Source organism: Andrographis paniculata, unplaced genomic scaffold (genome assembly GCF_009805555.1).
Source record: "Andrographis paniculata isolate CXL003 unplaced genomic scaffold, ASM980555v1 Contig62END, whole genome shotgun sequence".
In the NCBI taxonomy this organism is placed as follows: Eukaryota; Viridiplantae; Streptophyta; class Magnoliopsida; order Lamiales; family Acanthaceae; genus Andrographis; species Andrographis paniculata.
The window spans coordinates 3,324,413-3,383,865 of NW_026137598.1; the positions used below are offsets into that span (position 1 = coordinate 3,324,413).

The window sequence follows — 59,453 nt, forward strand, 5'->3', positions numbered from 1 at the left end:
AATAAAAGATTACGAAAACAATAGTAACAAAAAATGTACAAATGCATTTCATCACACTTTTTTTTTTTTTTTCGTTTCGACCTACTAAACATAGAATTGTTTATAAGATCTGTTATACTACAAATGTCATGGTGAGTAACATGAGTTCTATTTTCTCATAACTAATACAAAATTAGAGAACACACGTACATTGCTCGACAAGACCTAAGTTAAACTAAAAGTAAAAGATAGTTGTCCAACCAGTAAGGATGTTCAATAACATATTAACAAATCCATTAATTAATTCTCAACAACAATGCTAATATCATTACACTCAATATAATATTACTATGAATACAACTAACATAAGATATCAATCAAGTCGTGTCGTAACCTTACCGATGGTCTCTCTGGCATAACTAAGTAAGAATCAACGGCAACAAACAAGTTACATATACATGCTAACATACATTAGTCTTAGTTGCAAATCAATTTGACAACTATGAAGAATACAAATTGAACTAAAACCTATACATTCTTGTATGTACACTCAATTGGATTGATGTGGAGTACATCTCTTATGGTCTTGGCTCTAGCGATCGTCGGAAGAATGAGTGGTGTATACAAGATTGAAACAAACATAATAAACACCTTCACAAATGCAAGTCTATCACCTATAAAATTCGAATATACATTGATTTTTAGCAAAAGAAACGACTTTGTAATTCGAACACATAACTCTCGATACATTTTAATTAGTTAACCAACAAAAGAACTTCGAAAAAATCTAGTCTTTTCAATGTGAGACATGACAAATAAGATGTGATGTGTGCTCTATAATTCATTTGCACTAGTTACAAACAGCTCTACCGAGTGCATGGTTACATTAAATAAGTAAACCAAAAAACAATGAAACATCTATTCATCACACGCTGATTGTTCTCTGAATACTTACCAAATACGCGTACTACTGCAAGTAATTGATAATTAACTTTTGGTCAATATGACACCTAGGTTTACCACATTAATTACCAATTATCCAGCTATAAGTTTCACAAGATTTTTTCAAGAAACAATAACTCAAACAATTAGCTGCAGCTATAATCTACACCAATGCCTCACTCACATCACAATTAGTTGTATCTATAATCCACACCAATGCATCACACAACAACAAAGTGATAAACAAACTATACAACAAAACCATTTAATTGTTTTACCACCACCTACTTTGTTTGGTTGTGGTTTGAAATGGATTTAAACTGAGGTGTTGCTTTGAGTTTTTTTTTTTTTTTTTTTTTATTTAAATAGCAATTTGATATGATGTTTGTGAGAAAAATAAATTATTTTTTATTGAAAATTGTACATAATTAATAGTATTGATTTCAGTTTGAAATAAAATATGAACACTTGAGAAACATACTAACAAATATATTAACAATGACATTGAAAACACAATAAATTCTTTTAATTCTAATAATATCCATAGGCCTTCTAATTGCAATGTATTCATCAACATCATTTGCTTCATCAAGCTCATCATAATACATGCACTAGTTGAGATAATGGGATGAATTTGAACTTACTAGTTTATATTTTTCTTGTTAATGAAGAAAAAAGATTTTATAAATGATCATATAACACATTAAAATTAACAACTCAAATAAACATGACGCAAAATCTTTAAAACATCTAGGAGAAACAATGGGCAAGATAAAGTTTGAAGATGACCTGTGCATCGCAATAGTTTGAATAAACCACAAGAATTATGCCCTACTCATTGTTGCTATATTAGGTTCTATTATAACCTAACAAAAAATCTAAACAAGATCAATTACCCATAACTAAACACACCACAATTTCACTTAATTGGAGTTATTTTACGAAGACTCCGTCGAATTCCACGCCTATCGCAATTATCCTGAATTTTAGAATTATTTGGGAATGGTTTTTTGCTCTTATCGTGGATAGAAAATTATGTGGGTGGATTTTGCTTAGCGTTGGGTACTAATTTTAGTTATGTTTTTAATTTAATTTTTTTTTGTAAATAAACTTTGAAAATTCATTTTTTTTTACGTAAATAAAAGCATAATAAATATATATCCTAATTCAATTAGTTAATTATGTATAATTTTTAAGTTGTAGCAGTTTTATAGTCCGCAACAACAAATTCATAGCAAAAAGTAGTGTTAGTTATGAAAATGATCATGATAAAAAATTTAATATTTGGTCAACTTTTATTTTTTATTTGTTTCTCGTAACAAATACAATTATAACAAATATCTTCTAAAATATATTTATTACACATGTCAAACCGTAACAAAAGAATAAATATAATATTTATACATAAAATATAAATACATCTAAATTAATTTTTTTTTTTTGAAAAACATAAAAGAACTAAAAAAAAAGAGAAGAAGATAAAAACATGATAACTCTTTCAAAAATTAGATATACACATAACATTTGATCACTTACATAAATTAAATTGGTTCAATATTCATTTCTCCCCAAAATCGATTTCCACCCATCATGAATCCTCATCGAACAATAGCTCCGTTGTCTGCTATGGTTTCACCGGCGCTGGCTGGCTGTTGCTGGTCCGGAGATAATCCTAGGCTCATTCATGTGTTTCTTAGGTTACCCCGTTATGTCGCCTCGGTTTGGTCTCTCCCTAAGTGTCAAGTGATTCACGTCTTGGTTGTTTTGTTGCACAGAGTTTGTTTTCCCGTCCACCTGTCATCAGTTGGAGCCGGCACCGGTGTATTGTGCGCAGGTTTTTCGCTCTACCTTTCCCCTACTTTTGGTCTCCCCTCGTTTGTATAAGTATTGTGGTGTCTCAGTGTGTTAATTTATGTGTATAATTTTTATGGGGTTGTGTGCTTGATTGAGTTGGCTTGTTGAACGAGATTGCATCCTATGGTTGAGATCAGGTCCCATGGATCCTGGTTCGTCTTCCGCTAATTGGTCGTAAAAATACCCTAACTGCTTCTAAGGCTAACCACAACGGTGAGATCTCCATACAGGAGATCTCTCATCACTCCTCCGTGTCAAAACTAGATAACAAAATATTTGAAGAAAAATTAAAAATCTCCTGGGTATAGATGTCAAACATGCCTCTTTCATTTCATAAATTTATGATTTGTCTTTTTTTTTTTGTTATTTTTATAATTGTATATTATATAAACTTTTATTCTCTATATAATAATATATATATATATATATTGATATATTTTTTAAAAATTTAAATTTTAAAATTAAGTAATTTTGATATAAATATAAAGATATATGTATTTTTTGATTGAATTGGAGGAAAAAGTGTATGAGGTGGAAGAAATGAAGTATAAAATAAGGATGATGAGATACTTTGATGGATATCATGGTTGCAAATGGTCTAAATCTTTCATTGATGAATTTGAGTTAGTTCATTTTAGTACTTCTACTACATATAACAAATGTTCAGATATTGTCTTCTAATCGGATGAAAATCAAGAACTTGCTACTGATTTTATATTTTTCTTAGTTGGGAAATTCACGCACAGCTACAATTCGAGGGTTCGTGAAGATAAGTTGGAGAGAAACTATTTTTTTGTGTTATTATAAACACTTGGAATTTCAAGTATAGTTCACTATTTCCATTTTTTAAGGCATTTTGGTTTGATTCACTTACCATATACGTCCTTCATCCTTATGCGTCCTCCATCCTTGTTACATATTTGATACTTAAGTTTAAGCATGAAAATTTATTTATTGGTATTGATATCAAATAATCAAACACAGTCTATGCATACAAAAGCTAGTATAGTGTAATGCTAATATATTTCTTTGCATTAGATTCTTAAGGAGTGTGTTTTGTACTATCATTTGCTAGTCTTATCATCCAAATATGTTTTTTCACTCTGGCCTGGTCTGATCTGATCTGTAAACACCATAGGAAATGCAAGGCTACACTTTGGTTTATAGAATGTCAGTTGTTTGAATAATAACAATTGCACAATGAAATGGATATATATATTGACTTCTGTAAATGTGGGAAAATTGGAAGAAATGAGGAACTTGATTCTTGGGCGTTGACATAAGTGTGGACAACTTCAAAGATTTAAAAGATCCAAACGTAGACTCCTACTTGATTTCATTTCAAAGAAAGAGGTAGCATAGCTGCTATCTTGGTGCCTACTTTTCTATTTTTTAAGCCATAGAGAGTGTGCTTGATTGATAATTACCTTTGCTATTGAACGTTACTTGTGTGACTGAATTATTACTGCTTTATTTTGTTATAAGGTTCAAGGTTGTCTTCATTATATTCTCATCAAATACTACTTATCTAAATGCATATTCATATATCTTAAATGTTCTATATTTGAGAAAAATAACTTGCAATATCTATTTGATTGCCCAAGGTTCTCTTGGCTTGTTATTATGTGTAATGTTACATTGCAAGTAGTTGATAATTTTTATTGATTTTTTATATCTTCTCTTTTCAATCTAATATGTGTATATATGAATATATTTGGGAAATATTTACATTTAGTTTGATAAACTTATCTAATATTACTTGAACAATGGAAGGATGATATACTAGAATCTGTTCTTATTTTTCTTATTTATATAACTTAGGATTTATATTGTGTCTAGTGTTGGCAGAATTAAAGAAACCAGAACACAATTTCAATTGAGTGATAATAATTGCATCAACCAAAACCAATAAACTACAATCCATTTTTCAACAAAATCTATGCAGTTAGAGACTATGTTTCATAATTTAAATGAGTTGGCAATATTTTTGTGGGGATTCTCACATCACGAATACCTTAATTCCATATTCGGCAATATTTTGATCTCTTGACCTGATGCAGCAGAAATTTCTAAATTGGTTAATCCTCAAGCTTACAGGAAACAATGCTCAATGGTGCAAACAATGATATTTTAGTAATTCTATTTCTTATCTAAATAATTTAGGTGTACTATAAATTTATTTTGCTTATACGTTGTACACCCACAAGAGTGTTAACGATAACTGCAAACATTTTGATGTAGATCGGATCTTGTGTTATTTTGCACTCTTGCATAGCTTGGAAAATACATATTATCGGTAAGGGGGTCATGCTATCTATCCTAAACCCAGGTTCGTTCGCAATTATTAATATATCTAATATATGTGTGTATTTAAGTGAGTCGTAATAGTTAATGCTTAGTTGTATTTTGTGTAATTGTGGGGGATGCCATAGTTATATCTAGTGTATTTAATTACTTGGTTACAGTTCGTTTGTGTGATTATAATCTTCTTGCCTTGCATGGCTTGTTTTGTGGGTATATTTGTAAATATTGTTGCATAAAGTTTCAAAAACTTTTTTTTGTTGTTGTATTGCATGTATGGGTTTTTTTTTTTTTTTATTATTATTATTATTTCCATTGATCTATTAATCAAATGCTTATCCCGTTTGGATCTTAGGAAGAATTGATATTCTTGCCGAATATCAATTTTCTTTAAACAGTCTTCTATTCTCGACTAACAGAAAGGCTATCAACTTATGTTGCATCTGTTGCGGAATTAAGTCTTATATTAAACTTACTAAAATCGTTTCTAGAAGTATTGTTTCTTACAAGTTGCATGTTGCAAGTCTTACTTGAGTTTTTTCAAATAAAAGCTTCGACAAAAGTTAACAATGTCATATGAAAATTATATTTACTTATTTCATTCATAAATTTAGATATGCTTATGATGTCCTAATCTCTTAGGCGATGTAAACTGTTTAAGTTATAAATAATACATGCCTTAGTTCTTTTCTTTGCACACCAAGTATAAATGATTGGTTAAGGTAACTATAACAAATATTTTTAGCATCTAAAAAATTATATAAATATTAGTATTATTGTAGTGATGATGATTATTGTTCTTTTGTGGAGTATAGACCATTTCAAATTATATCATCTCTTTTTTGGAGTTATCATCTAATGCTATTAAATAAACCAAAGGTTAATTTGGTTAATTTAGATGATGGATTATCAATGTTCTATTTTGGTTTATATTTAATAGATGGTCCAGAGAAGATTTTGATATAAAGTTTTTAAAGTAGTTTGTAGTTGTGTATATAAATTCTTAGTTTGTTTATATGTTAAGCAAAGGAAATCTCCTCTAGTGTGTATGAAGTTTTTATGATTTGTAATTTTCATTTAAAAATTAAAATTTTATACAAATTTGTATTTTATTGCAGCTATTTCGCTGTCTCTGAGTGACTTCCCAGAGGTTGTAGCAACAATGATCCTGCCTGCCTATTTGTTAAAAACTTATTATCGATTGTATTGAATTGTATTATGTTATGTCTTCCCAGATGTTTTTGAAATTTTTTAGGTTTTTTATGATTTTTATATTTAATATAAAATATAGGTATTATGCTATTAGTGAAAAATTAATTATGTAACAAATATCATTTTTATAGCCATTTCTTTCGGCCTCCTAACAAAAAGTTTTATTACGACTAGTAAGTATATATAATAAGTTTTTTTGTTACAACAAAATTTTATAATAAATACTTATTTTAACGAGTTTGAAATATTTATAACGTTCCTTTTCTTACGGAGAATTTTGTAATAAAAGGTTATTTCCACGACCAATGAGAATTCATACTTGTTTTTTTGTTACGGATATATCATTTACACAAAATGACTTAAAATGTTACAATTAGATTTTCCACGTGCATTTTACAAGTATTGACTATCAACCTTTTTTTTACGAAAAGTGGCGTTACATAAATTTTGTTACTTGATTTTCTGTAGCGGTCAGACTCCATTAAAAAGTCGACACAAAAGGCTTCTTGTGTCAAAAAATGAGCATTTATAGCAATTTTATCCGCTACAAATAACTATATTTATAGTCGTGACAAATGCTCACGTTTCTGGTAGCGTGCTATGGATTTTGAATTGAATAGTGCCTACAATAAAATTAGTCCCATTGACAATGCAATCGTGCATATATACAAAATTACAAAGATTAATTTTCTGACTAAGGTTGGAAAAAATAAGTGCAATACCATAACTAGAACAACGCTAAATGAAAGCTTAGAAAAAAACTTTATTTGTCTTCTAGAAGTTGTTATAATTGAAATACATTGTGCACTATTCTTGACCAATTTTGAATGGAATTTCTTTACTCTTTGTAATATTCCGACGCATTCTCATACATTGTAGCATTCAAAGGTAATCTAGCAGCAAGCCATTACCAACTAAAATGGGCACAAAATTTCATCAATCTTTTGAAACATTACATGATAATACATGTGATTTTATAGATCCGTCATGCATAAAATTTAAATACTTTATATTTCTCAGTAAGTTATTAACAAAATGATCACTAATATTCTTGTCATTTGCTAACAATTTTGAGTTTATATAATTATTTTCAATAAAAGTCTATAACATGTTAGCAAAAATGGTGTTTTATGTGGACTATAGTGAGCAAGTAAGAGTAGCCTAATTTATTGCCTAATGCAAACGACACTACAATCGCCAAACAGAAGGTGGCAACATTTCACAAGTTTTGGGGAGAAGTGGAGTGAATCATTACCATTTACGAGTTATTATGAGCAGAAGAATTTCGTGGTCTCAACTAAAGATTAGGAAAGCCTATGGAGAGTATCAAGTACTGCATTCATAAATAAGTTTGATAAATTCGCAAAAGGCTTTTATTAGGGTTTGGAGTTTATAATACATGGATACCAGTTGCAAAGTGGAACCAACTACATTCACGTATGATCGAATACAAGAAGAAAAAACTCAATTTTGTGTTGATGTTGGTTTAGAGGGTATAGAAAGATACGATTTAGTATAATGAAGATTTAGTTTGTTCGAAAAAGTTTTCATGGTGACCATAAGGTATGAGATCTCTATGGCCGAAGTTGATAAATAGACTGCCAATAATCAAGACTCATATGCCAGAAATTATTTTGACTTTATTAACTCTGAAGTCCATGCACAATATGAAGTACTTAGGGCTAAACACCACATTCTTGACAGAGGTCCATCAAGCTTGACTGACTTTGTAATCATGAAGATCGTTTAGTAAGTTTAAACAAACTTAGAAGAAAAAAATATTGGATTTTCTTTTTGTACAAGGAAAGAAAATAGACGTTAGTCTACAAGCCATTGTGTGTCATCTATAATCGAGGAACAACTTTCCAAAGTAGGTTTTGATAATACATTTTGAATATATTTTCCTCATTATCTTTATAAGCACATGTGGGGATTCTTGACTAAAATTGTGCTTAATTGTATCAAAGTGCCGCATGTGTGTTTACTTGTGAGATTTGTTTTTTCGTTTTACTATTCCAACTTTATTTCCTCCCAAAAATATCAAATCAAACACCTATTTTTTATTTATTATATTACCCTAAAATTAAATTTTATATTCAAAACATCACATCAATACATATGTATATCACATCAAACAACTATTTCAATTCAAAATTTTACTATTCAAGACCAAAACCAAAAACCAAAATCTCACAAGTAAACACATATAATATATCATTTTTTATCATTTGATGTGACTTGGTATTTTATGTAATTTCAAGCACATCAACGATCGGGGAAATCATATTTTGTAAAAGGTTAAATATTTTGATGTTCGCGAGCTGCAAAGTCATTTTATGAAGTTGAAGGTTATTGTTATGACCAATCAGTCAGAGATGGCTACGTACATGTTTAATACATCAACTATGGCTCGACTTTCCCTCCAAAAGTCACTTTACCTAATCTGATGTGGGAGGAAGATTGACCATCTTCATTCTTGCATCTACTAGATTGGACGACTGAGAATCAGAGTGTCAGTTGGACGTTAGATTTTAATAATCATCAATTTTATAGAAGCTCTACCAGCACCTATAAATAGGAGTCAATGTCAGTTATTTTTAACATTCACTATTAATTTCATCATTTGTGTCCCATTCTAAATCACGAAGAGCTCAAGCTGTAAAGGCTACAAATCACTTCTTCAGGTGGCTGGCACCACTCGTGATAAAAGTCCTGTGTCTAGCCACCCCCCGCCTTCATATTTTTGCACTTAGATATGTTTACCATTTCTTAGTATAATCACAAACTTTGCTTTGTTAGTAATTAATAAAATATTATTATTCTCTATTTTTCCAACTGAATTAAATCGGGTCTATGAATATAAGAAATGGTAAGAATTCTTGATCTCTCACAATTCAAAAATTTAAGATTTGAATTGTTTCATAGGGTGATCCATCAAATTGGATCAACCATTAACGAATAATCCCAATGTGGGTGGATTTGGTCAGAGAGATTAAAAAATAGTACAATCCCAATTGATATTTAAATAAGATAATTGTTTTGCATGGTCTTTCGTGAGAATCTTTAAAAAGCAAATATAAGTCATAATAAATAAAAAATAAAAAAATTGAATTCTACAGTATTAGGTGGACCCAAGATTGTGCAGTCATTAACTTGAAATCGACTCCTTGACCCTATTTTGATTTAGAAAATAAAGAATAAGTATAGGAAGGTAAACAATTTATTTAGTTTATTAGTTGAAAGAGTTGATGAGAAAACCTTACTAAAAAAATAACAAATTATATTTTCAATAATAAGATATTAGCTCAATAAAAAAAAAGTTTAGTTTTCTTATTACCATGGACCTAAACAATCATAGTAAGTGTGAAGTAAACAGCAACCGGTAGTCTTGTGTAACCATTTTCACACAATATTCTTATGTACGATACATATATCAATTATCTTCATCAACCAGAGGGCATCTCTATCCCAATTTTACCACCTTATTCATATATCACATTACTAAACACTAATTCACTATACTCTTAATTTACGAACCCCCTTTCACCAGCATGCACCATCCCATTAAATAACAAATTTACAATTCTTTTCATCTTTGTTTCATCTCATTCCTTTTCCATTACATTTCTCTTTGTATTTAATTTCTATAGTGTAATTTTAGTTTTAAGTCAATTTACCTCCCTTATAATTTCATAGACTTGTATGCTCTTCTACTTAAATATTTTCTCAATGTTAAATTTTTTCGGGAAAATTGTAAAAATTGACAATTACATGTGTCAAATTATTATTTTTAGACACATTTTTTTTTAGTTTCGCAAAATAGAACATTAAATCTTTCGAAGGCCTTATTTTTGTTCTTCGCGCCGGAAAATGTCACGTGTCGGTCATATGTGCATACGTAGAGTGGCCGTTGCGGGCGTGTACTTGACCAGTGCTGACATGTGAAATGATGTGGCAAGTCGGCGGCAACGTCGCGGGATTTAAAAAATAAAAAAATAATTATTTTAAATTTTAATTTAGCCCAATTGAACCAAATTTATTTGCAATTTGGTTCAATTGGACCTAATTGGAATAAATACATTCATTAAACAAGACAGCCCACCCATGATTGATCTAACTTTTTCCAACCACGAATTAATCCATCTTCCCTCACAAACCCTAAAATTGTCGTTTCTGCCGCTTTCGCCGACGGGCATCAAAATGTTTAGAAAAGACCCTAACTTTGTTCACTGATGCCACATTCGCCCCAAATAATGGATGTTTAAATTTTATTGGAGCTGGATTTGGACAAAAGGGATAGAGATATTCCTGGTTTTAGAATCAAGGTTGTGAAGGTGTTTGGAGTCTTACTCTTTGCCCTTTTCAAGGAGAAACCTAGATCTTACTTCTTTACTTCAAAATCATCTCAATGTTTAGATAAGTCATTTTACTAGATTTTTATTTTTAAGTCAAGAACTGCTGCATCAATAGCTAAGTATCATTTTTTCTAAGAATTTTACTTTCAAAAAATAAAAATTGGCATAAGAATACAGTTTGATTTGTACTATCATCATCACTATTTGACTTTGGAGTTCGCCGATGTTTGGAATCCCCGGGTGAAGAGTTGTTGCAGGATAAAAACCAGCCCCCAGAAATCGCGCTCTACTACCGGAATGTTGCCGCTGAAACGCCGCTTCTCGTTGTCGAGGTGCTGCCCACCACCGTCTGAAACCACCGGCCGTCGTGCGCTTCCGGAACCACCGTTGTTGTCGACGGCTGATTCTAAAATCATATATATGCTTATTTGATTTCTTCCCAATTTCAGAAGCTCAACGAAGAGGAAGACTTTAGTTTTTTTTTAACTAAATTGAAGGTTTGTTTGTTTGGTTTTAATAAAATAAATTCCAAATATTGCCTTTGTTGATGGATGAAATGAAATAGGTGTGAATTTATTTTTAATTTTAAGGTGGGATTGGATTGATTTTGGGTATTAATAGATCCAATGTGTTTATTCCAATTTGGATTTATTTGCACTTTGGATCAATTGGACTAATTAGAATTTAATTTATTTTATATTTTATTTTATTTTTTTAAATAACCGCCACGTTAGTTGCCGCCGACTTACCACATCATTTCACATGTCAGCACCGGCCAGGTACACATCTGCAACAGCCACTCCATGTATGCGAATGTGACCGGCACGTGACATTTTTTTTTTTACGTTGGATGACAAAAATAAGGCATTCGAAAGACATAACATCCTATTTGTGAAACTGAAAAAATGTGTCTAAAATTAATAATTTGACACACATAATGGACAATTTTTGTAATTTCCCAAATTTTTTTATTGACCCGGGACTTACAAGTTAATATGAGACATTATTATTTAAAGATACGTTTTGGACTACGACACAACATATCATTACTTCACGATCTTAACAACACATATTTCAAAATTCATTAATACCAAAAATGCTATTCATCAGGTTGTGAAGATAACTGACTCCAATAATGGTCATTTCACAAAATTGTTTTCTATTTTATACTAAAGAACTACTTACAAAATTAATGAAGTTGGTATAGAAGAGTGTAAGAAAAGAATACATAAATCACATTGAGTGCTCATGCACTCAGATCTTTTGCAAATTGCATTTGCTAGCACTTCAACCTAAATGTCACAATGTCATTCGGAATGTTGTAAAAAATATCAGGTTCACTTTGTAAAGATCATCATATTTGACATTTTCAATCATGGAAACAATATTTCAAATGTCATATTCTATGACTATCTTATCTACAAACTTTTTCATGAGGCAAGGGTAAAAATTCTCCAAAAGATATTGCTTTGGATTTATATCCCCTTACCTCCTTGTCATTCACAATAAATGTTTGAACTTTATAAGATTTTCACATACCAGACCTTCAACCAAAAGAAAATTCCCAATGGATGCAAAATCCCTAACTCTAAGCAACCAATTCAAAAAAATTATATTATATATAAATAAAAAACTATGGCAACTTCCCTATTCATAAACTTAAGACTATGGTCTTCCTCTTGGACTGATGATGAATTAGTTGTAACTGTCATATTGATGTCGGTTATTTGTTGTTCAATTCATCAATCATCAATATAGAAGTAATGATGTTTTCTCTGATGTTTCACATTGATTGCGATTAGTCTTTAAAGGGAAATATTTTATTAAGGGTCGGAAATTTTATTATCATTAGTTTAAGAATCTCTAAATTTTATCAGCATTAGTTTTAAGAATTTCTATATTTTCCTATAGACAGTAATTGTCACTGGTTGACAATTTTTTTTTAGTTTTCTTTGTTAGGTTTAATGTTCATTGGCTGGATAACTTGTTGGCTAGAAGCTTTTCTTAGAAATATATCAACTTTTTTGGATGAGGCATACAAATAAAACTTTGCTAGAATCTTGCATTTGTGCTAGATTTTTTGCATGAATGCTTCATTTTATTCCAAATGGAATAGTTATAATAGAACATGCTTTGATTTCAAACTTGTGAAGATTTTTTTATACAAAAATAAATAATAGACATATTTTCCAAGGAAAGAACATGCTAAATATCAATTCAATCCATCACCACTTTTATCACAAGTGGCTCTAACCTCATTTAATCCTCCCGAGGTTTTTACATCTTAAGATATAAATCTTATGTGAGTGAAAAAAATTTAAAATGAGGACCAAATCATATTATGAAACACACGTCTAATGGATCTCGATTGTTAGCCATGTATGTTTGATTCAAGATCTGTGGACAACAACCAATAATCATAGCAAAGTAGGAAGAGATTGCAAGTCATACTTTTTGTTTAAAGATAATACACCATAAAGTTAATATTATCTCCCAATCCCTCAATCTTCTTGATTCAATAGATAAAGTTCACACTTTGATAAATAAAATAGATACATACTAGTCCCGTCAACAATGGCCTAATGGTGTAGGGATTAACTCGTAGCCATGAGATCATATGTTCAAATCCTAGATGCATTTAGGTTTTGTTTATCAGACATAGTTCACCTAATGTAACTTGCCTTGCTAATTTAGTTTGTGGGCTACTAGGTTTGGTAAAATTTGCGCAGAGCACACTCAAAGTGTAACGGCTACACGTTTTCACATCATCAAAAGAGAAAAAGCGAGATATATATATATTGTGAATATATGTGCCTATTACTATATAGTGATTAAGAGACATACCATCCATATTAATTCAAGTCATATATTTCTTTTTTATCTAGTTAGTATAAATAAAATGTTCTCAAATGATCATACTCAATACTCAAAGTGACAAGTGTAATTTTATAGCCATGATAGTCAAATACCAAATTATATAGACACAATTTTGATGATTTTTCCAAATTTATCTTGATTGTGAGATATTATTTATCATATAAAAGGAATGTATAATACAAAATATGAAAAAAAAAAAAAAAAAAAAAAGAAAACTTAATACTAGAGCTAGGGTTTTAGCATATAAATTAACAACCTCACACTTATACTAAAAGGATTTTAGTGTCATATATGTTACCATGTATTCGATTCTCATTCTTTCAACATGACAATTCAAGAACATTTTATTTTGGAATTGGAAAGCAATAAAGATAAAATAAATGTTGTGTTTTGCCTAGAGAATAGTTTTTCATCAAGAAATAAACCATTGATACATACTACTTGTTCATCTGGTTGTTGCAATTTGTTCAAATAATATGCCATATAACTTTTTTTTTTTTTTATCCTTCATTTTTTTTATCAATTTTTTGGATTACCAAACCCCAATGAATGAGACGAGGTTTTGACTCTTTATTTTTCATAAGATATTTGATTTTTTCATGATGACTGTAAACTAAAGTCTTCGATCTAATGAGATATTGTTCAAATTTCTCGAAAGCGAAGATGATAGCTAGCAACTCATTCTTAGTTATTGTGTAATTATTTGGGTGTTGTCCAATATTTTGCTTGTATAGTAGATAGAATTATTCTTAGAATCCATTTTTTAGCTAAGAAAACTCTCATAGTATAGTAATTAACATTATATATTAGCTTGAAAGGGAAAATCCAATTTGATGATGAAATGATGGGTGAAATAGTGAGTTTCTGCTTGAGAACCTAGAAGGCCTCATTACGCTACTTTGTCCATATATAAAGAATATATGATTGGATGGGAAATCATTCTGAAATCCTTGAAGATTCTTCTTTAGAATCAAACATGTCTTAAAAGATTTACAGAGCTCTCTCCTTTGATGGGGCTTTCAATATTTTACATTGACCCTTGCTCTATCAATCTCTATACCTTTTTTAAAGATCTTGTAGAATAATAATATTTATTTATTTATCATAAAGTGACATTTCTCTCAATGAAACACGAGATTAGACTCAATGCACCATATTAGTATTTTTCTAGATAAACGAGACATTGGGAAACGTTCATGCCAAAAAAATAGAGAGGTAATCCATAAAAACCTTGAGGTAGAAGTCAAAGGAAATTGTTGAACATATAGTACATGCATTTCTAGAAGGCCGTTAGTAGATTACACAAGTCAAACAACATCCTACAATAAGTGAACGTTCCATTTAGGCAAATGAAGGTTGTTTTCTTCATGTTCTTTAGGTTTATAGATATATGATGGTAGCTAAAAAATAGTAAAATTAATGTCTAGCTACTTTCTCTAAGCATTGGTCAAGAAAAAGAAATAGAAAGTGGTCTTTGCAGGTGGTAGTGTCAATTGCCTCTAGTCAATGCGAACCCTCTAAAAGTCACAAGTTGTGTCATGAAGATTTTTCTTTTTTCATCTGTTTTTTCAACGAACCTTCTATTCTCTCACACTACCTTAGTGGGTCTCATTGACTTACAATCCTTTATATGAAAGAAATGTAGTATCCGATACTTTTAGTTTCTCTGTATTAACTTCCTGATGCATATTCTTGTTAAGTTGTTGGGGTTGCTTGTAGGACATGGCAGTCTTGTCTAGGTTCATATTAAGCACGAAAATTACTAGGGTAGTCTATTTTATAATTGGTGCTTCATACTATGGCTCTCTGATGCCTTTTTAGAACTTCAAATAATTAATTTTCATGGTTATCACACAACAACTTAATTTTGCCACTTCACAAAGTAAGTATTTTAACCCAATGAAGCTCATATATAGCTTGGACCTATGATACTCAACCTCATCACTAGAACGTGCAAAAAAATCTCATTTCTTACACTTTCAAGATATAAAATTACCTTCAACAAACACACAATATCCAGAGGTAGAACACATATCAACTAAAAATCCCATCGAATTAGCATGTGAATATCCAAAAATTTTAGAGATACCGTAATTTCTATAAAAATAAGCCTTTCCTGGAAAACCTCTTAATATACTATAAAATGTGCATAGGTACCTTTCACTGAGAGTCACAAGACTAAAAGAAATAACTAACCACATTTATTGCAAATAGGATATATGAAATAGTGAGATAATTGAACTTCTCAACTAACCTTCTATTCTAGCTAGCATTTGCCAAGGGCTCCCTCTATCTATGAAGCAACTTTGTTTGTGAATACATTTATAGTCTTACATTCAATAATGTTTGTTTCTTACAATATATTAAGAATATACTTTTTGTGGGACAAGATAACACGATTCCTTGATTGGGTATTTGAATTCCTAAGAAATACTGCAATGATCCTAAATCCTTAGTTTGAAAATGATTGTACATGTGCTTCTTCAACCATGTAATGATGTCCATATCATCTTTAGTGATGACAATATCGTCAACATAGCCAACCAAGTAAACCTAGTGTTTTATAATATATTTATATAATAAGTATGATTAGACAAATATTGTATCATCTCAAATTATTGAATAAAAAAGCGAAAACATACAAATCATTCCTACATAGATTTTTTTTTAAGTCGTAGAGTGAGCAAAGAAGGTGACAAACGAGATAGAACTCCTCATGACCAACAAAAATGCACAATTGCTCTATATACACATCTTCTTTAAGCTTGTCATGCAATGCGGTAATTTTTATGTTCATTTGAAATATGAAGAAGCCTCAACTAAGTATAGCCACCACAGAGAGAAAAAATAAAAATAGAAGATGTATTGGAAATATGAGAGAAAATTTCCGTGTAGTCATCTCCACACACCTAAATAAAGCCCTTCAAGACAAACAAGCTTTGATACAATCAATGTGACCATTAGGGCCAACCTTAACTACAAAACCCATCGAGAAATGATAGGTCTCTTACCTAGTGGCAATGGAATCAACACTCAAGTGTGGTTTGCATTTAAAGTAGATATTTTTTCATATAGCCTAACACTACCATGAATGACCCAAAACTCCCACCAAAAGAGCAAGGAAAAGAGATGGTGTCTAAAGCAAATACAACATTACACATGGAAAGAGATAAAAAATGATAACTAAGGAAATTGCCAGTAGGATTAAAATTATGAATGGTCCAAATACCTCGATACAAGACAATAGGTGATGGTGGAGCCATAAGTAGTGAAGAAAATAGAACCATAGTTGAATCATCAACAATAGTGGTAATGGTAAGGTAGGTATATCTTGATGATCCATGTATGTCAACTATAAAATTAAAGTGGATGAGTGGAGCCTGTCGCAAACTAGTCCCATAAGTGAAAGATTTTTGTTGTTTTAGTCCTCCAGCACCGGAGACGCCCGCGTGGCTCGCCGGAGGTTACGTGTCCGCTAGGTGTCGCTATAAGGAACTCGGCAAAATAGCCCCGTAACATCGGGAGAAGGGGTGCCTCCTCACAAAGGGGGTCGCAGTGACCAGGCCCGGGTGCTCGTACGGTTCATGGAAGGATATGATAAACTACTTGATTGTTGGGAACTTTGACTCCTCTATATTCGAAATATGCCTCTCTAGGAGCATTAGGATCTGCAGCTCAAATGGTCCCTTATGAAGTCTCTATTGGTCAGTTATTCTCGCAGTGAAGATAAGATTCGGACCACCACTTCTCTGAAAGCATGGTTCTTGCATCACTCTCCCCTTTGAGCTTGTCCATTCGTTGGGTGATCCCTTGCTCTCATGTTCGAGTGTTTGCTCGTCGTTTAGGCCCGTGAGTGAGATTTTTTATCATTGCAGTCACCTCCGGGGTTCTTCGCACCTGGATAGTACCAGGACCCTTATGCCCCAGCCCTGGAGCCGATCAAGCTACCCGCCCTATAACCCACAACTCAAAATAAGCCTTGCAACGAGACGCGGACATTCTCCATGCTGCGGTTCCCTCCGGTCCGTTCCCGGGTTGGGTTAGGGGAAGAGCCGAGCGATTGCCTTCGCGGATCCAAACGCAATCTACTGCCTTGATCCACTTGGCTACATCCGCCCCTATATATAAAATAGGGGATAGAAAATTCATTGAGAATAATGCCCAATCATTAATCAATCCCTTAGATTAGAAGGTCTTCCGAATTGTCTTCTATGATTGCCTTCACATAACTTGAGTAGACAATAGCTGGAAGGAAGTCCCTTTTGCAACATATAGGCGCTTGATAGTTTATTTACTATGAACCATTATTCTTTTCTTTCGGCCTTATTCCACAAAACCAGATTCGACCTTTTAATGCTATTTTCTTTCACTGGTTGATTTTTTCCCATTCCTTAGGGAAAAGTATTCTTAAGAAAAGGAATTTGTCCATTTATATGGGGAAGACATCAATTGATCTATGACAAGGATGCCTGGTGCCTTAAGCTGACTCCGCTAATGAACTCAAACTCTTCGATGAGTCAGACTAGGCTATGATTCCCAGATAGGAAGAAAGAGCATTCGCCACTTCACTATAACTCCCTCCTTGTTTGGATCTTTGTGACCCAGTTTGGCTTAGAGAGTCGTTTTTCTTAGATGAGAAGAGGGCCCTCCTCAACAAAGAACAAGACCAGATTGTGCAGGCCACCAACCTCTCCCGCGATGACCAGGGAGACTAGAATAGAAGAGTCCACCAACCTCTCCAGCCAATGGCTGAGATATTCATTCGACTCACGTACCCTTTGTGGAGGACCGGACCCCTACCAATGAGCAGAAAAGAGAGGAGGAAAGAGGCCCTGGTGAACCATCATAATTAGTGAACAAGTGTAAGCTTCGCTACCATCAACTTCGAGTAGGCTTCAAGCTCCTAGTATTAGAACGGAAAGATCCATTAGATAATGAAGAAGATTTGTAAACTATAGGATTTCTTGTTTGAGTAGGAAAATTTTGGTTTTTCTCGTTTCTTCTCTTTGATAAGAATATGGATTTGAAATGGTACTCGCCTTATTCCACCGGCTTCACCAAATGTCATGGCGAGCTCAACCTTCGGTTGTTATTCCATTGTCCCTAAAAAATGGGCTTTTAAGCCCCCTTTTCAGCCTTGGATAAGTCCCCCCCCCTCAGACATGAGTGTATGAACTGCATTGTGTGTTTACTAGTGCCCGTATATAGCTACTTGTCGCTTAGGACAAAAATGGTGACCGATTACCAGGACGAAGTAGCATCGTACTAGTTCTAAATAAAGGCTAGTTTACAAAGGAGGAAGTCACCCTTTTCATTATACTATCTCAAGGAAAGTGTCCAAAAACCCCAGGTTTCCATTTTCACTGGTCGATTAAAAGGGAGAGCTATTGAGACAAGGGCCACGTGCATTGAGGATTGAGGCGATGAGAAATCCAACATTATGATCCTAGTTGCGAATGACTACTTTGATGGTAGAACTAGTGGAGGTTGACTGTTGAGATGTTTAGAACTGAAATAATACACTATGATTGACACAACTCTGGTAATGGAGCCAAATGAAAAATACCGAGTAAAATTAGCAATAACTTCACTTTTGTAGGAGACAGACGTCCATGAAGGCTATAATAATGTCTTTGAGTATGAATCATCTTGCGACAGTAAATACACTACAAACAGGGGTATCTAATACCAATCAACTTAAAGAGTTATCCATAGGCTAAAAAAAAATGCCCTATATAAACTCTGACAGCAATAGTGGTGGCGTGTGGTAGCACAATGGCAACACGAGTTGTACAAATACGTCAGTAATGTAAGCGGGTGACGTCTACTAGTGCATCATAAAGTGAAAAATGCACTGATGTGATGCGTGGCCGAAGATGACACCAAAAATTGGTCAAAAATGGTTAGAAATATAAATTGGCAGTTCAAATAGGCAGTGTGTGAAGGCACGTGTGGTGACGGGTAGTAATTTTTTAACCATGGATGGCGACGAGTAATGACTTTTTTTTTATCATGGATGGTGGTGGGGTCACAAGGGTTTTGATTATGGTGTTTATTGGATAAAAAGATTGCTCAAATGCCCCGTTAGAGAAAATTAGGATTTTTTTTTTTATCAAAATAGGGTTTAATTCGAATGAGGATTTTGGACGAAGGTTGTACTGGAGATCCTTTATTGCAATAGCAACGTTGAATCATAAGATTTTTAACTTTTACGTGGGAGCCCGCAACATTGAATCCTAAGAAAATAATATAGTATAACGTTGGAGCCCGCAACATTAAAAAATATATATATATACCCTTAAGGGTATTTTGATATTAGTATATGATCACTTTTACTAAAATATAAATAGATACTTTGAAATATGACGGAGAAAAATAATTTTTAAAAAAATATTTTAAATTGAGACGTATGAAATATATATTTAGAGAACAACATCAAACTATGCACAAAACCTTTATGAAAACTCAATGACAACATAGACCAAGTTGTAAAAGAAATGATAAAATTGCTAGATGTTAACTGAATTTCCTATAAGGGATAGCGCATGAGTGGAGGTCGACAAATAGTGGCCAAATAAGTAAATTTTTAGAATAAACAAATGACAATTCTGAAATTTCTACGACCTGATCTATCATAATTGAAAGAAAATTTTACATTTATTATTGGTGAATCAATTCTATCAATTGCAATAATCATTTTTCCCTATATTTTCTAAATCAGCGCTCGGAAAAATTCGCGAGTCATGACTTTTATTGCTTTATTTGTGAGTACGTTTGCTATCATTATATCTTTATTGATCTTAAAAGTACAAAAAAAATTAATATTTTGCTTGCTCTTTCTTATATAGGCGAATGTCTTTAAATTTGTGTAATACACAACCATTTTTCACCATTATATGTTATACGTGATCTTTTTAACTTGCTTTGAATTATTTATATATTAATTCTCATATTTTGTTAGATCACTTTTGCCCAATGCTTCTGGAATATTAAGAATGTTTTGGTTTGATGCATTGAATTAAATACTAAACGTTTTGATTTGGATTTTCGAACTAGACGTTTTTTGCATTTTTTTTCTTTTTCGTTTTTTTGGTTTTAATCATCAGAATTTGAAAATTAAATTGAAAAAATAGATGTGATTATTAGAATACAGATTACATATATATTGGTCTACTTACAAGTTCCATGGCGAGGCATGGAGGGTTATTTTGGTCATTTCCGTCCGTCGTCAATACCAATGATGTATATCGGCGTATGCATTATAAAAGGAGGCCCATTGTCCCGAAAACCCGTCTCTCTCACCGTCTCTCTCTCTCTCTCTCTCTCTCTCTCCGCGTCTTCTCTCTTTCTACAATCAAATTGCAGTAAGATAAACAATATCTCCTCAATTTCTCTATCTAGGGTTTGAAGCACCCTCCTCTCTCGATCTGCTTCAGTTTCCTTCTGTCAATGCCTATGCTGTAAGTGCTTCTGCATTTCTTGCTTTGTTCCCTTCTTAATATTTTGTTTTCCGTCGATATGCATTTTCTGAGCTCATGCTTGTTTGTTCTGGTCAATGTATGTCAAAATCATGTTTAATTTTGTGTGTAATACAGGCACTTTACCCAATTTGAGTTGATTTGTTGGTAAATTTTGGTATGGTATTGTTTTGTCTCTCTAGGAGACGATTTCCGACGTTTTACGTTAATTGTGGATGTGCAGCAAAAGCTGAATGGATTTAGATATTCTTCTGTGTAGTAATTGAATTGCTTTTGAATTATTTGAACTTAAGTTACTTGTAATTTCTATGTTGTGGAACGATAATCTTGTGAGAATTTACTTTTCCAGTGTATTTCTCTTTTCCTTAATTTGGTAGAAAGAAATCGGTACTATTTTCGGGCATTTATGCTCTCTTGGAATCCTTTTGGGTAACTAGGGTTTGGGAATGAGTATTCTGGCAATGCTGAGAACAAACTTACTAAGATGAGCGAGACAGACTCTTCCGGAATGAGGCATAACCAGCAGCCTATTCCGCTTGGGACTTTAATTGGCCGTGAGTTGAGAAATGTCAAGTTAGAGAAGCCGATGGTGAAGTGTGGGCAAGCTGCCCTGGCGAAGAAGGGAGAGGACTATTTTTTGATCAAACCTGATTGCCAAAGAGTTCCTGGCGATCCATCTACATCATTTTCTGTTTTTGCGGTACTTGAACATCTTGTTATGATTTAAGTTATTGTCACTCCAAGATTGACAAGTTTGCTACATGTTCAATTGCAGATTTTCGACGGGCATAATGGTATATCAGCTGCAATATTTGCTAAAGAGAATTTGCTGAACAATGTCTTGAGTGCTATACCTCGTGAACTGGGCAGGGAGGAATGGCTGCAAGCCCTACCCAAGGCATTGGTTGCAGGGTTCGTTAAAACTGACATAGATTTTCAGCGGAGAGGCATGCTTTTTGTTCTTGTTACAAAAATGTTTTTTTCCCCTTTATTGGCTGTATGACGTATTCTATTTGACCTCATCTATCTTGTCCGATTTTTGCGGATGACAGGAGAGACTTCTGGAACAACGGTTACTTTTGTCGTTATTGATGGTTGGACTGTGACTGTTGCATCTGTTGGAGATTCTCGGTGCATATTGGATACACAAGGGGGTGTCGTGTCACTGTTAACCGTTGACCATCGGCTGGAGGAGAATGTCGAAGAACGGGAGCGCGTTACTGCAAGTGGTGGTGAAGTAGGAAGGCTCAATGTTTTTGGAGGCAGTGAAGTAAATTTGATTGCTTTCCCTTTAAGTCCTTACTTTTAATGGCAACAAATCAGATACTTTTAGTTCAGAGATTCATATGATCATTTGTTGTATTTCTGTCTGGAATCTTAGGTGGGCCCATTGCGCTGCTGGCCTGGGGGATTGTGCCTTTCACGGTCCATTGGTGATACGGATGTGGGCGAGTTTATCGTCCCAATTCCCCATGTTAAACAAGTCAAGGTTTTCAATCGTTCACCCCAAAAGATGAAATCTATCCAACAATGAGGCTAAAGTACTTAATAAAATTTTAAATTTATGTATCAGCTTTCTAATGCTGGGGGAAGACTCATTGTTGCCTCTGATGGTATTTGGGATGCACTGTCATCTGAAAGTGCCGCTCAGGCTTGTCGGGGGTTGCCCGCTGATCTTGCTGCAAAGTTGGTTGTTAAGGTACTTGGTGACAGGAACATGCACTTCTGATCTTGAAATTTTTCTGATGATTCTCAACTATTTCAAATGCAGGAGGCTCTTCGATCACGAGGGTTGAAGGATGATACAACATGCTTGGTTGTTGACATTATTCCTTATGACCAACCCATGTTGCCCCCGTCACCTAAAAAGAAACAAAATTTGCTCAGTGCATTTATGTTTCGGAAACAGCGTCAGACCAAAGGGGCAAATAAGTTATCAGCTGTTGGAGCTGTGGAGGAATTGTTTGAGGAAGGCTCTGCAATGCTTGCTGAGAGGTACCTCTTCATTTCACTTCTTTATATATATATATATATATATATATATAAAGCACTTTCTATGTGAACATAAAATTGGTTGAGATTGAAAATATGGCTTGCTTGATGCTGATAATCTTTGTGGCTTTTATTTAGCTAATTCACGAGTATGGAATGTTTTAACTTATAAAGGATGGTTTTTGTCATTTATGACACGATCGTTCCTTTCTCAATATTTATTACCTTTCACCTGGCAGTGAGTTGAGTAGTTGTAATCTTTCTTGTAGATTGTCCCTTGAATATATTCAAAGATCGACGTTTTAGGTTTTTGGCAATCCCATATTGCAATATGATGTTGTGTACCTATAACGGTGACAATACTATTTGAATAATGCTGAAATTATTTTTATGGTAATAGTTAAATTAGTCGGATTACTTACAAAAACACCTAATACTTTTGTAATGTCTTCATCGTAAAAAATTTTGCATCTACGTGTTCTTTAATACTATTAACACTTATTTTATAACATTCATTCCCTTTATTTATTGTTTGTTTTCGTTTTTCATTCAGAAATTGATGGTGTTCATAGACATCTGAGCTTTCTATGAATTTAGCAGCAGCCCCCAATGTTGATTGCTTTTGACATCAAAGTTGGTACAAATTGTCTTACAAACTATTGGCAGGTTGGGCAAGGACTTTCCTCTAGGCCCGAACTCGGGGCTCTTTAGATGTGCTATATGTCAAGTGGATCAGCCACCGAGCGAAGGCTTGTCAGTCAACTCGGGTCCGTATTTCTCCCCGGCTTCGAAGCCATGGGAAGGCCCTTTCCTCTGCGCGAGTTGTCGCCAGAAGAAAGATGCCATGGAAGGCAAAAGGCCAAGCAGATCTTCAAACCAGTAAACTAGTAAATATCTCTCTCCTTCTCTCTCTCTCTTTCTATATATATATATATGTATGTATGTATACATATATGTATTCTTTATGTGAGTAGGAGTGGACACATGTTGGTGTTTTCTTTCTTCTTTTATAACATTTGCTGGTGACCATTAGGTCTCTATGTTTGTGTGTATAAGAAGGTTATTGAGTAAAGATGATTTGTTGTAGAAAGTGCAAATCTTTGATTGTCTGGTGGCTGATGTTTGTCCCAAAACAGGCAATATATATATGTATATATATATTATATATAAAAAGAATAAGACATAATGTGGGGTGTGGGTGATGATTGCAAATGTATTTTGTACTAAGCTGCTTCTGCTTCATTATTCCTATACCTGATCAGAACTGTCACTGTGATTAGGGCAGGTAAAAACTGACCCAAACACAAAATAATTGGGTTTAGGTCAAACATTTCAACTCGATTATGTATATGGGTTGACACGAACTCGACACAATAATAAACAAGTTGGGCTAGGGTTGAGGCTCTCAACTTGAATTTGACACAATAATTCGATAATATATTAATATTGATTAATATATTTATTATATATGTAAAATAAATATAATTTAATAATTTTTTCATAAATTAATTTAAACTAAGTTCAATTTTAAAAAATTCAATCTAATTTAGGCTCAAACCAATAAAAATTAACATAACACGACAACACAACAAAAAAATTATTTAATTTGAATTAAGAAATTCGACTTAATTATGTACACAGGTTAACACAGTTAACCTGAATCCGACATGATAATAAATGGGTTAACCCGAACCTGATACGATAATAAACGGGTTGAATTAGGATTGAGTAATTTAACTCGTTTAAAGTATTCAATCCGATATGAAAACGACACGAATCAACCCATTGTCAACTCTAACTGTGATACACTTCTTACAACATATTTTTATCACATAAAACTACGTAGGGATAAAGTTAATACTATGGAGTATTCACATAAAACTTTATCACATATTTTTTGTCAACCCAAGATGAAATATGCAGCTAAATGTTAGTGGATATTATACTGTGATTTACAGTCATTTTTGGGTGGCCTGGGACTGCTTGAACAATTTGAAATTGACCGACGGATCGTTGTTACGGACTTTCTCGACATGTAGTTTATGGAGTTATTTGAATATTTTTATTTATTTTTCTTTTTTAGGCTTTAGGATTTTTTGCTCTTTTTCTTTTTTTTTTCACCTTTCTGTTCATTATTTCTTCTATTGCGAAAGGGATGCTAACTTCTTTGTGAGTTTGTTTCAGGTTTTACTGTCTTAATGGGTATGCGATTTGGTAGTGGAGGGCGAAGGAAATTACTGCGTGTTTGTAATTCACAAGTTTTTTTATAAAAATTTGCATTTTTTATGTCTAATGCCAGTTGTCTTAATAAAAATTAAAAATTAAAAAAAAAACCCTTTAAGTGAAAAAAAAAAACGACAACAAGATAAAAGAACAAGGAAAAAAAAAGTAATATACATTTAGCTTTGCCTCACGTGGCACAGTTTGAGTGTCCGGAGCATCTGCTATACTAATGTTAGTATTTGATATACTGATGTTATCTTGATGAAATATTTTGATTATTGGAGAAAAAGAAAGATGATAAAGTGAGCTGGTGACATTCGTATCAAAATTCATTTGTGAGATTAGTCATTGCAACGTTTAAGCTATAGGCGTAACTTCGGAATGACTCTGTACAGAGTGAAGATGTATAAATTCTGAAGTGTAAAATATGATCCGAAGTATTACGTGGTATTTTTTTAAAAATATCCCTCTCCAATTATGATTTTATTGGATAAATTTTGAGTTAGCGGAGAAATTATATTGATGAAATTTCTTAATAAATAGTCAAATGAATCTCTTTTTAGGCTGACATCAGCGGAATTATGATAGCAATGCGACGCTGAAAAATTACAAGGTTATAATTTTTTGAAATTTAAATATCGAATCATATCGTGGTGTATTTTTCTCTGATATTTTTACTTTATATACGGTATTTGAGATCATCCTCAACACAGTTTAAAGGTTCAAAAATCTCTCATTTGCAATTATTAAAAAATTATTTGAAACCATGACAAGAACTCGGTTTGATATTATGAGCTGGCCGGCGAGAAGAACATCTATGGGAGGAGGATGTGCCTCAAATCTTGTGGAAAGGAAAGTTTCACCCTATGGCTCAAAAGTTCCTCCCTTTGTTCCAAAAGTTCCAGCAGTTGCCAATTCGATTATAGGAACAAAACCAAATGATATCATGGTTTTAAGCTATCAACCTTTTGAAAGAAATGTGGCCCCTGCCACCACTAAAGAGAATACGGTCGCTCATGTTGACAAAAATACCTATGGAGGGTGCTGCTTTTACAGAGCAGATAAATGAAAAGGTTGCAGAAATTGATGAAAGGATTGAGGAAGAGTCCATTGATGGTGATGCAATAGGCCAAACTAGGTTGAAAAACAAGGTGGAAGTGATGTCTTTGTGACGGAGGGATATGATAGTTGGAGTAAAAAACTCTTGATTTAGTATTCACGTAGATGATGTTTCTAGTTTTCACAATAAAATACAACAAAAATATGAAAATCAATGAAGCAGAATCAATCAATTGTTGTTGCATTTCATAAGCAAAGTGAAGCTGCGACGAAAGAATATTGAATTAGATTAAATGCTTGGATTGATGTTTGTAGATTCTTGATGAAAATTCTTTATCATTCTGTGGTTATGATAAGTTGAAAAACTCTACTTCTAAAGGTCTCGTTTTGGAAGCATTATCATTACTTGGAAGTAAAAATGAGTCCATTCATAATATAATATTAATAAATGTTCCAAAGAATAATTAAATGATATCTACATCTATTCAAAATGATATTGTAAATTCTTTTGCGAATGAAATATGCAAGTCCATTTTTAAAGAGATTGATAGTGATGTATTTTATATGTTAGTTGATGAATCTAGTGGCATATAAATAATAAAAAAAAGAACAAATGGTCGTGATTTTGAGATACATAGATGTGATACTCCGGAGTTGGGTCGGTATTAAGCCAACTTTCGTGTGTGGATGAGCCGGGGCTGGGTCAGATTAAATAGATTATTCACATCAATAATGTGAAAATTCTTCTTCAGGAGTCTACTTGAGAGAACTCTATAATTAAACGTGTTTGCTTTAGGGTAATTTCAGAATGACTAACCTCTTGGGAAGTCTTCCAGGGTGCGCGTGAGTAGGGACAAAGCGCGCAGAAAAGACGTGTGTTGACCTGTGAGGATAGTCTAATCGTGACACACCCAATTTACGTAGCTTGTGGGTCAGAGCGTTATAGTTGGTATCAGAGCCAACCTACGAAAGCCTAGTTGTTGACCAGACTATTGAGAGAAGTGATCAAGGTTATGATGAAACGAGTAGCATGCAAAAGGGAGTTTATTGGTTTGAAAGTTTTGATCTTGAAGGAGAACAACTCTAAATATTATGTACATTATTTTGATCACCAACTTCATCTAGTAGTTGTTGCAAAAAAACCATAATGTTGTTGAGAACTTTTTGACATGCTAGCGAAAATGATGAATGTGGTTTGCGCTTCTTAAAAACGAAAAGATATGATTCAAAAAAACTACATATGAGAATACAAGAAACTATTAGTAAATGTGAAATTGAAACCAAAATTAGATTAATTCAAGAGCTCTCTCTTATACATGCCGGAGATACACATTGAGGTTCTCATCATAGAATACTACAATGTTTGAATTTTTTGTTTCCAGAAGTTGTTGTGGTGCTTAAATATGTTAAAGAGGATGGCGATAATAGTTTGAACCGACATCTAGCTTATGATTTTTTAGAATATTTCCATTTGATTTTGGATTATATTTGCACTTAGATATTGCACATTTTAGAACTTACGAATGTATTGTCACGAACTCTTCAATAAAAAACCAAGATATCATAGAAATAGTCTAATTGATAGAAGGAATAGAAAATCATTGCAAAAGTTTAAAGAAAATGAGTTTGATATACTTTTGGAAACGGTCTTTCATTGCAAAAGAATAGTCTTGAAAACTTAATATGGAGAATTCATATGGTACTTCAAGAAATCATAAAAAAAAAAAAAAAAACCATCATCTCCAATTGGCACCATTATGAGGTATACATTTTCAACATTGTTTTAGATATGCAAATTCAAAATTTTGATGATTGATTTATTGCGATTAGTACTAAGTTGCTTACTAATATGACTACTTTGAGTCCACAAGATTCAATTTTTTATGTTTGATTCATCAAAGTTAGTGAAGTTAAGTGCATTTTATTCATATGATTTAATAATATGAAAAGAAAAACGATTATACTTCAAGATGAAAGATTTGCTAACATGGATAGTTATTTGCAACCTTGCAGAATTGATGGTGCAAATAAGAAAGTAATTTTTTTTAATCATTATGTATTTCCATTATTAAATCTAGTTTTGATTTTACCAATCATAACACCAACAGTTAAAGGATATTTTTCTGCTATGAAACATGTTAAAATATATTTATAAGCAATATATATTATATTTATGATAGTTGTTTTATTTAAGAGATTCGTAGGATTCTTACCTTATTTAGACGATTTGTTATCACTATAAATATGTATGTATTCTTATGATTGAAATTGAGAATTTCAGTTTCATATTCTAACATGGTATTAGAGTCAAATTCTCTTTGGGTATATCCATGACCCGTTATATCCTGTATATTTTTATATTTTATTGATGTATATGCTTCTATCCATGTTCATGTTATCATCTTCATGCCATTTATGTTGTTGTCTGGTCGGTCTCCACTAACAGAGTTATGCCTTCAACTCTAATTCCGTTGAGAGTTCTGTTTTCGACTCCAATTTTATTGAAAGCAAGTGAGTCATGTTTTCGACTCTAGTTCTGATGTGAACGAGCGTGTCTTGTTTCCAACTCTAACGGTGTTGAGTTCTGATTCTGACTCTGATCCAGTGGACGACTACACCACTTTTAGTCAATTGCAACTTCAAGTTACTATATCTTTTTCGGTCACTTCTAACAAACTCAAGTTTGTTCAATCATATCTTAAGTTTGAGGAGGTGTGTAAAAATATATTTAGAAGCAATATATTATATTTATCATAGTTGTCTTATTTAAGAGATTCGTAGGATTCTTACCTTATTTAGAGGATTTGTATATCACTATAAATATGTAAGTATTATTATGATTAAAATAAAGAATTTCAGTTTCATATTCTAACAAAACATTTGCGCAATCGGATGAGTGATGATTTTTAAATGATTCGTTTATTTGTGTTATAGAGATTAAAACACGTGTTAATGTTACAAATTAAGTTGTAATTAATCGCTTTCAAAGTAGGAAAGAGCATAAAAAAACAGATGTAAAAAGCAGATTGTTAGTATATATATTGTTTAATAAAATCAAATTTTTAGTTTATTTTATTTTTAAATATATATATTCTGCAACCGGTAAATAATCTTTTTAAATCGGCCGTTTTCTTTAACACAATGTTTGGCATAGTATATATATAAGTAAAATCAATCATAGTTAAATAATATACAAGTTTGTTGGGTAGGGTGGGACTTGTGACCGTGAGGTTATAAATTCAAATTCCGACGCTTCCGGATCTTATCTGCCACACATAGTTTGTATAGTGTGACTTGCCTTGTCAGTCCTAGTTAGGGATAAGGGATTGAGTTCATCCGACACGACTCGACCCAAATACACATGGTTGGACCCGAGACCAAAATTAGACTTTATTATACCTGGATTGACCCGAATAATACCCTACAAGACCCGATAGACCTGATAGACCCAAAAAAATATTTTACAATTCTTAAAGTTTAATTTAAAATTGAACCCGGGCCCTACATATATTAAAATTTATATATTTTATTCAAAAATATTAAAAAAAATGATAAAAAATAACTAAATTAAAGCAAAAATATATTTAAAATATAATTATATTATTAAAAGTTATTTTAGCATATATACAATTAACATATTAGTAATATATTAATCCGGTCCGGATCACGTCCGGGTCCGGATAGGGTCTACCTTTGGACCCGAGACCCGAACCCGAAAAGATATATAATATCGACCCGGACCCGATACCCGAATAATTGGACTCAACTCCAAATAAATTGGTCGGGTCTCGAGTCTAGCCAAACACATTGTCATCCCTGTACCTAATTTGAAGGCTATTAGGTTTGGCCAGAGGTTCATTCCTGGACCTAATTTATAGGCTATTAAGTTCGACCGGAGGTTTATACAGAGTGTACTCGACAAGTAGTAAATGTAGATTCTCAAAAAAATATATAAATTATTGTTTAGTTATAATTTCAAATTGTATTTGGAAGTTCACTTCAATTGTTTGAATAATCATACAGTATTATTTACTTAATATTTAAATTATTATAAAGTTTTTGTACAATTAAAATTTTTGAAATATGTATTAAGTCTTTTAAAACGTATACATTTAAAAATATATATTTAATATTAATCTTATTTTTATAGAATAAATTTATAAATAATAAAAATATATTTATATATAATAATTGTAAAAATGTTTGACACATCTTGTCTATTTGTTAATTAATTAAGATCATCTAATGACTCATTTGATTATATAAAATAGGTGTTATAAATTTATATTGACACGTCCGTTGAAGATTAATATGTTTGTAAATTGTGTATAAATAAGGGATGTGGTTAGGGTGCTGATTTTTAATGTTAATTTTTTAACTCAGCACACTTTATATGTACAAATAGCACACAATATTATTATATACAGCACATGTTGTGTATAAGAAAAATATGTGCTTTTTTTATAATAACTGTGTTGTATAAGAGTATGTCGTGTGCTAAAATCAACTGTTGTGTGAGTTGTATGAGAGTATAACATGTATTGTTAGTTTATGTGTTGTATTTGTATTATATTAACATATACAATATGTTATCTGTAAAAATACTGTATACTTTCAAAAAATACATAATATACTATTGAGACTATAATATGTATTTTTTTGTTCATATAATGTATTTGTATTATAGGTCATTGATAAAATGAATGTGATGATCATCTCCCTATCTCAATCTTTTTTACTCCCTCATCTCTTATCTCTCTCAAATACACAAACACAAATACGTACATATATATATATATATCTAAGTTACAAAAAGTAAACACATATATTGTTGTATATATACATATATTTATCTATATAGTTTATTTATCTATTTTTTTATATATTTTATAACAAAAATTTATATTTATAAAAAATAAAAGATTTATATAATATATATATAAATAATATATATTTATTCGAAAAAATCTATAAATATATGAAATTATAAATGAGTCTTATTTTTAAAAAAGTAAAAAATACTATGTAAAATAAAAAAAATAGGGAGAATATATATAATACAATCTAAAATTTTATTAATGATCAAAAACGTTCATAAAATGGGTTTGTTCTGTTCTTATTTTAAATCAAAGTCAATACTATTAAATTTTATACAATTTTAAATGAAAATATACTGACCGGCAATTAAATATTTCACATATTCCGTGATCACAATTTAATGTAATACATGGGAAGGGATCGTCTCCACAAGGATTGTGTGATTCACTATTTCGTATTCTAATGCAGTAAAAAAAATGGGAGAATCTTCTTTTATTATCTAATGAAGATAAAATAATAAAGCAATTAAATTATCGGAGAACTAACTGTCAAAGGGATGTCTGGCTCAAATGATGATGCAGTTATGACACTTGTATTTTATCATCAATTCAATAAAGTTAATTTTTATTAGACTATCAACAAATTGATTATAGCTATCAACAAGCTATACCAACCAATTTTTTTTATATAGTATAGGTAGTTAACGTACGACCGTTAACTATCTCTAATTAAGCTAATAAACCTAAGTATGCCCATAAGAAATATTTGTCTAATCGCATTCTAATTTAGAAAAATTCAATTCAAAACAATTGCTACCCAAGAGAAGCAATTATAATTGATTGTCTAACCCCCGAGAATGAGTTATTCAACCCGATTATCACCTATTTAAGTGCGAATATAATTACAGATATCCTACATTAATTGACTTTAAACTATGATACCAATTTAAATATCGGTAATAAAATATTCAATCAATCTAACAATCACAAACATTATTCTCAGGATTAGACAAATATTGATAATTAAGAAATTTTATAAAGAAAGTCAATAATCTCCAAAACACAAAAACCAAAACATTATTCTCCCTCAAACCAAAAAAATATCTACTCTATAATCAAATAACAAAGAAAAATAAGGAAAAATGAGAAAACCGGTAATATAGATTATATTATGCTAGAGTATAAGATTGAGAATATGTCCATATTCCCTTAAGGAAGGAAATAGTATGAAGGAACCATCAGTTTGCTCCTGCGTGATAGATCTGTCAGTCTTCTGCTCTGTGCGTATATGCTTCTAGTCTTCCTTCTTTTTTTTGTGTGACTCCTTGCGTTTCTCTTTTAATTTTGCCCTATTTTTGTAGCAGATTAGCTTTTGGACCTTCAATTAAATTCTCACGTCAGGAGGGTGTGGTTACTTGATTGTCTAATGCTGATTTTTTCTTTATTTTTCTCTAAATTCACCAAATATGTTTTTTCTCTCATGCATGTAAAAAATAAACAATACGCACAGAAATTAGATAAAATCCAATCAAAATCAATCAAATATTGCATATGATATGAATATAAAACGCATGCGATTTCGAGCTATCATATACTCCCTCCGTCTCAAGTCAATTGGCTCATTTGATTTGAGACACAATATTTAAGGTAAAAGAGTTTAATTAGATAATAATATTGAATTACGATATTATGTTATTATATTTTAATATGAGTAATATTATTGGTAGTTTTAATATATATATATAATTAAAATAAATTTAAAATATGTGTTAAAATATTTTAAATATTATATCTCAATAAAATATACTTCCTCCGTCGCATAACAAAATATCCCTTTTTTTCATTTTGATATGTTCCATAACAAGGTATTTATTTCTTTTTTTAGTAAATGAACTATTTACCTAATATTACAAATACCCTTACAACTTCCAATATATTACACAAATATCATTACCTTTATATCTCACTTCATTTTAGTCATTTCAACTTTATTTCTACTATATCCCAATATAATACTAATATTTCTAAAACTCCGTACAAAAAGCAAATGGATACTTAGTTATGGGACGAAGAAAGTATGTAATATGAATATGAGAATAAAATTTTGAATAATACAAATGAACAAAAAAATATACTTATTTATTTATAATTAAGATAAAACTAATTTTATAAAATAGTAGAAGTTTTAAATATAGATAAAATTATTAGTTTACCGATGATAGAGATAGAAATAAATGATTTTAAGTGGTTCTACTTGATGTATTATGTTATATTTATTAAGCTAATTAAATTGATTTGTAATTGTTAAGTATTGATAGATTTAATAATTTTACTAAAATTATAAACATGTCAATTGAAGTAGGATTTACAAAAAAGGAAAATAAAACAATTGAAATGAGACGGAGTGAGTATTATTTTTTTCTTACAAAAATATTATATCAAAATACTATTTAAACAAAACTTCAAATATAAAAATCTATTTTAGATTAATTTCAAGGCACAGCCAAGCACAATTCTTTTTTTTTTTTTTTTTTTTTTTTTGTTTACTTGATTGTATATTTGAATTAAAGAATATAACAGTGTATATAAAAATGAAATTTTGTTTCATCAAAATCATGGGTTTGTTATATTTTGATCTGAGTTTAATTTCTTTTAGTTAAATAAATTTTGATTAATATTTTATAAAAATAATACAAATTAAATACTTCCTTAAGTTGTAAAATAACATAAAGTCGCATTCCTAAAATTGTATTCTTTCCTTTACTTAATTAGCGTTTTCTCGTGTCTGCTAATAATGTCTATATAAGGCATTTTCTCTTCTCTAAAATTGATTTTTCCTTCTGCTATTTTCTCACATTTTTTAATTTCACCATGGTATCAGACCATGGTTAGCACTTTAAGAATTTTCTTCTCCTTGCACCAGATTTGACATTCCAACCGTGTTAAGATGACCAAAAATGGTTAAACAAGAGCAGCAAGCGGTCCAGTGTTTGGAAGTTTCACAGTTTCTGGTGCTGGGATTGTTTAAGATGATTTTCTTTTCCATGGTTCGGATCATCCTGGTATGATGCTTGTTACTACACCGTTTGATGATTCCAACTTCCTTCAGTGGCGAATTGCTATTGAAAACGCCATAATTGCTAAATCAAAAATTTGGTTTTTATTAATGATACAACACCGATTCCTGAAGAAACTGCACCAGAATTACAGAGGATAATCAATGTGGATAATCAATTCGATTTCAAAAGAAGATTCAAAAGTTTTTCGACTATGCCGAACTACAGAGGATCTATAGAAGAGTTTGGTAGAAAGCTATGGTCAATGTTATGGACCAAAACTTCTTCAGATTCAAAAGAAAAATTTTTGGCAGGTGCAGGGCAATATGTCTGTTAGCAACTATTATACCAATCTGAAATATCTATGGGATGAATTAAAAAAACTTGCACCACATCCTGTGTGGATCTGGAAATGAATTAGAAGAGAGAGATGAATTCTATGAAGTAGTGTAGTTCTTAATTGGCTTAAATGATTCACTTGATCATGTTAAAAATCAAGTGCTACTTATGGATCAGTAGGCAAAGCTTATGCTATGGTTTGTAATGTGGAATCTCAAAGGGGAGTTACCTCATATGGTCATGTGAATATGGAAGGAATACTTAGTGATCTATGGCATAAAAGACTTGGAGCAATGAAACACATCCAGTTTGTACCTCATCTTTGAGTCTACAAAAACATTGTGATATTTGTTTTTGTTCCAAATTCGATAGAATTGAGTTTTGAGAAAATTGATTTCTGCTTCTTTAAGCCTTTTGAATTATTGCATATTGATGTTTGGGGACCGTATGGCACCACAAGTATATCAGGTCTTTGGTTGATATTACTCTAGATGCACTTGGATCTATCTTATGCAGGTCTCTTGAAAATGTTTGCAGCTCTTGTCCAGAATCAATATGATCACAACATAAAAAAAAAAAATTACGTTCTGACAATGGTTCAAAATTTTTGAATCTTGCCTGCAAGTATCTGGTTCATATTGTTCACCGGCGCACTTGTGTATATTCTCCTCAACAAAATAGTCGGGGTGGAACGGAAACACCAACATTTACTTAATATAGCCAAAGCTCTTCTGCTCCAATCTGATCTTCCACACAAATTTTGGGGAGAAGCTGTATTTTCTGCAGCATGTTTGATCAATGTCACTCCAACAACTATTCTAGCCGCAGAAACACCATATGAGGTATTGACCAAATTACAACCTGATTATTCTCGTCTAAAGGTTTTTTTGGTGTCAATGCTATGCAAGTGATACATCACCGTTCAAGGATAAGCTTGCTAATAGAGCGCGTAAGTGGGTACAACTCCTCTCATAAGGGATATAAGGTCATAAACATTGCCACTCGAACTTATTTTCATCTCAAAAGACGTGATCTTCCAGGAATATCTCTTCCCATACTTTGATGGCTCTATCAATACTACTTAAGCTTCTTCTCCTCCCATTGTCCCTATAGGTCCTGACACCACACCCAGTCGACTGATGATGCGTTGTGCGGTCCTCACGTGGACGATATAAATCATGATCTTTCATCCCATTAATCTCCTCCACCTCTGCGAAGATTACAAAACCTCCTAGGAGATTTTCAGACTATGACTTCTCCTATACTGCCTCTTCTGTTCCAACCTCCAATATGATTGACACACCTTCATCTTATACTCAAGCTAAACTTCATACACCTTGGGTTCAAGCCATGACTGAAGAGTTGGATGCCTTGGAAAAGAATCACACAGGACAGTCATCACATTTATGTCTAATAAATCTGCTATTGGTTTTAAATGGGTGTTTCGAACCAAGATTAATTCTGATAGGACTGTCAATCGCTTTAAAGCGCATCTAGTTGCCAAAGGGATATCATCAGGTTTATGATGTTGATTACAATGAATCTTTTGCTCCAGTTGCTGAGTATGTTACTGTCATGCTGCTTATTGTTGTTACAGCTTCTTTTAACTGGAAACTTGCACAGTTAGACATCAATAATTATTTCCTCCATAGGTCGCTCAAAGAGGACTTATATATGGTTCCACCACCTGGATACCTGAAAGCTTCTCCTGGTTCAGTGTGTAAGCTAAATCGATCTCTTTATGGTCTAAAGCAGGCTCTGCGTCAGTGAAATCGTGCCTTAACCTTGTTTCTCTTACAATGTGGCTCCAGTCAATCCTATCATGATTCCTGCCTCTTTACATTGCATGCTGCTGATGTTTGCTTGCTATTTGTTGTTTATGTGAATGATATTCTTGTTATAGGATCCGATTATGCTGCAATTGACAAGTTGAAAGTTGCCTTGGATAAAAAATTTACAATCAAGGATTTAGGTGATGCCTCTTATTTTCTTGGTTTGGAATTGTCCAGATCCGCGGATGGTATTCGGGTTTCACAGCAAAAATATATTGGAAAGACATTGAGGGCAGTCTTCCTTCCCATGCATCCATGCCTCTGTCTCCCAACATTGTGCTTACACGGTCGGGTTCTCCTTTTCATTCTCCTATTGGTTTTCGCCGGTTAGTTGGCCAACTTCTTTATCTTGATTTCTCTCGTCGGGATATATGTTTTGTTGTGCAACAGCTTAGTCAGTTTATGCATGCTCCTACCATACCATAGACCATTGGGCCGCAGCTTTGCATGTGGTTTCTTACTTAACTCAACATCCTTCATTGGGGATCTTCTTCCCTGCCAATTGCTCACCTACTCATTCAGCCCCAGCATGTTGCATCTAGCCATCAGGTTGCAGATATGTTTACTAAGAACCTGCCAAGTTGCGGAGGGGAGGAGGGTGTTAAGTGTTAAGCTGTAAAAAATATGAAGTCGCATTCCTAAACTTGTATTCTTTCCTTCACTAAATAGCGTTTTCTCCTCTGTGCTAATAATGCCTATATAGGGCATTTTCTCTTCTCAATAAAATTGATTTTTCCTTATGCTATGATCTCGCTTTTTTAATTTCGATAGTTTGACATATTTCTCATTTATTTTAATCTGTCTCATAACACTCCATATATATATATATATATATATTTTGTTTTTAAGTAAACATATCAATATTAAATACAATTAATAAAAATAAATCAAGGGTTTATTTGTTGTGATTTGGTTTGAGGGTAAATTTTTTTTTTTTTTTTTTTTTTTTGTGAAACATATAAAATTGTGTAGGTAATATAAAAGTAATAAGTGTATGTAATATATTGATATTTTTAAAAAAATATGTTGGATGTTTTTGACAAAAAGAACACACTCTAACTTAATTATATAATATCTTATGTGTAGGTTATTTATATTTCTTTTTTTTAATCAATTTAATTAAAATTATAATTTTATTACCACTCAAAATCTCTTTATTTTCATAAATATATAAATATTTATATTTTTTTACTAAATATAATATTAATATATAAATTAAAATGATAAATTAAGTACTCCATCCAGCATCAAAACTTATGTTTAGTTTTAAGAAAAATTAGTGGGAAGACCTGTGCTACGCACGGTGCCATTAATGAAAAAAATTATTCTATATTATTTATTTCAAAACACATTATTATAGAATTTTTTTTATTAACTATATATTTATTTTCAAATATTTTAATAAGTTTAATAATCATAATATTTTATAATGAAATAGTAAGAATAAAATAAATAACAAAGAAATAATTTTTTTAAGAAAAATAATATTATTTAACATAAATTTAAAAAATTCCAATAAATATCTAATAATAAAAATTATAATTTGCTTTACATATTTGGAATAAAATATGTAATATAAATTAAGTTGTGTAAAAACAAAATTATGCCTACTAAAATATAATTATATATAATACATGATTGTAAATGAAATATAAAATATAAATATTATACCATTGTTAATTACTAAAAAAGTATCATTTTTTTTTTTTTTATTATAACTTAAGAACTGTATTTTTTTTTTCTTGTGATGATATTAGTATTTCTAAAATAAAAATTAATATACTATATAATTAAAAACATAAAATATGTATTTAAATAGTTTAAATACTATTTTTTTCAATAAAATATATAATATGAATTAAATTTGGTAGAAAATAAAATTTTATATTTTAATACAATGGAAGAAATATTTAAACTATCAATTCATAATTTGCAAAAAAATTGGATAATCTATTGTAATATGAAAAATATATATATATATATAATTATTCATATAATAATAACAATTTTTTCTTTTATAATTTAATGATAAAATCAATCTCCCAATAATATAAAAATTTAATTACAATATCACTGCAGCAACATTTATACGGTTAACATAGAAAAATAAAGAAAAATGATAAAAATAAAAATACCAACTTAATTTACAATTATAATCAATTGAATCTTTGTACATTTTCTTTCTTTTTTTTTTGTGTTTTTTCTTCTTTTCGGTATTTGTACTTTCAATTTGACAATTTTGACGAATAATTTTTAGCATCCAACATCGTTGGAAAAAGATTGGAAATAAATAAAAAATCTAAACAAAATTTAGAAGAATAATCAAACAAAAAAAAGTTCCAATCTATCAATCGAACGAAAAAAAGTAGCAACAAATCATTCGGCAACTTTTTATCTATTTTCTTTTTTTAACCATGATGATCCTGTAAATAAAAAAAAAAAGAAAAAAAAAGACAATATTAGATGTAATGTAAGTGCATCGATGATAATAGTCAATTTGATCCGATAAAATATAAAATAATAAATTTCGATCTACCTATTATCACACTTTAACCACATTACCCTTTTTTCACTTTAAGGGTGATAACATCTATATCTATATATATATATAGAAAAAGAAAAATTAGTTTTCCTCCGGTAAAATTGAAAACCACTAAAAGAATAAAAAATTAAAATAAAATATAGTTTAAATAATGTTTTATAAAATAATTGTTTAGAAGACAGTCCTTTTCAGATCTCAACTTTATGTCTGCAAAAAAAACGCAACAGAACAAACAATTTAGAAAGTAAGAAAGAAAAATCTAAAAATTATTCAGTTGAACCCTCCAATAAACAATTTCCGATATTTAGAAGGCAGATGTTAAGGCAGTATTTTGGATCCTAACTTTATGGGTGCACAGAAAAAACACGACAAGAAAAAACCAGAAAAACTAAAAAATTATAAATATATATATAATATTATCAATAAAGAAGAATAACAAAACAACTCATTATTATCAATAAAAAATATTATTAATAAAAAAAATTATCAAAAAAGTATTTGAATTTCAACTTTATGGCTGCGCAAAAAAAAAACACAAATTTAGACAAAAACCAAAAAAATATAAAAATTATAAAAATATATATTTAAAAAAAATATTATGAATAAAGAAGAATAGCAAAACAACTCAATATTATCAATAAAAAAAATTTTATCAAAAAATTATTTGGGATTCCAACTTTATGGTTGCGCAGAAAAAACACAACATAATAAACAATTTAGAAAAAACAAAAAAATCTAAAAATTATAAAAATATATATATAAAAATATTATTGTTGATGTAATTTTTCAACAAAAATAAAGTAAAATTCAAAGATATAGAAAATATCCTTAAACTTGATTAATTAGTGCCTGAGATTAGGAATCTCTAAACACTGTATGGTACAGAAAATAAACTGGAAAATAAAAGACTGAAATTTAAAGTGGTGATCCTCAAATCTGACTTTGCTTTGTTGAAGTTGATTGAAGATGCCTTTTCTGACGGATTTGAATCCTTTAAATAGCCTTTCAGAGAAAACGGTTTGAACCGCCATCTGGTCGGTTACAGCAACCGCTGTCAACCGACCACCAATTTCTCCTCTATTGACACGTATTACAACTTCCTTCAACCGTTCCCACCAGTCACAGAACTCAGACCTGCCTCTTACCCGACCTGCCTGTCCACTGCCAAATTTCTTTTGCCCGACTTCGTCCTTCGCCCGACCTGCTTCTTCGCCCGACCTCACTTGGGCCGACCTCCGCATCAGCCGCCCTCCGTCTTTGAGCGAAGACCTCCGCGTCTGTCCGTACCTCTTCCTTGCCCGACCTTCCTCTTGACAGACCTCCGCGTCTGCCCGACCTTCCTCTTGACAGACCTCCGCGTCTGCCCGACTTCGCCTTCCATCCGATCTACGGTTTACCCGACTTGGGTACACCTTTTTTTTTAGACTCCGCCCGACCTTTCTTCCTTTTCCCGACCTTTATTCTGCCCGACCTCCAGACCTTTTGGTTTTCATTCAGACCCTACCCAGAATCCTACTGCCACTTACTATTATTATTATTTTTTGTGCTTAACAATAAGCCTCCTCCTCAAGACTCCTAAAACATCACTTCCAGTGATGTTTTAGGAGTTTGCAGGCCGGCATCCGAGGCTACGTCAGCCTCAGATCCGACCTCCATCCTTCGAGGCTACGTTGGACCCGACCTCCATTTATCGCGGAATGGTGCTGGCCTGGACGTTGGTCGATCTTGCACTAACATTGCTTCAGCATCTCCCCCCTGACGGAAGTCATGATTAATTTCTGTAAAAAAGGATTCTAACCTTCTTGTCGTGGATGCTAAACTGGCCAGATCTTGAAAGTCGTGGGCTGTCAGGGCCTCGCGAAGTCTGGTATGCATGTTCCTGACCACCAAATTGGTCATTTCGCTTTCATTGATCATCGTAGGACATCGTCCCTTCATCAATCGCATCCTCTCTATGAATTGGTAGCCGGTCTCTTCCGGCATCTGCGTGATCTCCAGAAGGTCTATCAGTGAGACTGTCGGCAGAGGATTAAAGAACCTTCCATGAAAATCTGCCTCTAAATCTTCCCAAGTTTGCAACTGTCCAGGCGGCAGACTGACATACCAAGAAAAAGCTGTTCTTGTGAGCGACAACCCAAACAATTGTAACTTGTGAAACGGATTGTTGCCTACTTCTCCCAATTGAGCCGTGAAGCGACCCACATGCTCAATGGTAGAGGCTCCGTCTTCTCCCGAAAAAGAATAGAAGTCTGGTGGCCTATAATTTCTCGGGAGAGGATGATCGTTAATGATCCTTTCTGGAAATGGCCTCTGGTAAACCGGCCTGTTCACCGTTTGCGGATTCATTCCGAAATGCACCCGCAGAACTTGAGCAATATCCTCCGGATCTACTCTGGGTGGAATATGGTCGAACACTGGAATGTGATCGTGAGTCTGACCTCCCAATCTTTCTTCTCTGGAGAAGGCTGGTTCGGCTGGGATGGGATTATGAGTCTGTCCCTCTAATCTCTCATTCGGTTGGGTATTATCAACCCTCGGTCCCAAAGGAACATTATCTGGGAAAGTTAGAGGAATCTTCCCCATATCTGTTCGGTTGAAAGTTGTAACGCTTGGAAACGTACTGTCAACGTATGATGGTTCTGCAAACGTTGATCCTGAGAAAGTCGCCTGAAAACGAGAAGGTGACACGGCTGGAAGCATGTTTGGATACAGGGTGAATCTGGAGAATGCCTGATCCAACATGTTTTGCATTAGATTTTGTTGTTCACGCAACATGCTCGTTTGTTGCTCACGCAACATATTCTGCATAACCAAAGTATGCTGGTTGTTCATTTGTTGAACATAAGACCACCAATCAGTTGGTGGTTGTGGGTTTTCCCCGGCATTTGGCACAATAGGTGGTGGAACGGATTCTCCCGCCGGTGCCGAAGATGATTGCGGTTGTGAACCTGCCATATGGACCCTTCCGATGATTCGGCCGGATCTAAGACGTATGAAATTATCGCCGGAATTGGAATGAGCAATTGTGTCTTGCTCCCACTGTGGTCGCCAATTTGTTGATGTAATTTTTCAACAAAAATAAAGTAAAATTCAAAGATATAGAAAATATCCTTAAACTTGATTAATTAGTGCCTGAGATTAGGAATCTCTAAACACTGTATGGTACAGAAAATAAACTGGAAAATAAAAGACTGAAATTTAAAGTGGTGATCCCCAAATCTGACTTTGCTTTGTTGAAGTTGATTGAAGATGCCTTTTCTGACGGATTTGAATCCTTTAAATAGCCTTTCAGAGAAAACGGTTTGAACCGCCGTCTGGTCGGTTACAGCAACCGCTGTCAACCGACCACCAATTTCTCCTCTATTGACACGTATTACAACTTCCTTCAACCGTTCCCACCAGTCACAGAACTCAGACCTGCCTCTTACCCGACCTGCCTGTCCACTGCCAAATTTCTTTTGCCCGACTTCGTCCTTCGCCCGACCTGCTTCTTCGCCCGACCTCACTTGGGCCGACCTCCGCATCAGCCGCCCTCCGTCTTTGACCGAAGACCTCCGCGTCTGTCCGTACCTCTTCCTTGCCCGACCTTCCTCTTGACAGACCTCCGCGTCTGCCCGACCTTCCTCTTGACAGACCTCCGCGTCTGCCCGACTTCGCCTTCCATCCGATCTACGGTTTACCCGACTTGGGTACACCTTTTTTTTTAGACTCCGCCCGACCTTTCTTCCTTTTCCCGACCTTTATTCTGCCCGACCTCCAGACCTTTTGGCTTTCATTCAGACCCTACCCAGAATCCTACTGCCACTTACTATTATTATTATTTTTTGTGCTTAACAATTATTAAGAAAGAAAAATAGCAAAACAACTCAATATTATCAATAAAAAAAATTATCAAAAAAGTATTTGGGATTCCAACTACGCAGAAAAAAACACAACAAAATAAATAATTTAGAAAAAAACAAAAAAAAAATCTAAAGATTATAAATATATATATATATAAAATATTATTAATAAAGAAAGAATATCAAAACAACTCAATATTATCAAAAAGCAACAATTCATTGTAAGTGCATCAATGATAAAAAAATTTCAATATTTTTATTCTCACCCTTTAGTCGCATTGCCCTTCCCTCATATGTCTATATAGAAAAAAAAAAAAAAAATCAGTTTTCCTCCGCTAACATTGAAACCACCGTCACACTATTTCAAAACTGTCATTTACATCCTCTATAATTTATTTTGATAATTTTAGAAAAACAATAAACTCTAAATCTAAAAATAAAAATTAAAAAATTATAATTAAAAAAAAACCAAAAAAAATCTGAGATTGCAGAATTACATAATTTTACAAAAAGTGAGGTCCAGTTTTGAGCTCTTTTATATATATATATATGCAAAAATATAAACTGTTTCATTTTATAGTAACAAATATGTCTTTTGTTTGATTTGTGTTTTGGTTTGTGGAAAAAAAATTTTCGTGAAGTACAGAGAATTGTGTAAGTATTACAGAAATAATAAGTACGAGTAATATATTAATTTTTTGAAAAATTGTATTGGATGTTATTGTTTGTAAGAACACATCGATATAAATATAAATTTGAATGATAGAGATAATACTCCCTCAATCCCAGAAGAAACGTCTGGTTGGAGTTTGTACGAGAATTAAGGAATAATAGTATTTAATTGAAAGTGGGTATAAAGTAGAATGTAAAATACCAAAATGTCTTTACTTTTTGAACAATTTTAAAAAGTATGTTAGAGTATTAATTATGGGTAGTTTGGAAAAGTAGGAATAATTTTGTTATAAAGTAGCGACCACGGTTATTGAATAAGGAAACAGGACGGATGAAAATGAAAAAATAAGACAACTCTTTTGGAAATGAGAAAATATAATTTTACAAGATAAACCCATTAGCATTTATTTTCATTTGAGTGCAAAATCAAAGAAATCCAGTGTATTTGTTTTGTGTTTTGATTAGATTTGAATGAAATAAAATTTATGTGAACTATAAAAAATTATATTGATAATATAAAAATAATAAAATAGTATATGGAATTAGAATTTTAATTAATTTGTTTATATTTTAAAAAGTCAATGTATTTCAGTGGATTTGAAAGTTCTAAGTTCTATAAAATCTAATCTATGACGGGTGTGTTTGTTTGGGAGATCGAATTTAAAATACATTATTTATTCTATTTTTTTCCTCAAAAAATATCAAATCAAACACATGGTTTTCAATTGTTATATTATACTAAAAATCAATTTTACATTCAAAACATTACATCAACACCTATTTATATCACATCATACAACTATTCAAATTCAAATTTCAACTCAAAATTCAAACCCCCAAACAAACACACCCGAAGAATTTGATTGATTTTGTTTATTAATTTATATGAATTTTGATATATTTGATTGGATTATTTATTGATTTTATATTAATTTTATTAGAATGTATATAATTGTGGATTAAAAATAAATTAATTCTCAAAAAATATATTTATTAGTATTATTATTCTCATATTTATTTTAATAATAATAACAATTTTAAATTTATATTTTTATTATATTATTCAACGTATCAATAATTTTATAATAATTTAATATTTAATTGAAATCTTTATTAAATTTATTATGTTAATTAATTTTTATCTAGTAAAAAAGTATACTTAATTCTCTTAGTATTATTTCAAATATATAAAATTTTATAATATTAATATTTTGTGTATTTGCATCTAAATTTATTTATTTTATTTATATTATTATAATGCAATATTTAATATAAATAATAAATAATTATTAATGATATAAAGAAAGTGATATGTTTTGTTTTTTAAAATTTTGAGAATTAATAAAAATCTAATAGAAATCTCAAATCATAGCAGATATTTTATACCGTGTAATTTATTAACAATTTTTTAAAAAACAATTTAACAAAATTTATGGATTTTTAAAGTACATGAATTTGGATCATTAAATACACCAAATTTTTAAAAGACTTTGGCCCGTTTAGTGATTTGACAAGAGCTTTTGATTTACTTTGAAAAATAACTTTATCTATTTGCATTAGTTTTTGAATTAAACAGAAATAATTTTGAATTAAAATTATTATTTTATCCTTAACAATAACAAAATTATAATATAATATAAAAATAATTAATTTAGATATTATTTTTAATTTATATGTTATACTTGAATTTATATTTAAAATTATAATTGAAATACCAAATTTAAATAAGCTTATATAAATTTTTTTACTCATACTAAAATTACTAAATATAATTTATAAAATTTTGAAATGAATTGTAAAATATGAATAATTTAATATTATATTACAATTTTATTTTTAATTTATATATTATATTTAAATATGAATAACTAAATTTTAAATATATATTTTTTATACTTTAATTTAAAATCTTTAAGTATAATTAATAAAATTTAAAACAAATTATAAATTTTATAGAAAAATACAATTATATTAACAACATATCTTTTTAAATAATTTTAACAGTTATTTAAACAGTTTTATATGAAAAACAGTTTAATCCAAATACAAAATCCAAGCTTTTGGTTTCTACTTCTACTTGTACTTTCAATTCTTTTTTTATTTTTTTAAATTAATCCAAACATATATTTTGTAAAATTTGAATAGAATACACTCAAATTTTAATAAATTTTTAAAAATATGGATTAAATTTTATTTTATTTTTTAAAAAAAACATAATTGAATTCAATCCGATTTTTAAAACCCAATAAAATTCAATAAACTCTAGTTTACTAGACTCCTTAATACGTGTAATAGATTATTTTTTTTAGAAAAATATACTACATTGTCCCATAAAATCAATATTATTTATCTTTTCATTGATTGTATTTAATTTATATTTATACAAATTACTTATTTTTATTATTTTTCTTAATTTATATTATATATTAATATAATAATTAATATTCCCTCTGTCCCAAAGTTTTTAAGTAGGTAGTATTAAATTGGATAATTTAGAAATTAGGTGATGCGATGGAGAGAGAAATATATATTTTATTTTTTTATTTAGATAATGAGAAAAGATAAAGTATGGGGTAGATATTAATATAATTAATTATTTTATATTTTAGAAATATTGCAGATGTTTGAAACATTCCAAAAAAATATATTATAGGGGATTTGGGACGGAACGAATATTAATTATTTAAAAAATATTATACAACGAAGACAGTACAAAAAATATTCTTACCGAATAAACAAACTAGCCTCTCCGGTCTAAAAAGAAATAAATAAATAAGGCTCCCGTCCCCTCCAACAGCGACTGGCGTAGATGGGATGGGATGTTACTCAAGCTGAATATTCAACTAGATTTTATTTCTCTATTTCAAATCCGCCTTTCTCCTCAACGTCACGCAATCATACCCTATCATATAACTCAACGCTCGTATCTTTGATAAGTACAACTCCTTATCACTGATAGGTCAGTAGAAAAAGATAGACTCCTGCCAAACGCATCAAAGATAGCGAGACCACCACCACCACCACCACCACTTCCCAATTCCACTCTTTCCACTCTCTCTCTCTCTCTCTCTCTCTCTCTCCCTGTACTTACATACTCATCGCACGTATCTATATACATATATATATATTCACATAACATTATGTGTGTGTATATATAGACATAGATGTCTCCATTTCAACTTCTTTCTCTCTCCTCGTTGTTGTTCTGGCATCGCAGCAGCCTGTGTTTTTAGACAAACCCTAGGAAGGAGGAGGAGAATAGGTAAATCAGGAGGAAGGGGGTGCGTAAGTGGAGGCCTGGGATTTCTTGATCTGTTGATTGGTTTGGGATTTTGTGGAATCTAAGGTGGGAATGTCGTCCCTGAGCAGGGAATTGGTCTTCTTAATTCTGCAGTTCCTTGAGGAGGAGAAATTCAAGGAGTCGGTTCACAAGTATACGCATACACCACTTTTTCACTCCCCATTTTCTGCATTTTTAAGTTTTGTTATCATTTCAGTTTTTTCTTTTTTTTTTTTTTTTTCTACTTTTGGCGTTATTTGTGCTTATGCGGGTGTTTGATTGTTGTCTTCTGTTTTTATGCGCGTGGATTGGGTTAAGATGTGTTGATTGAGCAGGGTATTGTCGGCGAAGAGGATAAGGAAGTGATTGACCTTTAATTGTTTGATATTTGGCGGGTTATTACTAATTAGCCATAAAAATAGTCGGGAGGAAAAATGAAGATGGAAACAGTGAACTGTGTCCGAGATCATTTTGTTTTATTTTATTGTGTTTACTGCGACCTTTCCCTTCGAAGGTGAGTTAGTGAAATGGGTGGGTTTATAGTTATTTGTTAAATCTTCCATTTAAATGGGATTTGGGAATGGTAAACTGAGTTAAATTTTCATACGGATATCGCTTTCTAGGAGGAGAAATGAAGAATTCTGTATCATGAAGTAGAGATTAGATGCGGCCTTGCTTGCTACAGTGTTATATGCAGTTTAGTAGGTAGTGAGTTGCCTTTTTAGCAAGAGTTTCGAGTGCCATGAATGACCTTCACTTCTATTTAATGGAATGTTCTCCATGATGTTGCTGAAATACTTTCCTTCCAGAGCATGCCGTGGCCTTATTGATGATAATTGGCTTTTCTTGTTGTAGGCTTGAGCAGGAATCAGGCTTTTTCTTTAATATGAAAATCTTCGAGGAGAAAGTGCATGCCGGTGAATGGGATGAAGTTGAGAAGTACTTGTCGGGTTTTACAAAAGTTGATGACAATAGATACTCTATGAAGATATATTTTGAAATAAGAAAGCAGAAGTATCTTGAAGCTCTTGATCGGTAATGTGAAATCTGACTTCTGCTTCAGTTTTCCAATGCATTCGGTAATGCAATTATTGAGTCTTAAATTGATTTCCTCTGCTTCCCTGCCTCTCTCATGATTCATCTGTACTCTGGCCTTTTCTTTTCCTTTTTGTTTTAATAACCTTTGTCTAATAATGTTTGATGGTTTCATCAGGCAAGACAAAGCAAAGGCAGTTGATATTCTGGTTAATGATTTGAAAGTGTTTTCGACGTTTAATGAAGATCTATACAAGGAAATTACTCAGCTTCTTACACTTAGGAATTTCAGGTAGTGATCATTCCCTTTTCTCTGGTACAATGTGCATTTATTATTCATGGTTGTTTCTTTGATGAAACAAAGGCTGTCCTTTTTGAAAGATATTCATGACTACCTTTTTCCTTTGAAAATCCATAAATTTGTCAAGTTATTGAGAGAGTTTTCATAGTATCTTTAAGAAATGTTCAAGGGTGTGTGTGTGCGTTTTATTTTATTTTATTTTTCATATATTTCAAATAAAAAAATTTCACTATTCATTTTGCACGAATTTCAAGAAAAATACACTATTTTTTCTTACAAAATATCACATCAAAATACTCTTTAAACCAAAACTCAAATCACCACTCCAATTTCAAGTAAACAACAAACCAACCCCAAGTTTTTTCAGTTACTGATTATGAAACATAATACATATTTGACTGAGCACTCGAAATAATTGTGGATCCATAATAATATCATTGATGATGGATAAAGAAATTTAGGCTCTAAAACTGTTGGTGGTGAATAGGGAATCAGCATTTAGGAAATCAAGCCTGTGTGGGTTACTTGTCCTTTAAGTCATGCCATCATGTCATTTGATTACATATCTTTGAGTGATGCATGGAAGTAGTCAATATGTTACGTTGACTTGTAGAAGGAGATGCCTTATATTCGATTTTTACTCCCTCCGTCCCACATAATTTGTCCCTATTTTCTATTTTCGTCCGTCCCACATAATTTGTCAATTCCTCTTTTGGAAATATAATTATACACTTTAATCTCATTTTAAATTTTAAATTTTATAATTTTTTTAATCTTAATTAAATTATTTAGTTATCTTAATCTTAATCCACAATTATTTTTATTATACTATAATTATTTTTACTAATACACTTCTTAATTACTTACTAATCATACTTTACCTAAATTTCCGTATCTACAGTAATAGACCCATAATACATGACGGAGGGAGTAACTTTTTTATTATAAATGTGAAAAGTTGCTTCTATTACTTTTTTTTTGACATTGACATCAGCATTGCATGTGTCACCTTTACATGAAATTCACACGCAATCGTCTTTATATGGGGATTGAAATCAAAACGGCATTGGTCAGTGCCTATTTCTCTCTTAAAATTGTCTGATTGACTGGGTGGAAGATTAAAAGGTATTGAAATATAGATTGGAATGCATTCTCAAACGAATGTTTACCATTGTTAATTGTATACTCTTTCCATGTTCCAAGGCAGTACCATATATTTCTGTGGAAACATGTAAAATTTTGGGCCATGTATCAGAACTTACTTATATTTCTCAATCGCAGGGAAAATGAGCAGCTTTCCAAATATGGTGACACTAAGACAGCTCGAAGTATAATGTTGCTAGAACTCAAGAAGTTGATCGAAGCAAATCCTTTATTCCGTGAAAAGCTTGTTTTTCCTACATTGAAGTCATCTAGATTAAGAACCCTCATTAACCAAAGGTATAATTAGTTCTGAGACTGCGGCACACTTATTTAATGTGCTCTATTACCTTTTTAAACACTTATTCGTTTTAGGAAATATATTATGCTGTATACTAATCTTTGTGCCACATTTTGAATCCTGACTTAAGACACATATAGTTTGAATTGGCAGCACCAGCTCTGTAAGAATCCTCGGCCAAACCCAGACATAAAAACCTTATTTACTGACCATACATGTACTCCACCAAATGGAGCTCTTGCTCCTACTCCCGTCAATCTTACTCCAGCTGCAGTAGCAAAGCCTGCTCCGTACACATCACTTGGAGCACATGGGGTATTATTATCCGCTTGTTATCTTGTTTCTCATTATCCTTATTTTATATTTATCATCAATATATTTGCTTGGATAATATATAGGCTTCATAATGAACTTCTTCTATTCATTGCTCGCAGCCCTTCCCCCCTACTGCAGCAGCAGCAGCAGCAGTAGCTAATGCAAATACTTTAGCTGGTTGGATGGCAAATGCTGCTGCATCTTCATCCATTCAAGCAGCTGTTGTTACTGCCTCATCATTACCTGCTGCTTCCAATCAAGGTGAGTTTCAGCTGTTTCTAAGTCCCAGAATTTAAGATGCCAAATTTTGCTGCAATACTAATGAAATTTATAACTTTATATAAGTTATATAGGCATGGCGATGAATGATGATCAAAATGATCATATTGAAGTTATCTTATTGTAATTACTTCAATTTTTGACATTTCAAACAGTTTCAATATTGAAGCGTTCCGCCCCTGCGACTCTGGGTATGATGGAGTATCCAAATGCTGAGCATGAGCAACTGATGAAACGGTTGCGGCCTTCACAATCAGTTGAAGAGGTAATATTTCTATTTTGGTTATATTGCCAATCTTAACAAAATAAGACATTTTCCTGTAACATAACATTAATATTTTTATATTTTATCCTCCTTTTGGTTTAAATAACGTTCAGGTTACATATCCTACTGTTCGTCAACAGGCATCTTGGTCCATCGATGACTTGCCTAGAAATGTTGCGTTTACATTGCATCAGGGATCATCTGTGATGAGCTTGGACTTTCATCCGTCACACCATACACTACTTCTTGGTATTGTGCTTCTGGGAATCCATTAGGTCTTAAAATTTGATAAATAACTGCTGTGTTACTGGTTATACTTGAACGAAAAATCAACTTCATTAGTACTGCTATTTTTTATTGTTTAATCTGGTGTATCAAACAGTGGGTTGTAATAATGGTGACATTACTCTCTGGGAAGCTGGAATAAGAGAGAAGTTGTGTACGAAGCCTTTTAAGATTTGGGAAATCCAAGCTTGTACACTATCGTTCCAGGTTCATCTATCTTCTTCCAAGTTGATGTTTTATGATTCTGGAAATTACTAATCAATCTGCAAACATCAATTATGCTTTTTTGGTTACTTTAAGGATTACTGTGGTGAGATATGATGCATATCTATTTGCTAAGGTGAAATAATTTTAAGTTGGCATGAACTTTAGAGTTTGTCTTCATATGTTCTGCTATCTCCTTACTGAACTTTTGTGTAGGCTTCTGCTACCAAGGATGCCCCCTTTTCGGTGACCCGAGTTACCTGGAGCCCTGACGGAACCTTTTGTGGTAAAATATTGTCTTTAGATGCTCAAATTAATTTGTACTCTCCTATATGAACAAGTATTTCTTGTTTTGTAGGAGCTGCATTTTCCAAGCATCTGATCCATTTGTATGCATATACTGGACCAAATGATCTACGGTCCCATCTGGAGGTCTGTTGTGGGTGTGCCCTTAGATATCAAGGCGAAAAATATATTGAAGATATCTAATTTTCTGATTTTATTGCAGATTGATGCTCATGCGGGAGGAGTTAATGATATTGCTTTCGCACATCCAAATAAACAACTGTGTGTTGTGACCTGTGGGGATGACAAGTTGATAAAGGTGAGTGGAGAAGTTTCTGTATACTTTTCTGAAATATATTTTAAACTAGCTAGTAGCCATGAAAACTGAGTGAATAATTTGACAGGTGTGGGATTTGAATGGAAGAAAACTGTTCAACTTTGAAGGTCATGAAGCACCAGTGTATTCAATTTGTCCGCATCAAAAAGAGAACATTCAGGTAACTTGGACTTCCCTAGCAGTGTTGGATCTAAAGTTCTTCACTGTTTTGTCTATAATCAAGTCCTTGTTATAAATTTGAACTTCTAGAAAAGGCTTTGTATCTGTTTACTTGATATATACCATGAATATATTTTGATGATTTAGTCAATTGCAATTGGCAACCTTTTTCTGTGAATTTGCTTCTTGTTTGATTTGGATATAATAGGATGTGCATGGGTTCTCCTTGATCTTGATTCAGTAGAAGTTTATTGTTGACTGCTCACATATCACCATAATCTTTTCTGTTATTGTTCATAGTTTGAAATAAGATTCCATTCTCTAGTGTTGAATTCTATTTGTTTCTCATCTTGTGCTTGCAGTTTCTTTTCTCAACTGCTGTTGATGGGAAAATCAAAGCCTGGCTCTATGATAATGTGGGATCAAGAGTTGACTATGATGCTCCTGGTCACTGGTGCACTACTATGCTATATAGTGCAGATGGGAGCAGGTTAGATATCCTACATATCACATTATTTAAATTACCATTTATCATCTAGTTAACTTTCATTGCCTGTATTTGTAAACAATCTGACTTCTGTAAGTGAGTTTTGTCCTTAGGTTGTTCTCTTGTGGAACAGGCAAGGATGGGGATTCCTTTTTGGTTGAATGGAATGAAAGTGAAGGCGCGATAAAGAGAACTTATACTGGATTTAGGAAGAAGTCGACTGGTGTTGTTCAATTTGACACCACCCAAAATCATTTTCTGGCTGTGGGTGAAGATAACCAAATTAAGTTTTGGGACATGGATAACATCAACATACTTGCAACAACAGATGCAGATGGTGGTCTAGCGGTGAGATCTTCATCTCATTAACATCAAGCTGATTGCGTAATATTTCGGTATCAGTTTCGAACTTGTATATCGAATCTGTAACTTAAATTTTGGATATTTTTGATGCAGAATCTTCCACGCCTGAGATTTAATAAGGAAGGGAATCTACTAGCTGTTACTACCGCTGATAATGGAATAAAAATATTAGCAAATTCCAATGGCATGAGATCCTTACGGGCTGCTGATGCCACACCTTTTGAAGCATTAAGATCCCCCTTGGAAGTACCTGCAAAGGTTGGTTTTGTTTAGATATGTCTTCAATTTTGTTTCTTTCTAAAGATATATACATCTAATACATATTTTTCATTTAAAATAATACATCAAAAATATATATTTTTTATATACATTTACAAAACATCACATCTAACATCTATGTACAGCAATATGAAATACTTATTTATTATCCTACTTTTACTATTTTTCATGACACTAAACTCAAAAACATATCTAAACATATCTGTATTTTTCCTTACCTATTTTCTTTAGGCTCACTAGGCTGAATGACTATCATAGTACATGATAATTTATCCTTCACTTTCTTTGAGCAGGCTTCTGCATCCTCTGTTGCAAATATTGCTCCTGTAAGTTGTAAAGTAGAAAGGAGCTCTCCTGTTAGGCCTTCTCCGATACTTGTACGTCAGGTGTTCCTCTCTTCTTTGGTTACCTTGAATGTTACTTGCATTAACTACATAGTTATACTGTCAAAAAAGTAAATGTTTCTTCCTTTATAGTGAACTGAGATACTATCCAATTGCATCCCTCCTATTTCCAACTCATTTTCTTCTGTTTTCTGATTTAAATGTGAAATAATGCTATAATAATTGGCAAGTTTTGTCTAGCTAAAGAAGGTTATAAAATTTGTTTCAGTTATGTTACTTTTGTCTTCCTTAATGAGATTTGCTATTTTGGCCTGTTTTTGTTCAGAACAGCATAGATTCCATGTCTAGAAGCATGGAAAAAGCGAGGGCATTGGATGATGTTGACAAAATAAAACCTTGTCAGTTGACTGAAATAGTTGATCCCACTCAGTGCCGAATGGTAACCATGCCTGAAAGCACTGATGGTACTAACAAGGTAAGCCAGATAATTAGACCAATTCTTGTAATTGTCATTTTTCTTTATATGATTCTTATATATTTGTCTGTGCCTACTGCCTAGGTTGCTCGTCTTCTTTATACAAATTCTGGTATTGGCATTTTGGCGCTTGCATCAAATGGTACACAGAGGCTTTGGAAGTGGGCACGCAATGACCAAAACCCAAGTGGAAAGGTAGTGGAAGTTGGACAACATTAGCATTTCAGTGCTCTACGTTTTACCATTATATCTTATTGTTCTCGATGACCGATGATTATCCAACACAGTTATATCTGAAACTATTTATTTAATAAAGGCCACTGCTAGCATCACTCCACAACATTGGAAGCCAAACAGTGGTCTTCTTATGAATAATGATGTCACAGGCGTCCTCCTGGAGGAAGTTGTTCCATGCATTGCTCTCTCAAAGAATGACTCATATGTGATGTCGGCTGCTGGTGGGAAGGTTTCATTATTCAATATGACGACTTTCAAGGTTTGAGGCAACTTGTCATGCCTGCTTTCATTTTCAGTGTACTTGTTTTTATTGACAGGACGCGAGTTTAAACTTCTATATCTGTTTCCAGGTGATGACAACATTTATGTCACCACCACCAGCTTCCACTTTCTTGGCGTTTCATCCACAAGATAACAACATTATAGCAATTGGAATGGAGGACTCGACCATCCACATATACAATGTTAGGGTGGACGAGGTAACCAGTCTCACCCTTTTCCAACATGTTTTGGTCTGTTTTCTTATTTGTGGAAGTGTACATGCACCAGTTTATTTCGATAGTTATTAGATATGATATTGTTCTCTTCACCTATGTTATTTAGTTCTAAGTTATGCGTACAATCAGGGTTATATATATATATATATATATTTTTTTTTTGATATTTATAGTTGTACAACACTTAATAAATAGTGTTCTATTACAAAGTTTAATGTGGCAAACACAATCTTTTACTCTACCACTCAATAGGTGAAATCGAAACTGAAAGGTCACCAAAAGCGTATTACTGGATTAGCCTTTTCTACAAACCTCAACGTATTGGTGTCATCAGGTGCTGATGCTCAAGTAAGTTTTCTTGTCAGGCGGTAATGATCTTCTACATTACCAAATAAGTCAAAGCATTAAAAATTTCTGTTATGAGATCGGATTAGTTATTATCTGTCTTGAAAAAATGGCTTCGTTTGCAGCTTTGCATATGGAACATTGACACGTGGGAGAGGAGAAAATCAGTTTCCATTCAAATGCCTGCTGGAAAAGCTTCCACTGGGGACACCCGAGTCCAGTTTCATTCAGATCAAGTTCGCCTCCTTGTATCCCATAAAACACAGATAGCAATATATGATGTCGCCAAGATGGAACGCATTCATCAGGTAAACAACATTGCTAACTTATTTGTCTCATTGCTGCTGTTCGTTATGCTAATTAATTTTCTGTCGCAGTGGGTCCCACAAAATGCCCTTTCTGCACCTATATCATGTGCAACATACTCGTGCAACAGTCAACTTGTTTTTGCTTCATTCTGCGATGGTAATGTTGGAATCTTTGACGCCGATACCCTCAGATTAAGATGCCGTGTTGCCCCATCTGCATATATGTCTCAAGCTGCATTAACTGGGTAAGAACTCTACATTTATGCTTCTAAACTCCTCAGTATATTGTCCTTTACAGTTACATTGTTGACTTCCAAGTTGGGGGATAAATTATTTTTATAGTAACTCGATCCTTCTATAGTTGCAAATAGAATAATATATAGATAATTTTAGAAAGAAACAAATAATACTCCATCCGTCCATGAAATCTGTGCATGTTTGAGCTAGATATAAGTTTTAATGAATATATTATTATATTGGTTGATTATGATATAAAGTAAGAACATCTTTTGTTTATGAGGTGAAAGAAATTTTTTGATAAATTGAGTTTATAAGTAGCGATGTTATATTTGTAAATAAGTGTACAATTAAATTAAGAAGTGTGTTAGATATTTGCTGTAAATGGGAAGTGTATATTTTGTTGACAAACAAATAAGGAAAACAGACATATTTGATGGAGAGAGAGTATAAGATTGAAGTTGTTAAATAATGTTTTGCTTAATGCAAATAGTTTACATTTATTTGTGTTATTGATTCAAGTAATGGTTGTGGTGGTGGTGGTGGTGGTGCCAGAAACCCATGCGTATACCCGGTTGTGGTTGCGGCGCATCCACAGGAGCCCAACCAGTTTGCTGTTGGATTGACGGATGGAGGCATTAAAGTTATAGAACCCGCAGAGTCCGAAGGCAAGTGGGGAATCTTGGCTCCAGGCGACAATGGGCTCCTCTTAAATGGTGGGCGCCCCCCCAGTTCTTCGTCGGCTGCCAGCAACCATGCGGCAGCAGCTGATCAGGTCCAAAGATTATGAGGATGAAGAGGAAGATGAAGATGAAGATGAAATTTCATTCTATTGATTAGGTATCGTCCTCTTCCACAGACACACACACAAACGTCGCACATGTAATGTATGTATGTATTTCATCGGTCAGTGTAGAAGGAAGTAAGGAAGGAAGGTTGGTTGTAGTGATGTCAGGTACTTGTGCATGCTCTAGCAATGGCCTCTCTCAGGAATTACCAGAATTTGATATTCATTCAATTCTAATTATTATTTTAATGCAGTTAAACCATGGTAATGAATTAGAGAGAATGTTAATACTATTTATATACTTTTTAACTTCTTCATAACTCTATTATTTATTGATTTACATCTTTTTTTCCAAAAAAATATTTTAAATTAAGTTTTATTCAGCAATTTAGTTATCTTAATTTTTGTTATATTATATTATTTTAAAAAATATATTAGTACTATTATCTTTAAGATATATTGTTCAAATATTGTTTAAACAATTTTATGATGAAATATTATACAAGTAATTTAAATTTAATTTTTTATATATTATATAAATTCAAATTTTATAATATATTAATGTAATATACTGTCTCAATACAATAGTCGTATTTACCAATTTTTCTTTCTATCTCATTTTCATAAATAACTATATCACTATAAAAAAAATTTTATTATTTTATTATTATTACATAATTGTTACTATTTTTTACGCTAATACACTACAAAGGCAAAAGTTTTACCCGAACTTTTTACCACATACTATAGTTTTGGAGAGAGTAATATTTTATAAAAAATAATCAAAATATTATGATTTCCATATTTCTATTTTATTATATTTTTATTATTTATTTAATTTTTTCTTCTAAAATATATATGAAATATATATTAAAATTTAATTTAATTTATATTATTTTTTAATTTTATTACTTTATGAATTTGTAAAATTATTATTTGAATATAAAATATTATACTCAAAATAAAATAAATATTAAATTCAAATAAATACTTCAAATATTATGTAGAAATTGAGTCTAAATATACAGTTTTTAAATGTGATACTTTGAAAAAAAATTAAAAAAAAAAACAATTTAATAAAATTGATATAAAAAATAATAAATAAAAATTAAGTTACAATATTTATTTTATTTTATTTTTAAACAAACTAGCAAGAAAATAAAATAATAATAATAAAAAATACATAAATGGTATTAACATTCTCTCATTCATTATGTGACAATATTTTATTGATTGAAATAGGGGAAATAGAAAAAAATGAGAATAGAGGATTTGATACCGGATTTGGAGAGATAATTCACCGGCCCTACTTATAATTATACATAGACAACAATACAATTAAAATTTTTTACAAACTTAAGACAATACTTTCTTGTTCTTCCAAGGTTGATATTGAGTTTCGAGCAAAAGAGTACGTACGCTATTTGAAAAGTGTTTTTTTTTAACCTAATATATCTACTTCATCCGTCTCATAACTATATATCCATTTGTTTTTTGTATGGAATTTTAAAAATATCAGTATTATATTGGGATGTAGTAGGAATAAAATAGAAATGACTAAAATGACCTTATTAGTATTGTGTTATATAAAAGTAATGGTAGTTGTGTAATATATTGAAAGTTGTAAGAGTATTTGTAATATTAGATAGATAATACATTTACTAAAAGAAAAATAGATACTTTGTTATGAGACAGATCAAAATAGAAAAATGAATACTTTATTATAGGACGGATGAAGTAATACTTTATTGTATGTTCATGAGACTATATCAACATAAGTTCTCATATCCTTTTGATATTCTAATAATTATTTTTACTTTTCAAATAGAGCTCTAAGGTATTATAATATTAATTTTCAATTGACCCTCAAACTTTGAAAAATATATTTTTATTAAGTGTAATTTGTTATTATAAATAATTATATATTGTGATTTGCCCTCCTATCTAAAGCCTCCAATTTAAATTTATTACATTCTTACTTTAATTTGTTATTTTAATTTATAATAATTTTATTATAAATATATTATATAAAAGTTTTTGAACATTAAAATAAATAATATTTATATATTTATTAAGTTCAGAACAACAATTAATTTCTACAATTTAACAACCTTACAAATATTTCTTAATTGCATATTTAATAAGATGCCTTACGCAAAAGATTTAACAAAACAATTAATTTATCTCTTGGATCGTGCTAGCACAGCTTTCCACTATTAATATATAAATAAATTTGGATTAGTCTTAAAAGAAATACCGGGTAGTAATGGATCATCCGTTGAGACAGACAAGAAAGAAAAATGAGTCACATGTGTCGGGACGGAAGAAGTATTCGTGGTTTGAGTTTTTTTAACAACTATTTATAAAAAAGGCGAAGAATGTGATACGATAACAATAAATTGATATAATATATAGTTTTTATGTCCTAATTGAAAGCATTTTTTTTATTATTATTTTTGTTTGTCTAACTTAAAAGTACTTATTTTTTTTTATTATAGTAAAAATAACTACACCAATATCAAAATATTCTTATTTTTTTTTGTATAAATTATATTAAACCATTACACATGTACATAAAGTATAAACGAAAAAAAAAAGTATAAATGAAAAAAAAAAAAGTATAAAGGATAAACATTAAATTCATCCTATATATCTTTACTAATTAATACTCCTCTTGAGAAGATAGTGCAAGAAAAACAGTGATATTTGTTGTAAATAAGTATTAAATTGAGGATAATAATTAAATGTTAGATTTGTTGACTTTGTCAAAACTAGTAATGCTATAAATTTAGCGAAAATACTAAAACAGAGAGTGAATGTAAATTTGATGACCAGATGGAGTAAAATACTACATCATTCCCATAATAAGATATTCATTTTATTTTTTTACTTAGAGATCTTTGAATATTAATACGAAGTACAAAAAAAAAAACAAAAAACATCTATTATGTTATACAAAATATAAAATATTTTTTAAGTTAAATACAATGACACAAAAAATGAATGAATACGTTATTATAAAACAGATGTAATATTAGTTTGAATCTACTACAAAACTCAAATAAGTATTTTTGTACGGAATGAGTATATAGTAAGTATTTATGTGTGGAGTAAAAATAAAATAACATATGATATATTTTTATAATAATATAATTTAAATTAAATATAAATAAAATTATTTATGATAAAATATTATATTGATACAAATATACAGAAATAAAATTATATTCCTTATATCATAAAAAGAGAAATGCCCACTTTCCTTATTCTAAATTGAATTAGAACGAAAAAAAAAAAAAATATAAGCGAAAAAATTTAATGTTTATTCTAAATATCACATAAAATACAAATGATATGTTTGATTTCAATTTAAAATCAAATTTAATATTCCTTCCGTTCGACTCTAAGGGTTTCATTTAATTTTTACGTGGTTGTATTTAACATTAAAAATATCCTTATATTTATATATATATTTTTTTTGCACAAATGTCATCATAATAGTATTATAAAATACTAATATAAATATTTTTCCTATA

At 31.6% G+C, this 59,453-nt stretch overlaps 2 protein-coding genes across 5 annotated transcripts; both read left to right on the forward strand.

The window, feature by feature from the left end:
* Nucleotides 1-20,814: 20,814 nt before the first annotated feature.
* Nucleotides 20,815-24,080, forward strand: LOC127261256 (probable protein phosphatase 2C 5). 2 transcript variants are annotated; one of them, XM_051289513.1, is made up of 8 exons: nt 20,815-20,980; nt 21,436-21,698; nt 21,774-21,945; nt 22,051-22,268; nt 22,380-22,487; nt 22,572-22,697; nt 22,770-22,993; nt 23,657-24,080. In XM_051289513.1, the coding sequence occupies exons 2-8, from the start codon at nt 21,483-21,485 to the stop codon at nt 23,871-23,873; spliced, it is 1,281 nt and encodes a 426-aa protein (XP_051145470.1). In that variant the 5' UTR covers nt 20,815-20,980; nt 21,436-21,482; the 3' UTR covers nt 23,874-24,080. The 2 variants fall into 2 exon arrangements, with proteins under 2 accessions (XP_051145470.1, XP_051145471.1); XM_051289514.1 differs by having other exon boundaries at nt 23,544-23,692.
* A 22,300-nt stretch (nt 24,081-46,380) lies between these two features.
* On the forward strand, nt 46,381-56,191 carry LOC127260949 (topless-related protein 3-like). Of its 3 annotated transcripts, none has more exons than XM_051289025.1 (25): nt 46,381-46,804; nt 47,508-47,687; nt 47,866-47,979; nt 49,270-49,428; nt 49,570-49,744; nt 49,864-50,005; nt 50,179-50,288; nt 50,402-50,537; nt 50,671-50,780; nt 50,994-51,063; nt 51,136-51,209; nt 51,286-51,381; nt 51,467-51,559; nt 51,921-52,048; nt 52,159-52,393; nt 52,502-52,666; nt 52,981-53,073; nt 53,357-53,506; nt 53,591-53,701; nt 53,823-54,002; nt 54,094-54,222; nt 54,493-54,588; nt 54,711-54,893; nt 54,963-55,138; nt 55,653-56,191. In XM_051289025.1, the coding sequence occupies exons 1-25, from the start codon at nt 46,725-46,727 to the stop codon at nt 55,918-55,920; spliced, it is 3,453 nt and encodes a 1,150-aa protein (XP_051144982.1). In that variant the 5' UTR covers nt 46,381-46,724; the 3' UTR covers nt 55,921-56,191. The 3 variants fall into 3 exon arrangements, with proteins under 3 accessions (XP_051144982.1, XP_051144986.1, XP_051144983.1); XM_051289029.1 differs by having other exon boundaries at nt 52,981-53,064; nt 55,686-56,191; XM_051289026.1 differs by having other exon boundaries at nt 50,429-50,537.
* The last annotated feature ends 3,262 nt before the right edge of the window (nt 56,192-59,453 follow it).

Coding starts and splice junctions, on each gene's coding strand:
- LOC127260949 (XM_051289025.1), top strand. CDS start 46,725: ATGTCGTCCCTGAGCAGGGAATTGGTCTTCTTAATTCTGCAGTTCCTT. Junction 46,805..47,507: donor TTCAAGGAGTCGGTTCACAA/GTATACGCATAC, acceptor TTCTTGTTGTAG/GCTTGAGCAGGAATCAGGCT. Junction 50,289..50,401: donor CTTCACAATCAGTTGAAGAG/GTAATATTTCTA, acceptor AATAACGTTCAG/GTTACATATCCTACTGTTCG.
- LOC127261256 (XM_051289513.1), top strand. CDS start 21,483: ATGAGCGAGACAGACTCTTCCGGAATGAGGCATAACCAGCAGCCTATT. Junction 21,946..22,050: donor CATAGATTTTCAGCGGAGAG/GCATGCTTTTTG, acceptor TGCGGATGACAG/GAGAGACTTCTGGAACAACG. Junction 22,994..23,656: donor TCTGCAATGCTTGCTGAGAG/GTACCTCTTCAT, acceptor AACTATTGGCAG/GTTGGGCAAGGACTTTCCTC.